Here is a 64,467-nt window from a genome sequence, read left to right as displayed (position 1 = left end):
AACCCGCCAAAAGCCAAAATAAACGGCGGAGCAAGGATTTGAACTCTGGGCCTCCCAATGTCCGGCCATATAACTCACCTGCACGATCCGCATAAGTGTAACTTTCACGGCTTTTTAAACTAACAAAAAAAAAAAAAAAAAAAAAAAAAAAAGCTGGGTGTTTTACTTAAGATATATAGAGGGTGTTTCACTTAAGAGAGACCAAAATTCCTAAGATGTTTGTATTCGAGGTAAAAGGATAGTTTTCTCGGGACCGGATTGCTCATCCTAGTGGACGTCAGAAAATGCGGTATACCTACTAATTAGTTCGCTTATTAATTAAATTGACTAATTAACTTTTTAATTAGTGAAATTAGACATATGGTTTCAATGGGAAACTTGCTCAGTGTCCTCGAAAACCACTAGATCAGTCATTTTCAGAAAGACTTCCGGCGCGTGAGGAGCGCAGTAGTGCGCTAAAGTTACCACTAGTGGCAGGTACAAGGCTGGGGCTCTCATAAGAGAAGAGACGGAAAAATCGCGCGGGCGTCTTACCGCAACCGCCAGCTTTGAACCTGGTCCACGAGTGGTTTAGTGCACTACTACGCTTCTCCTGCGCTCAAAGCCTTTCTGAAAACGATGACGTTCATCAAGTTTCTAATTGAAACATATGCATAGGTATATTTTCACTATTAAAAAAGTTAATTGGTCCTTTTCACTTGATTTGCTAGCTAAGGAGTAAGTACGGAGCATTTTCCGACGCCCGCCACCACGAGTAATGCGGTCCAAATGATTTTTTTTTTGCCCGGAATGCACTAATTGTAGGAATTTTGGCGCTCTTACGTGAAACGACGACACAACTGAGCTTGAAGCCATACAATTTTCAGAATGTTACGAAAGTTTGAAGACAAGCCCTTTCAATCTACCTTTTATAGCAACACTGAGCAGCAAACACAACGCTTTCTATCCTAACCAACAATGTTTACACTCAGCTTCATTATAGAGGCGAAGAATCATGCAGAAAGGAGTGATCGAACTTGTTCACTCTAATCTATAAGCACCTTTGTACTTATATTGAATCTGGCCTCAAATAGCTCTTACCCAAGTTAACATTTTCTTATACAGGATAAACTGGCACAACCTGACTGTTAAAGTTTCTTCTTGGCAAGATGCCGGTCAATTCAATATGTAAATAAGCATCTCCCTTGCTAAATGGTGATTTTTTTTTTCTAGAACAAAGTAGTACTTTATGTTCTACCCAACATGGCAGCTACTTAATGGGACACTTCCTGACGGTTTGCGCGCGTAATCGTCATAGTTCCGCCACGCTCCCCTGTGTATACTTTGTTTTTGTCCAGCCCACGGACATAAAATTTATGTTCATCACATAAAAAAGGCAATAACAGACTTCTATATGTCTGAGAAGTTAGAGTGCCCGATTTACCTGGAAATTTGCTAAACACACCAGCAAAAAATCTCTGAAATAGCATCCCAAATATTAGACCAAAATTTTTTCGCGAAGTTATTGAATTTACAATTTCCAAATCTTAAGAATAAAAACGCTGAAAAAAGATTCGCAAATCATCTTTCAGATAATTTGTGGGTGCATTCACTTATAATGTATTCCTTTAAGTAAATCGGCTCTTTTTATGTTGTCAAATCTTCAGTCAGTACTTAAATATATTTTTATTATCATCAATAAATTTGACTCTATAAATTTTACATAATCGCTTGAGACCGACACGGGAGGAGGATACTCGGAAATACGCCAGATGTTGAGTTTCCGGAAACGTGTCTTTTTTTTTTTTTTTTTTTGTTCGCTGTTTGACAGTGTGAAACACCGACTTAAAGGGCATACCAAAAGGGACTCTGTGCTGACATGATAGATCGGAAGGCAAATACACGAAATGTGCAGAAAGAAAGAATTAATCATAACTAATAATTTTTTTTTCGTGTGCCTAAAAAAAGCGTCTTCACCTGTGTGCACAAAGAATGAGCAAACGCCAAATTAACAGAAAAAAAAAAAAAACGCGCATCAGAGATAGGTAGCGATCCCTTGCAATTGCTTGCGGTGAACAGAAAAGTCATTGAATATTTCAATACCTGGATCGTCAAAGCGATTGAACAGTGATTGCATGCGTGACAGGGGTTAAGATCTGCAGATGGTATTGACATAAAAAATAGAGTAATTCCAAGTTAAACAGGAGGGGACATGGATAGCAACGTAGGATAAAACCGAATCATCATCTGTAATTCCATTTACTATCTTGTGCAAAAAAATCGAGTCGCGTTCTGTTCTTCTGTCAGATAGTAGCCTCAGCAAGAACTTATCTAGAAGGAAGTTGTAACCAAAATAAAAGCGGCGCTGAAGATAGCGGTCGTAAACGATGCGTATTAAGCGTTTTTGCACATTTTCAATTTTTGTTGATTGCGTTTCTGACAAAGAATTCTAAGCTGCAGAACCGAATTCAAGCCTAAACCTAACTAGAGAGCAGAATAAACAAATAATACATGCAGGGTTTTTAAATTGCTTCGTGATGCGAGATGTCAGTACCAACATCTTTGTCGCACTGCCAACAATAGAGGACACATGCGAAGTAAACTTCAGTTCATTATCTATGCTCACGCCAAGGTCTCTTACAACAGAGATGCACAGAAATGAATGAATAGTATTTTTCTAAGTAATCCCAAACAAAGGCTGATATGCATGCCACGATATTTCTAATTATACATAAATAGCGCGAAGGAGAGACGAAGACTTTTAGAATCCTAATATAGGTCACATTTGGGCATCAGCTTGCATGAGCTCGAAGCTTCGCGAAATACTGCCTCGGGCGGCTAATTTTATATTCGGCTTTATGTGCACCTTGTTTTGAGCCCTCACTTAACAGCTCTCTGCTTTATCAGTCATACATTCTAACATTACATTAGGCCGCCGTATATTATGGCGAGACTGCTACATATACTGCACAACTTTATAATTGGTACATCCCTTGCTAGTGTTGCGACAATCGGATTCCACCAAAAAGCTGAACCGTTTAACATATGGCTTGCACGTGATGTCATCGCAATATATCACTCTAAAAAAAGTCTGTGCGTCTACTTCCCCGCACAACGCTCGGAGAACCAATCACCGCAGCTTACGGAGGCAACTCAGCGAATGACGATGCCGAAACACATGTTTAGACCAAAAAACGCAGTCTGAGTTATGACATTAAGCAATGCAAAACGTCACGTTTGCATTGCTTAATGTCACAATTAACTCAGACTGCGTTTTTCGGTCTACACATATGTTTCGGCATTGTCGTTCGCTGAGCTGCCTCCGTAAGTTGCGCTGACTGGCTCTCCGAGTGTTATGCGGGAAAGCAAATGCACGGGCATTTTTAGAGTGTATAGGCTGGTGGTTATTGCAATTAGTTCTTGCTGAGAAAATCAAATCCGGTAGTGCAAAATGCACACTGCAGAAGGTTCGCGCTCAGTGCAAGCCATGCATTTCAGAGACAAAGTAGTTTCCGGGGCCACCCTTTCTGGTCTATGCCGAGGATGTAGTGTAGAGGAACCTTTACAACACGGTATGTTCTCAAAAGTCCCCCCCCCCCCCCCCCCCCCGACCCCTTTATTTTTCTTTTTTCGTTGTTCCTTTCAAGAACACACCAGCATATGTTGGTGTGTAGAACAGACCAACATATGCCGAGTGACTCCCTCCTCTGTTTAGGGTGTTGATTCGACAATTATACTTGTGTCACTTGTTAACAGTAATCTTTCATTGCTTTTATTTGGAACCCAAGAACTGCGAAGTTTAAAAAAAATACGGAGATGGTCGAGGCTTGGTGAAGAACTTGAGAACGACACTCCTGTGTTGTTCCCACATAGAACGTATTGTCAACGAATTTTCGCGCGTTTCAGCGGGCGTAATCACGGCATTTCGCGGGCGCTTTTTTCACAGAATGGAAAAGGAGAAGGTCGCCAAACCACACACGGTGCTTTTCGTCGGCGTCTCCTCGGCGTTTGATGCAGAAAAGCGCGAGTAGGGCAGACTCGCGCTTTTCATGAAACGAGGCAAAATGTACCACTAAAACACCTCACCCGTTTATCCCAACCCCTTAGAACATCTACTTGGGTGGAGTGGACGCCCCCGGCACAGAGTACGCCGTGTGTACTGCACTGACCGCCTCGGGGAAGAGGACTGAGTGACGATGCCTTGGACGAAAGGCTTTGAAGAATAAAAATTAGTCTCTCTCTCTCTCTCTCTCCTTGCTTGATGACTCATTTATTTAAATACAAAATAAATGTACATAGAAAGCATCAAACCATAGACAAGCGGTAAATAAAAAATAGTTTTGATATGATTTTTGCGTAAAGGTTTGACTTAAATCATCGCAGTAAAACCGGTCTGATCTAAATCACGATTTGAATCCTTTTGATTTTTTTCTCCACCCTGCTTGGCATGCATTCGGCCTATGGACCAAGGCTCAACACCCGCTCCGATAAGAAGGCCTAAGTGCTGAATTTTCCTGCGTCACTAAAGAGGGCCACCGTAGGCCAGAGATTGGACACGGAGTCAGCGTTCGGCTGGAACTCGTTTACAATGAGTGAGGAGAACACGACCCTTAACCGAACGCTGACGCCCTAGTCGTATTTAATCTCTGACCTGTGGTGGCCTTCTTTAATGACGCAGCAAAGCACTTAGGCCTTCTTATCAGTGAGGTGTTGTATGCACTCTAAAACAAAGCCCATGCGTCTACACGTCTACACTTTCCCGCAAAACACTCGGAGAGCCAATCACCGCAACTTACGGAGGCAGCTCAGCGAATGACGATGCCGAAACATATGTTTAAACTAAAAAAAACGCAGTTTGAGTTGTGACATTAAGCAATGCAAGCGTGACGTTTTGCATTGCTTAATGTCACAACTCAGACTGCGTTTTTTGGTCTAAACATATGTTTCGACATCGTCATTTGTTGCGCTGCCTCCTTAAGTTGCGCTGATCGACTCTCCGAGTGTTGTGCGGGAAAGTAGACGATCGGGCTTTTTTTAGAATGTGGCCTGTGTCTAACGGTTTCGGTGAGGAGACTAGCTAAAACGAATAACAATGTCCTGCTCATTCCAACCAAAGCGCGTGGCTTTTAGCCTTTTATGAATAATGCCGAGGCATTACATAACGGTTCTGGTTGCGAGTTAAGGAAATAATCAGGGGGGTAAGGGCGGAGGGGGGGTTACGCTGCTGCACTTGCAAGCGCTTAGAGAAGATTATTGATGCACGTCCTGTAGGTTAAGGCCATCAAAAATTATTTCTGAGAAATATTTAGTGAAAGTAAGAAAATCGGTTTATGGAGTCCTAAAAGGAAGCGCCAAACATGTGCGTGCTTGTGTGTGCGCGCGTGTGTGTGTGTCTGTGTGTGGGTTGGCGTTCGTGCTTGTGCGCGTCAGTGTATGTGTGGGTTCGCGTGCATGCGTGCGTGCGTCCGTGCGTGTGCGTGTTTTGTGTGTGTAAAGTTTAACTAACATTGTGTTTGGTTGCCGATGAATGCTCGGCGTTTTTCGCGACGAAAACACGAAAGACCCCGCGTACTTCGGACGCATTTCATAACCATGAAAGCGGTATGACAGCTAGCGCAACGGCGGTATCATAAATGATCACTGCCGTGGCGATGACCCGAGTGGCGACACAGACGACGCTCTCCCTGCACCTGCGCGTATCGATAAAAGATGTCTAGTCGACGTCACGTAGGCACGTCGGGAATGCGAGCTGGCGAAGAATCGAGAGAGATTTCGAAAAGAACATTCCTGCGTCAGACACAATAGACGCGATTGACATCTGTGGAGTTTGACGCACTACCACTGCCTGAGGAAACCTGCTTACGGCTCCCCTTAAGAATGCAGACGTCACTGTTCGGAATGCCACCCGCCGTTTCTTTCCTTTCACAACGACGAGTACGACGCGCGCAGTAACGGCAAGTTCCGAAGCGACGATGGCCGACGCTCCTCGTCGTGGCAGGGAGCACAACTCTTTGTCTCGCTCAAGCCTGCAGTGGGTAGGCTCGACCCCAGTGCTTTTCCCGCGGCCGGTGGATGCGACGCAATTGTTCGACAATCCATCTTGGCGCCGCATCGCAGGGACGACCCGGGACCTTGAAGCGTCATCCGCGTACGGGGACGACCATCGTACGTATGCCCGCGATGACTCGGTGATCTTGGCCCATATATGGTGCGCTGAGCGTGCGTCACAGACTGCCGCACGCGAGTTTGCAGCGGGACTCCCCGCGTTGCGACACTAGCGCGCGCGAGATGTTTTTCTCGCACCCACGCCTCAATTTGTGGTTGATGAACACACCCGTGGCGCAACCCGCGTGTCACGGTTGGGGGCTGCACTGGCTACTGGTCTCGGCTCGCGGGGAGGGGCGAGTCTGACTTCAAGGTCGTCCGTCACCTGTGCGGTTAACTGTAGCGGACCAACTGCGCCTTCGCCGATCTTTGTGGCGGGCTTAGTCTCGATTGCCTCATGCGGTGGGACGTTTAATTGGAGGCGAGTAGGATGACGGCTCGTGACTTCGCGAAGCTTCTAGAACTGGAGCACGCTCTGAAATCTGAGACGGGAATCGATAGACGTTCGACCTCGGTCGTAGGATCGTGTCGACCGAATTAGAGAGTGCAACTTTGGAACCTACTACGCTTTAGCCTTCGTATGTTTCTTTTTTTTTTTTTTTACATTTTATAGTAAATTTTTATTTTTTTAAACACACCGTTCCTCAGAGTCCGAAGGAGCCCGGGAGTTGGGACGCCGGTCCGTGGCCGGGGCGCCAGTCCGACTGAACCCGAGTCCGACGACCTCCGGTGGCGGTGAGGGCGGTTCGAGCACGCGGCGCCCAGAAGCAGCGGCGGGCTCCGTCCCTCGGGGCATGTTTTTGGGTCAGGGCTCGCCCACGGGCTGTGACACGGTCAAGGAGCGCGCGCGCGTGGCGCTCCCACGCAGCGCCGGGGGCGTCGGCGCCCTTGAAAAGCGGCCGTCGTGCGCGACGAGGCTCAGAGCGTCGCCAGCAGTCATGTCGGTGTCGGCGATCCACGCGAGCCTGCAGCCCTCGTACCGGCTGCCCATGGTCCAGGGCTTTCAGGAGCAGTCCCTGGAGAGCGTGTTCCAGCGCAACAAGAACCCCAACGTCAGCGACCTGATCATCTTGGCCGCCGAGGTGGGCCTGCCCGTCGAAGCGGTCAAGGTGAGTTTTGTTTGGGGTCGGCGCCGCCGCTACGATTCGCCTTTTTTTTTTTTTTTACGGCTTAAAAGAGGCATTGAGTCTTAAACATGGCACGATGACTCGTCGCTGGATGCTGACGTTATACAGCCAGCGTCATCGGAGTGTGAGATGTTGCAGAAAAACGTGTCTGTCGTACCATTAACGTTGCGCGTCGTAGAAACCCGCCCACGTGCAAGCTCCGTATAATGTTTACAAACGGGCGTCGTGAGTATTAAAGAGCACGCCCTTCGCAAGTTGCCTTTCTAAACTTCGCTCAGTGCGCTTTTGCATAGACTCGAGCCGTTTGCTTCGTAAACAGTGTGGGTGTAACTTTTTTGTTTTTAATTATATTTCCGTTTACAATTATCAGCATGGGGGGAGGGGTCTTTCCATTAACCGGAGGTGGACAAATTAATTCCAATGCACTACTTCATTTCCCGAAAACCACTGCAAATTAATTGGTTTCCATTACAAATTACCCAAAAGGTACGTAATTAATAACTATAACTACACGTGACTAACAAGTGTTTACCATAGCTCAGAAGAAAATATCTAGAATTCCGTTTCCAGAAAATAAAATGTGGCTACAGGCCGGAGTATAGCTGTTTCATCTGAAATAATTGGGGAAGACACTGACGCGAACGAAGGGGGGGGGGGGGGGGGGGGGAGGGGGGGGGGGGGATTAGGTTAGGTCTGCCGTTGCAATAAAAGACCAACTTCGGTGATCGCCTTCCTAGAAAACCAAGTTCAGCACTAAGTTAACCTTTTTCTCTTATCATGGACACTGCACATCTTTTTCTTGATTTTCTGAGTAGCTCAACCTGTCGAGCATGCGAGGCATAGGTGCTGATGATGCTTGCGGTGCTACGACACGGCAGATTCGCTCGCCTATTGGCGAGTGTAGCAGGTGAACACATGAAAGGCTCGCAAGCAGGGTAGAAAACAAATCTAATAAATCAGATATATTTTATTTAAATCGGATGAGTTTGATGTAAATCACAGAAGCTAGAAAATAGTGATTCTTTGCCATATGTATTTTTCGACATAGCAGAATGATTGATCAATTCGTCCGATCACTGATAACAACGCGGAGGAAAGAATTACTGCGGATGTAAAGGACAGTTTAATTAACTTTTGATTACTATAATCCTTGCCATACTAGAACGAAAACAGCTTGATAGGTTTAATCGGTTAAAAGGTTTTTTTTTTTTTTTTTCATGTTCCGACTTGATTGCAACAGGGCCTTACTTTTCTAGTTTCCGTTTCTTTCTTTTACATTCTGATTTTGTTGCAAAATGACGTTATGTAGCAGACGAATGAAGTGGAAGGTAGAAAAACAAAAAAGCTTTATATAAGGTTGAACACGAGCAAAATGAAATGCTCACCTCAGCCCTTCGTTTTGGCTGTGTTCAACCTTTTCTGAATCTATTTTTTTTTTTGTTTTGTGATTCTTTGATATAAATATTACACAAATGCGCGTAGTATCAAATGATAGACAAGGCGGAATAAAAGATATTTTCGGGATTATTTTCCAGAATAGGTTTGATTTAAATCAATCAATCAATTTAAACCTGCACTGTCGGGCAATCGGCGCTTCAAATAACGTCGCTGCTTGTGGGAAGACCGAAGGGCTCCTCATATCTCGGAACCTTAGGTTGGATTGCAGTGTGATTATAAGCGAATTGATATAAATTACTAAAACAAAAGGGAAGCAAACAACGCAACTAAAACAGATGACTCATTTTTTTTTTGTCGATTTATTTTTAGTGACACGTACAGGAAAGTGATTCGAAAATTTAAAGTTCGTGCGAGCAATTCTATGTCACGAGGCTCTGCAACGTGCCTCGACAATTTTCTGTTAATATCTTAATATTTTAATCGCGCTTCCAGTCCGGAATTAATCAAGATCCCACGCATGAAGGAGGACCCAGAGTACTTGTTCTCGATGGTTTGTTTTGAGTGTGCGCGTGAGTGAGCGCAACGTGCAAGCCAAAGAGGTCCAAAATCGAGTGCTTGCTTAGTAGCTGACGCCACAACGCCGAACATGAGTTTCTTTATCTAGGTGGCTTTCCCTAGCGATGTGAAGGTACGACGAGGGGCGAGCGGCAATCTCAAGTGCGTAATTCTCCCGAACATTCCAGTCCTTTTACTTGGCGCAGCAAAATACAAAACGGGCGCCCTCGCTCGTATGTGTACATCCGCGCGAAGCTGGCGCGTAGCCAATCGCTCTCTCGCGGCTAAGCCAACTACGAGGGCGACATATAATTGACGCACCTCCCAGCACGCCCAAAAGGAATCCCATTCCTGCGAAGCATTCGGTAACGCCATGGCGGGAAAGCATCCGCTGCCAGACGCTCATTTGTGGGGTCCGAATCCCCGCGCGTGCTTCCGAAGAAAGACGCTTGACGTGGCCGTGCATTGGCGTCTGGTCGTTCGAATGTCCAACTGACTGCCGGCAGCTTCAGAAACGAAACGCAAAACGTGGCAAGGCTAGAGCATATTGTTATCGCTCTTCTTCAGCTAACGAGATTGCGGCTGGCCACCGAAAAACCAATCAGAAAGCGAGAAGCGCAAACATATTAGGCCGCGCCCTGGGCTTCTTAAGTTGTCTGCGACGGCTTTCCGGGGCTTATCACCAACACCACCTAAATAACAAAGCCGTCGTGCTAAATGAGATGGCGTCATCAGAGAAGGCCAACAACGCTGGACACAGATTGGAAACGTGCTGCGTCAGCACTCGGCTTCGAGTCAAGTCTGGGCCGAACGTTGACGCAGTCGCCGTGTCCAATCTGTGACCAGCCTTGGCCTTCGCTGGTGACGTCATCTCTATCAGCCCTACGCTATGTTATCTAGGAGGCGTTGTTATCACCCAGGCGAAAAATGCTGCGTCACTAAGCTGTGAACGCGTGAGCGGCATCTATTATTTTTACGAAGAAAGATATACTGGCGCACTCTCGAAAAACAATCCACAGGACCACGGACCACAAAGATGGCAGCGCGCAGGAGGCGACCATTGGAATTGGCTATACTTTGCTTCACTTAGACGAAGCCGACGCTGCGAGTTCATAGAATCGAACAAACAGCCTAAAAAGCGCAAGTCACTCGACGTTTCTCTTTATGATTGGTTCAGCGGTGATGGGACACGACGGACGAACACCATGTTGTTGCGCATTTGATTGGTCCCATCAGCTATGGCGTCGGCTGCGTCCGGACATATGGTGAAACGCAGTATCGGCGACGTGCGCGACCAAAAGCGTCATTGGCGTTCCACGATGGGTCAAACGGTCACTATGACGTCTTTAGTACAGGATGAGTTCTGCTCTCACGGACGGAAAGAAGAGCAAAGTCAGACTCTCAACATTGACGGTGTTGATTCAGGAACGTGATCACCAGGCTTCAACCGCACTTTTTACATACCAACAAACTTGTCGCTCGCTACTATAAATCTCGGTCGTGATTACGTCAGTGACAGGAACCATGAGAGGGCGCCACCGAAACATTTGGTCGCCAATAGCCGGACGCGTGTCGAAGATGCTCCCATTGTTTTTCTGACTTCCCTGCTCCTCATGCAGGTGTGGTTTGAGCACCGTCTGGCCCGCTGGAGACAGTCCCAGGGCCTGCCGGCCAACTGGAGGATGGTCAACCAGTAGCAGCCGCCCCTGCGACGCTTCCAGCGTCGGACCGTACGACCAACCAAAGATTCGGACTTTGCACGACGCACTCTGCCAACTCGCAGGCGGTGCTCGTTCGGGCGACGGCTAGCCCGCTGTATTCGCACTTTCCAGTGATGTAGGCGCCGCAAAATGTGGCATTCTGCGATACCACCGCGACGGTGACTATGGCACGTTGTGGGCGTCACACCTGCGCTATTTCCATCTTCTTTCGGCGAAAATCAAGGTCTGTCAATGCCTCGGGGCACCACAATGACCGGAGGACCGCAATCCTCCAGAGTCGCCTAGTTTCTCAACACCACATCGTCACGAGCACCATGTACTTTTCGTTATTTTGCTTTTGGGCTGATATAAGTCCTTGGAATGCTCCCAAAAAACCGGAGTAGCAAACCTTGTTCATAGACAAGTTAATGAGTCTGTTACCCAGTATTGGAGGCTTCGTAATAACGTCCTCACAATCTTCAATCACCCCGCTTCATTGTATCTTGCATCACGGTTATCGGAAGCGCTATTCGTAGACTCTGGAGAGTGCGAAATGACAAAATGATTCGAATAAATAAAAGCTTCCTTCAACAAGTGCAAATGTACGTGTTTTCTTTTTTTTTTTTTTCTTTTTTTTGCAGAAGGAAGGGGGGAGTCTTCCTAAAGCCAGAAGCATATCTGTAGCCCGATTGGTAGATTGGGCGTTTGTGTATTTGAGCGTAGAAAATAAGGGGGAATCACCAAATATGCTGCATGAACTTCGAGGAAGGTCAAGTATTGAACGACAAGAAATTATACGCAGTGACTGCATGGCCGCGTACAGCTCGGAAAGGTCACAGGTGTTGGTGTTGTTCGTTGACTGCTTCTTTGCTTCATTATGAAAAGCAATTGACCGCGGGAGTTCGTTTCTAATAAAGTATCGTCACCGAATACGCGTACGTGTGATATTTTAAAGTTTCGTCTGAGCTTAGAGCAGAAACGATTCCTGCTTCTCTCTGAAAGCCAAGCAAAGTCGATCCGCAGTCTCGGGTTTTTCAAGATGTTTCAATTTCTCCCTGGTTTATATTCTGACGGATGCGGGCGCTCACATGCAGATTAAAGACGACGTGCAGACCGCATTTTGGGCTCCTGGAGCACGTGAATGAGTATTAGCGAGGTACGCGACCAAAAGCGTCGCTGTGGTCGAAGTTCGCGATTGGACAAACCATTCCTGTATACCGATAACGCCGGCCTTATCGCCGGTTCACGGCGAGGCAAATCCTGCCAATCACGGCGAGGTAAATCCTGGTCGTGACGTCACTGAAACATCTCGGCGCTAATAGTCGGTGACAGGTTAAGAAGACAGTAGATACTCGAGCCCGAGCTTTCTGCCTTTGGTAACACTTCATCGCACGCGAAGCCCAACCCGGTGGAGGCAACAAGCTAGTGCTATACTCTAAAAAAACGTTTGTGCGTCGACTTTCACGCACAACACTCAGAGAGCCAATCGCCGCAACTTACGGAGGCAGCACAGCGAATGACGCTGTCGAAACATATGTTTAGACCAAAAAACGCATTCTGAGTTGTGACATTAAGCAATGCAAAACGTCACGCTTGCATTGCTTAATGTCACAACTCAGACTGCGTTTTTTGGTCTAAACATATGTTTCGGCATTGTCGTTCGCTGAGCTGCCTCCGTAAGTTGCGGTGATTGGCTCTCCGGGTGTTGTGCGGGAAAGCAGACTCGCGGGTTTTTTTTTAGAATGTGACTGCAAGCTATCGATACAAAAAAACTTCCTGTTGCCTAGTAAATTGTTTTACTGACGCAGGTGGGAAGAAACGCGCGCGCAAACACATACGTACACAAACACACGCACACATACAAACGAAAAAAATGACGGTCATATCAGGTTGTCATCCATCTATGCAATGCGGGATTAATAATTTTCTTCCAGAAGCCCAATAAAAAATTGAATTTTGATGCAACCAGTAGAACACGTCGAGAAAACGGATGCCGGGGGATGTCTTTCAATTTTTAGGGTGGTTTCACTTTCGTGAGTCGGCGACCGCGCAACGAGTGCACGAGAAATAGACACTTACGCAACATATCGCCCGCCGCGGCATCTGAGGCGGGAGCAGTGGCCAAGTAAAAGGGCCGGAGGGAGAAAAATGAGGGGGCGGTTTGAGCGAAATACAATCCCACGACTGACTGACATCAAATAAAGCAATATCCTAGATGAATTGCCCGGCGTCGCGCGTGGGGCATCCATAATATGATGCGCAACATATCTGCAGTCAATGTCCCTAAAGGCCCTGTCACACTGAGGCAACACGACGGCAACAGCAACACAACATGGTTGTCCAACAGTCGGGCAACTTTTAGCTCGCGCCTCGTGTTGTCCGACAAACCTGTAACATCGCGGTAACATCACAGCAATTTCTGTTGGACAGCGTACTGTTCCTGATCGCTTCCTGAGCGAATTTCGGGCCGGCAACACGACAACAGATAGCTTCGATGGCAGAGCTAGTTTCCTATCAATGACGTCTTACTTAAAAAAAGACTTCAAAAGCGTTATTTAACAATAATTAAGGCTGGCGTGCAGCTAAAATAATTTGACAGATGTTTGTGCTGCGTAATTACGGAAAGCGATTGTCGAAATGCATGGTCACAGCTACGGTCGTGAACGTTCAGACTAGTGTTGAAATTAGAACTGCCGAGAGGCCAGCTCACATTACCGCTAGTGAAATAAAATAGCATGCCTATTCACCCACTCATAACGTATATTAAAAATAATCCAGAATAGCAAAGATTAAAACATAGAAGCATTAAAACGACCACTCTGATCATGATTGTTGATGCTTATGCCGGTGTCCCACTAGAGCGACAGACAGAGACAAACGACAGCGACAAGCCTCAAACCAGAGTATTTCGCGATTTGAGAGGTTTGTAAAATAAAGGAGGCTAATCTCAAATACGAGCATCATGCACGCGAGCGTATCTTTGACAGGCTTGCAATCGCTCTTGCTTACTTCACGAGCACCGAACGACTAAACGCCTGCCAAAGGTACCATCGCGAGCATGCTGCATGGGTTTAAGGCTTGTCTCTGTCTTTTGTTTCTGTCTGTCGCTCTGGTGGGACACGGGCATTAGAACTTGGAAACAGCCGCTACAAGGCACCTGATTTGTTTCTAAAATACCCAGGACGCTTTGGGGAATGAAGCGATCGCATAGCAGGCGGTATGCAAATAGACAGTGTTGAAAAACATTTATTCCACCGATTGTAATGAAGGCCGATCGTGTCGGTGTCGCAGTTTTAAAACACTGTCAGTTCAGCTCAACACCCCGCTACCAAAAGACGCTTTAGGCTACTGCCGGTGCTAACTCAAATTCACAGTAGAAATAGGATTCCACCTTTTTAGGAAATCACCGGTTCGAGATTTTTGGGCAGATAACGCGCGTGCACACCACGAGCGCTCTCGCGAGATCTCGCTTGAAAGCATGCCATGGTCGCTCGTGAATTCATAGAACGCGAACATGTGTTTTCATGTCAGAAACTCTGGAACCATGATTACTAAAGAGGTAGAAAGAAAGAATCTGAGAAAAAAAACTTCATACGATGGTGTTAATCCCGAACATATATCAGCGATCTCACTTTCCTGCATTAGGGCCGGCTATCTGCTTTGTCAGCGAGTGAAGAACATTTTGATAAAATAAAGGGCGAAAAATACTCCCCGTATCAAGTTTTTTAATCACAGTCACTAGATGCTGTCGTCCCGTGGTAATTTCCGGCCTTTCGGACTCACCAGCACTTTGTAGAGTCACATTTCCAGCGACGCCGCGCCGCACACGAACGAAGGTAAACAATCAAGATGGCGGAGTGTTCTCCGTGTTGCACCCGCCATCAGCACGGTGTGACCGGGTGGTCGGACGAAAAATCGGCCAACGCGGTTGCTGAGCGGCAGCAAGATGTTGCCCGACTGTTGTTGTTACCGCGATGTGACAGGGTCACCGGCATCACGATTTCCTCGTGTTGCCGGATAGAGTACCCCTATGCGTCAAGAAACTGGGGGAGAGGAGAAGACGAGAGCACACAGGGGCGTCAGAACGCCGAGCTCTGATTCGAATGATTAGTGGGTAGACCGAAAGCTAGCTGCCTTTGTCAATGACCCGTGCGCCGCGATATGCCGGCGGAGTGGTTGACAAAGCGGCGAATGAAACAGACTTTTTAAACAAACAGAGGCTGGTGATGCGGCGTCGACTGGAAGGAGGCGGGAGTCTTGATTCAGATTTTAAGGATGATATGCTGGTAATGTATGAAAATGAAGAATGAAGGAACCGAGTAGGCTTCAAGTTCATTGATTTGGTGTGGGCTCCAGATTGCAGACGCCTATTCTAGCTTTGATCGGATAAGTGATGCAGACTTCGTAGTTCAACTATATACTCTACTCAAGTTACTGTAGTTTAACCGCTTTTCTGAGTAGTTTAGTAACTTTCAATTGCATTTCATTTTGGTAATTAGTATTTTACTGTAATTACTTTTTTTCGAGTAACTTCTACTCAAATGACAAATTACTTTGAATTTTAGTGGTAGGTTTGCTTATCAACAAACATTCCTGCACAAAAAGAAAAAAGATGTTGGAAGATCAGCTGATATTTGCAAAGAGGGGGAAGCATGCTTCGTAGGCAGGGGGGAGGGGGTGGTTTTGGAGGGTCCGGAGCCCCTTAAAATCTTGAAAAGCAGTCCACTGCAACAACCCTGCTACGAGGCACGGGGAGCGAACAGACACGTCGCAAGGGTGGCCGAGGAACTGCGGGCTTAGCGCCGAAGACTGACGGTTCTTTGTGTCCCGAAGCTCAAGGATACTTGCGGCATTTGAAGAAAGGGCTTTTCCCCGCTTCTCTTCAGCGTAAGAACTCTCGCCCACGACAGTAGGTGTACACACTGCATCCTCATTCAAAGGAGACAACAAAATGCAGCACCCGCTTTGAAGCTCATCTGCTGCTCCTGCAGTGTGTGCTGTACTCGAAGAATTGCGTGCTAAAGGGCAATGCAAAGGTGACCTTTTTGCGTTGTCTTTCAGCCCGAAACTCACAATAGGCAGATCTTCCAAGATTCCAAGATCATTCGAGAAACTTTAATAATTCTCAAAACGTTTTTACATAAAAAAAGAGTAAACAAGCAGTGTTGGAACGTACCTTTTTGTATATTGGGCTATGGTATTACTTCAATTAGGTTGAGAAACTTGTACTTTACTTGAAGCATATTTTCTGCACATGTACTTGTACTTTACTATAAAGTTTTTTTTTTGTGTGTGTTTTCCGAGGAAAGCACAACTCCCGACTTCAAAGTACATTCAAAGTACAAAGCCCAAATTTGAAAACAGAAATTGACGTATCCTCATGTGAAAACGCGCTATCGTCTTACGAGACGTCATCGGGCCATTTCTCTGAGTGAAGAAATGGCGACATTAAGACCGATACAGATAAGTGCTTCATAAGTGTATTGTGTTAAATAGCTCGTCAGCGAGAGTTCAACAACTACCCTGTGGCGACTTGAATTTATCCAATTTTTACCGCCATTTCCGAAAAAAGCTGATGCGTCACCGATTACCCTGGAGCAATGCATACCAGATAAAAACAAGCAAAGAAAAACACTCGGGGATTGAATGGCTTCATGAAAGATTATGTTAAAAAGTACTTGTATATTACCTTGAAAGTACGTACATTTTATTTATAGTACTCTGCCTCTTTAAGTAAATTGCACCAGGTGTATTTCCGACTTTACTTGAAGTACATAACTTCTAATTTACTTTCTCCTTTACTTCAAGTGCTTTTTATATGTGCTTACCGCAAGCTGTAAACAAGCCAACACTGCCTGAAAACTCAAGCTCAAGCAGTGCTAAACCTCTATGTAGAAATCAGGGTTAGGCAGTATCGCGATGCAAATGTATTGCGATAGTATTACAGATATACATTTCGTGTCTGTATTTCTGTATCGCGATACATTTTTTTCACCAGCATCTGTATTCCTAGCTGTATCGAAATACATTTTGAGTGTTCCTTTGTATCGCAATACAATCAGGGTGAAATGTATTTCTTTACATTTCTTGAGAAATTCTTCCCTCTCCCCCCCCCCCCCCCAAAAAAAAAAACAACAACAACAACAACAAATCCGAACAATATATATATATATATATATATATATATTTAACTTCTGAGAGGGTTCCCATGCTGACCAAGGTTCCTTCCGATTCTCCAAACTATTTTTTTCTATGCGTCCTCTTATCTCTTCCGAGAAGTGTTGCGTAGTTGGGGACTCGAACCAGGTGGCATGCCAGGAGTGGAGTCAGAGCATCTTGCGTCGCAGGTCCTTAGGTAAGGGTTTCTTGAGTCATTGTTTGCTGGCATCCAACGCCCGCTGCTAACCGTCTCTCTTGCCTTAGCGTACACAGTGCTCCCAGCCAGCAAAGCTGAGTCAGAGTTCGTTGCAGCCCGAGCCTGGTGGTAGTTGACTTGAAAAAGTAGGATGACTCACGCAGTGAAGTTCAACACATATTCGAATGCGCCTGCGGCTGCGCCCGTAATATTGCACAGCTCAAGGGTAAGTCATCAGCCTATGTGAAAGGGACCCGCTGCTCTGGTGATCCGAAACCAAGAACTGAGGAGGTCAGACGTGGCCTCGCTGTGACGACCCAGACTTCGTACACCTGCAGCTCGTCTCGAGCGCGCTGTTTCTCGGAGAGCTCACACTTGTGACGGCAATATCAGGTCAGAATCCATGAGGTCCCTATTTGGAGTAGGCAAGACGAAACTTGAGGACTGCAATCCATGCGTCGGTGGCGGAGGGTCGGCAAGAAGGACCTTCACAACAGGGATGCCACCGTATCGTTTTTCCAACCGTAACAGAAGATAAGACATGTGTTCCAGGTTGCTTCAGGTGGTCCACTATTTTCGAAAATTCCAAATGACACTGCCTGCATGTTCTTCAACGAGGTAACCTACAACGAAAGTACGTATTGTCCTTTCATACAGCAGCCTGGTAAAGTTTCATGTTGAAGGCCACACCTACAGATAAAGAATACCGGTTCATTCCACCGTGACGTCATGTGATCAATGTAGACAAGGGCGTCTTTATTGGACAGGGGCGTGGTGACGTTTTGATGGGATTTACGATGACATAGAATTTATTTAGAGGTCGAAGCCTTTTCGAATCAGGATGTCAGGGAAGGGACCGCGGTCAGTCCTTGATAAAACTTTTTTTTTTCTTTTTTTTTCTTTTTTTTTTTTTCCGCCCATTGAAGATTTTTCGTCGTCCGAAATCGCTACCTTCAAGGCAAAGTGCCAAGCCTAAGGGAAAGTAATTTCAGGATCAAAAACTTCCACTTCCAACTTCAAACTTCATCTCATTTGGCGTCTCAAACAAATTTGAAAAATGTATTGCAGTATCAGTATATCTGTATTCGTATTTCTGCCCTCCCTAAAATGTATTCCTGTATTTGTATTTCCAAATACTTTGTGCCTCTATTTAAAATGTATTTCCGATACGTATCGCCGATACACTTTTACAGATATATTTCAGTATCAGTATTTTAATTTCTATATTCATGTATCCCAGTATTTGTATTTCCAAATACATTTTTCAGTATTTCTGCCCAACCCTGGTAGAAATGATGCATTCGCCGTACATCATTGACAAAAAAAAATAAAAAAATAAACAATTAGGCACGCAGATTCAGAAGCAGCTATTAAAGCATTTCTTCGAAAACGCAAGCCACTTTATATTTGGCTAGCCGAATTTCGCTTACGTATCAAAAACTATGTACTTTCGTGCTGCCTAAAAACATATAAAAGTAAGTTCAAATGTAATTCGCTATATTTTTGCGGTAGTTAGTAATTTACTCAATTATTTTACCATTTGAGTAATTTCTACTCTACTCAAATCACTGTTAAGGCCAAAACTCTGTAACTTAACTCAAGTACGTTTTTTGAGTAACTTTTACATGTCTGGCGCCAATTTGTAGGCGAGTAATTTTTCGTGCTGCAGGGCAGGTGGAGATGACGCTTCAGGAATCCCAGCGATTTGTTAGCTGATGAGATGGTGTTAGTAATATGCTTGCTCCTGGATAAACCACTGCACAGTGTGAGAGTCCGTGAGGCCAAGGTATGTGTATGATTCTGCTAATTCCACGGGAGTATGAGCGATGTCACAGGGGAATTAGAAAGGGGTTACGGCAGCTGTGAAAAGGCATAAGTTTGCATTTACTGATGTTAAATGTCACGAGTGACTGGTTGCATCATTCCTGAACATTGCTGAGGTCATCTTATAGGGCTTGTTGGTCTGAAACATTGGTGACAGGGTGGGAAATTCCGCAGTTGTCGGCAAACACCCGGAAATGAGAGGAGACATGAAGTGGCAAGTCATCGATGTATATGAGGAACAGAAAGGGACCAAGGACCGTTCCTTGGGTGACGTCCGATGATACTGCAAGGGGATCTGATAAGTGGTGATTATACTCCGTTTCGCCTTACGTCCGGACGCAACGAGCTATCTAGCCAATGCTGTTCTGTGGACGTAGGCCGCGATACGCTTTCCTCGCGTCGCTGTGCCCGCTCTCCAAGGTCACGTGACGCTCACGCGCTCTTGGATTGGCTCCGGTAGCTCGTAGTATCCGCTGCGCTTGGACGTGAGGTAAAGTGGAGTATAACAAGGACTGTGTGTGAGCGATTATTCAAGAATTTTGTGATTCAGTTTGAGATATCAGGATTTAGATTGAAATGTGAAAACTTTAGAAGCAAATGCTGATGGGGTACTTTGTCGAAGGCTTTCGCAAAATCCAGGAAAACGACGTCAGTTTGTAGGTTACGGTCGAGGTTAATCTGCAGGTCATGGAAGAAGATGGCCAGCTAAGTTTCGCAAAAGAAGCACTTGCAAAATTCATGTTGTGAAAGATGAAACAAATGGTACTATTCTAGAAAATTCATTATTTGAGAGTAGATGACGTGTTCCATAATTTTGCAGGGCACACTTGTTAAAAATATAGGACGGTAATTTAGCAGAGAATCTTTGTTACCTGATTTGACCCTTCCCATTTTCCATTCTTCTGGCATGCTGCTTGTAGACAGTGACTGAGAGAAAATTAAACACAGATATTCGGGCGGCAATTTGTTTGATCTTTTTTTTTTTAAGTTTTGAGTTAATCTGACCTACGCCGGCTGATGATGAAAGTTTGACGTTTTCAATAACACACGAATCACCATCTGCAACGAACGTGGTGGGAGGCCTTTGTGTCGGTATGTTAGTCAAGTATATAGGAAGTGACGCGCGAGTTTTATTAGTAAAAGCGGATGAAAATGCAGCATTAAACACGTCGGCACATTTAGCCTCATTGGCAACTTCGGCCAATTCATAAGTGAGTGCAATGGTGTTCGTCTCCATCGGGTTTAACACCTGCCAGAATTCCCTGGGTTGTTTAGTATAGCATGCTTGGCAAGTCATTATATAAAAAAAAAAGAGTGTTCGGCGTTTTGAATAGCGGTAAGGTAGGTATTTTCAGCCGTGAAGTATTTATCCCACGCACAAGGGTTTCCATTTAGCTTGACAGCACTAAAAATATGCTTTTTCAAGACCAACGTTCCGGGGCACGGCCGGTTTAGTTCCAGATTTTAGCGACACGTGGCGTATCGACCTTCAAGACTTTTCGAATCGTAGCTTCCCGCGTCGCTCACAATCTCGCTTTCTTTCCCGTACCCTCCATTCACCGTCCTGGTACGACCCGCCGGTGCACGGTGCGCCCTCCTCGCGCCGTTCGTCTGCTTCCGCGGCCGCGTGCGGCGCCATGTGCGAGAAGCCTTGGAGCGATAAAAAAGGGGGGGAAAAAAGTTCGCTAATCGCCGATGATAGGCGCTACAATTGAAAACGAGCGTGTTGGTTAATAGATACAAAACTTGAAAGTATAAAACAGAGAGGACGAGGACGGGACCAGGACATCTTGATGTCCTGGTCCCGTCCTCGTCCTCTCTGTTTTATACTTTCAAGTTTTGTATGGATAGGCGCTAACAACATGGAACAAAAAAGCAAGGAGAAAGAAGACGCAAAAAAGATCTTCTCAGAGAAATCAGATTCATTCTAGAGGCCTATTTCACAGTTGTGTCTAACATCGTTAGAAAGACATTACAAAAAAAAAAAAAAGTTTAAGATCGATTGTTGGTGGTATTCAGTCGTAGGATCAGGCTTTTTGTGCGCGTCTTTTCGTGGCCCTGGGGACTGTCCACTTCTCACCGTTCATCCTCCTTCAGTGTCTCTCCCCAAACTGACTTCGCTGCGTTTCTTCCGTGTGCTTTAGAGCAGAAAAAGAAATTAATATTGAGAGGCAAAATGGATGGAGCACACCCGATAAGGCTGACGTGTAAGCATTAAAAATTAAATGATGGAACTTTGATCCAACGTTGCTTTATATTCGATAGTTCATATAGTTTTATTGCCTGATTTTATTCTTCTGTAGTCATTCTTCAAGGTTCTTGTTCGTCTGATCAATGTTCTATTACGTACGATTTGGTTATTTCCCGAGACCCTTTAAATAATTTCTTGAACCCTTTACGGGGTTTAGGAATAGTACAATGAAGCCTTCATCCCGTGTGTCGGCTCGACAGTCGAGCTGTTGGTTGTTACGGCTGAATTTTGAGCTTGTTCAGCAAATTATTTAGCAGTTGGATATCAGCGGAAAGAACAGAGTGGGACAGTCTTCTTGTAACCAGAGACAGGGAACTTGAAGTTTTTACCAGGCTGTCGATCCGAACTCGAACCCGAGCCAAAAACCGGATTAGAACCGTTGTTTTGACCAAACCGAAACAAAACTGAATCCCAGATCCAAATTTGGTAATGAACCCGAACCAAAAACAAACCGCAATCTTATGTGGCGGTTTTCGATTGACTGGGAAACAGCTTGGCGAAACAAAAAGCAAGTCAGTTATTCGAATCTTGACTTCTGATCATCAATTGCTAATAGCACAGGGCCACAGTGTATATGTTACGTGCTTTGTTGCTTTGCATGCAAGTGTTGGTCCTTATTTGTTTATTACTGTATAAAAAGGATGTCGCTCCCTGTAAAATTAAAGCTTTAACGCGCCACAACTTATTTTATTATTAAAAACAAACCACCCGTAATATAAAATTAAAATTTTAATTCAAATTCGTCTAGTCAAGACGGGAACGCTAAAACCATTTTCTAGTGAACCGGTAACCCCGCCACTTGAGATTGTGGTTTGGTTCCGGTTCGGTGAAGAACAACGGTTTTGACCCGGTTTTCCCTTTGGATTTGGGATCGGCTTGACACACCCTGGCTTTTGCAGTTCTTCGTTGTTAATAGAACAGCAGAAGACAAATTAAAGCAACCAATAAAGTAAATAAAGACCTCAACAAAACCAGACAATAATGGGATTGTATTGCAAGACAATGATAACTGAAAGCCTCAGCTCTTAGCCTCTTGCTGTTACTGTATAAAACAAAACTGCCCTTATCACAAAAAGAAATTCTGCTTTACAAGACCTGGGTGATTACTTGCCTAAGTGTTTACAAAGGAACGTCATTGTTAACAAAAAAAAAAACACTGCCCGGGTAGTGACCTAGAATGTTATTTAAAAATGTATTATCTGTCGGAAAATTTGCCTGCCCTATAACACGGATTTGAACGGTAAACTTCTCCATGACTCATCATCCAAGAGCAATATGCTGCGAGCAATTAAGGCACGCATCCAGAATTGTGGTTCGGTTTAACTTTAATTCTTCCGTTTTTTTTTTTTTTTTTTTTTTTACGTTTGTCTCATAACACATTAAAATATTTAAACAATTGTCTTGATCATACTGGTAAACTCGGACTTTATCCGAGTTCATCCGCAACATTCTGTTGCGGGTGAGGTGGGCGCAAGCATTGTGTGCTTGTGCAAGCTAACATTGGCTAGAATACGATCAGATCTTTTATTATTTTCTGGAATTTGTTAAGCCTACTTTGATTTTGTCATGCGGCACTGGCGCAAGCACACAGTGTCCATTGTATTCATAACACATTCTCTGCCTTTCCGAGTTTGTCTGTATGCTCAAGACAAGCTTAACACGTTTTAGTTGCGTCCCAGGTAGACCCTGATGTTCGGGATTGGCCTTTTCTCGGCCGCCTCGTCCTCCAGCTTTTTACGCTAAGGGCATGCCCACATATACTTAGTATTAGTATTTCTCGTGAAAGTCACGTCGATGCACTGAGCCATAGCCTACATTGCCCCCTTTTCTTACGTTAAGTTACGTTATGAAATACTAGTTGCGTTGAAATCACCGGGACATCTGTGCTTCATATTAAGCGAGGCTACAAGTTCAAGGAGAAAGCATGACCCACGACATTCGAGACACGAATGTTTCAGTGACTTATATATAACGTAACTTAACGTAAGAAAATGGGGCAGCGTGAATGAGCCTATAGTCACAAAGCCTGGCCGTTCGATGACGGAGCCATAGAGTGCCCGGTCGCAGGTTTGGAGCGCGAGGATCTGGTATAGCACAGAGCATTTCACGGGGAGCCTGTAGGCAGCGCACAGCTTTTTCAGCGGCGAGGTTGTTTTTCAGACTCGACGAGAAAAGAAGCGGTAGCCCGAGGAACGCGAGAAGCACGAGCTGACATTCCATCGCTCGGGACAAGTGTGTGTCGGCGTCTCGCCGCAGCGGGGCGCCCGATACACGACTCTCGTCTGCCGCTCAACCTTTTCACTTTCGGCGGCCACGTCTCGTGGCGATCTTCCAGGCTTTGTCAGGAACTGGTCTAAAGCAAAAGCCTAAACGAAAGTTTGCCTTGCCCGCGCCTTCGCCAAAGCCCTATATGATTATTGACATCGAATCTTTTATACGGGGAAGGCCAGCGCGGGCAGAGCGTAGAATTACACTTTCATCATTCTCCTCGATGCTTGGGTAATTTAGTAACAGGTCTATTTCCACTGGAGCCAAATTACACGGCTTTCAATTTATGATGGTGTTATATAGAGTTCTTACTTGCTGGCCAACAATGCTGCCGGTGTACCGCCCGCCTTTCGCTGCTCACGTCTTCCTCATCGTTTCTAGGACTGAACTTCGTCGTACTCTTTCGAACCTTGAAGGAAATTTCAACGAGACTTGTCTTCAATTCAGACAGTCAGACATTTCGAAATTTTTCAAACAAGGGTTAATTTAGTTTTACCCTACCCAATATTTATACCACGAGCAACAAAAATAATTTCTTAAGCCCAAATGCATGACGCGCTGCATCGCGACAACCCGGTAGCGGATAGGGTGCCTACATATCTGTCTGTCTCAGGGTGACGACATCCATTGTTGCCCTGAATGTGCCAGTGCGTGACGCTCTCGCGCGCTCGGTGCGTGACGTGGGCGGTATAATGGCGTCTATGCATTAGCCAAAGTTACGCGCTCGAGCTGAGTGACACGGGATTGCGTGCACTTCAAAATGCATTAAAAAAAAAACAATTGGGCGGAAAAATGGCTGAGATGTCACCACTCAAGCAACAAAAGCGCGCGTGTGTATGAACTATGAAGGCACCTAGTAACGGGCGTTCTTGGGTCCCCCCTTTTTGGGAAGTTTTCAACGAAAGCCACTTATATTCTCTACAATAGGCGACACCAGCTACCACCCCATAATAAAAGACGGAGCCTATGGCGTTTCCAGCCCTCGTCAAACTTGGCTAGGTCCTTGTAGGTATCTGGTAGGGAAGGGCGGTTAACTTTTTGCCGCGGGACCAGTAATGTACAACAAACGTAAGTGAAAGCGTCTCGCCCGTTATTAGTCCTTTCCCGACAATTTACGTTTTACAGGCTCTAAAACTGAAATTTGAGCTAAATCAAAGTGTCCCGAGGTCAAAAAAGTCGAAGCTTTTCTTATGGAAATTGTCACCCTCCGTATGCTCTACATTTTTTTGCCACTAGTTCAACATCTTCCAGTCGACAGCAGCTAAAACGCTTGCTGTTCCTCCTGTTTTCCTCTGTTCTCAATGGCTCCAGCTGTAGGGATTTTGGAGGCTGAGGAAGCTTTTGGAAGCCTGCACCAGTGTCTCACTTGGAAATGACAATCCCAACTAAACGGTGTATATGCCGAATACACGAGGCTGGAATAAAAAAAAATGTTAGGAAAAAGCATAAACATTATAAATCACGGCACTACATTGCTGGGCATATTTTGAGCAGCTCAATACAACATTGCATACAGGAAACTGGGAGCAATTCGGCCGTTTTTGTCACCATACAGACATGTTTCCAGTAATTGTGCGTGTTCTAAAAAAAGGAAATAAAAAAATCGTTCCTGCCCATATGTGTACCAACTATATCATTATTTCACGTCACGAAGAAGCTACCTAAATCAACCCTGTTCAACGAGCATTTCATAGACCTTCAGACCCAGGGTCTTTAATTGCGAACCAGCGTATGCAGAGTGGCACGCGCAGTGTCGGGGTCGCGAGTTAATTTGTTGACCGCCTAAAGGCCTTCGATATAAATGCCATTTGAAAGGTTCGCTAAGCGCGGTGCAATATTCCACTAACTCATGAACATGCAAGGAACAGAATTTCAGCGGCTGAAGCACTTACGCCACCGCTTCATGCACCGACCCCTCGCACGATCGCCTTGTGTAGTTTGGAAGGACTAGGAAGTTCATCAAAGGAAATTTTCTCCTCCGATAGCTTCCGGTTTTTGTAGCCTAATTATAAAGGTCGAAGTGACAAACACAATTAGAAAAGGTACGAAAGCACGTTGGTATCGGTCTTACCCGGCGTCTTGTACACCGGATAAACGAAGTTCCGCTCCTCGAAATGTTTGAGGCATACAACGGCCGATATTGACGGTGCCTTTCCCATCCTTAGTTTAATTGTTCATGATTTTTTTTTTTTTTTTTTTTTCAATTTGGGCGTTTTTTGGCGGTGAAAACTAATACCTGCTTCTTTTCGGGATTTGCATCAGCAATGCATAATTACAAACCCGGTGGTGAGCAAATGGGCGCAGGGAAGCGAGCCGGATGCCAGATCGCGAAACGGAGTCCTTCCCCTGACGTCACACTACACCTCACCCAATCAAGGCGAGGCGACCACAGCGACACTTGTGTTGGCTCTCGGGGATAATAACGCATGAAATGCTGTGAAACACCCTGGGAGCGACATCAAGAACCCAGGTCGGGGGACAGGAAGGCTGGGAAGGAGGAAGCAGGAGGAATGCAGGAGAGAGGGGGTATGGTTCCTCCTCTCTTCTCCAGCATTCCATCTGCTTCCTCCCCCCCCCCCCCCCCCCCCCCCCACCCCCGCCCTGACCTGTCGCCGACTATGGTGTTGCTTGGAGGGGAAGGGATGGGGAGAGAAAAGGAGAGGGGTGTCACAAGACGTAAATTTTTCCGCTAAATTTAGCGGGCAACTGAGTTGGCGTTAGGTCGCATGACGTCAGTATCCTGCGAAATTTAACGGGGGAACTGAATTTATTTTTTGGTCAAAAGATGTGAAATGTCTCGCTAAATTTAGCAGGAAAACTGAGTTGACGTATAGGTCACGTGCCGCCAGTTTCCCCAAGGTGTTTAGGTCACATGACGTCACATGACGCCTCTTCCCCTATTAAATTTAGCGGAAAATGCACAGACGGACAGACAAAAGTTTGGGATTGGGGGTAGCGTTAACGCTTTAGTAGAGCCTTGTTAGCGCTAAAGTAGCCCCTTGTTAGCCAGTAGCGCCTTGTTTGCGCTTCAGTAGCGCCGTGTTAGCGCTCCAGTAGCACTTCTTGCACCGCGGAGCTGAAGCGCTAACCGAGCGCTAGATAGCGCCACATGAGCGCTCCTTTGAGCGCTCACGTAGCGCTAGCTTAGCGTTCCGCTGTATGTCTGAACCGGCCTTAAAGGGAACATGAGTATAACCCCCGTTTAGTACAGCAAGACAAGTAATTTGAGTCAATGTGATCATGCTTGCGCATGTCTACTCCCATAACTTTTAAATTGCCACACAAGGATTGTCCTCGAGTATGGACATCATATATATTGCTCTCGTTCCAGGGCAATTATCCAAAATATGCACCTGGAAAGAAAAAACAAACAAACAAGCTCGTACGGTTTGTCGAAATAGCTAAAGGCACGCAGTTTCTCCCTTTTTTCTGTGTGTATTTGGGTGGGAGGGACGGGGGGGGGGGGGGGGGGGGGTATAAAAATATATTTTTAAAAAACGTTCAGTTAATTGTTTGCAGACGATATCAACACCGGCATCCCTGTTCTTTGTAATCGACAGGAAAGCTTTTTTACCGGCTCCTATAAAAGGAAAGGAACTCATTCAGAACAGATTTGGGAAGTAATCCGTTACTTTTTCAAGTAATTTTGTAATTGCCACGCTAATTTTTTCGGAAGAAATTTGTAATGTAATATCGTTACAAAATATTGGTAACGGATTATTTTACTTACTCGTTACTTTAAAAAAAAATATATGATCATAATACAGTAACTGGAGCAATACGAGCAGAACATTAAGCAGCATAAAGAAAGCAAGTTCAGCAAATTAGAAAACATCAGGAAGGGGAGAACATCCGAAAAGAAAACACGATTTTTTGTATGACCGGTCACTAGGACGACAAGAAAAACGGGCAAGGCGTGTACAATTATACGAAAGAGAAAGATCAAGTAAGACAACGCCGAGTCAGCACCACGCCAAGTAGGCTCTCCGTCGCCTTGCCATCGTATTTTTTCTTCGTCTCCTGGGCAGGAGAAAGCGCTTCGTGTTTATTTGTTTTTGTCTTTTACACCGTTTCACCCTTTCCAACTTCTTCGGCGTCTCCTGCCACTTGCACAGACGTCAAACGCGAGTCCATACCCCCTCGATTCGCGGGTTCACAACTCGCGTAACAGACGATGTAGCCTCGCGCGAGGGGGTCGAATTCTCTCTGATGCTCTATTGTTTTGTGAGACCGATGGCCACCGCTTCTCTCGCTCTCTATGCTCTCCCCTCCCCTGGCCTCCACGAATATTGGTATGAAAGTGAGAACCGATGAACGATCGATAACCTGTAACCGCCACTTTTATTTTTCTGACTGGTCGAGTTTTCGGTCATGGAGTGTCCGTCGTCTCCATGGCCATCTCTTCGTGAGATGTTCAAAATTCAAGGCATTAAGGAGAGCGGAAATCTAGGGTTACCGTGTATACATTGCTTGCCAAAAAAAAAAAAAAAAAAAAAAAGACGCATTGTTATCAGCAAGAGCGACAAACTCTAATCTACGGAAACACATCAAACACCTGCATTCTGCATTGGCTATATATTGTAAAGTTAGAACCAAGTTTTTCATTTCTTGCGATTAACAGGCAAAACACCCGAGTCAGAAGGGAGCTTTCGTAGATCGCTTCTTTAGCTCCGAATCTCCAACCGAAGGTAGACGCTGCTACTGAGCATGCGCACCGCTAGCTTTGTCTGCACAGCTCCAGGGACCAATTCCGGAGGCCGTAAGCTAGCGGGATGGCGGCTGTGGTTGCAACTTTCGTTGACTTGTCAGCTTACAGGTGAACGGAGTGCACCTACATTCTTTCTCTTAAATACAATGTTTTATTTTTACAAGGCCTGCCATAATACGGGCGTATAAAAATGAAAAGTAGTGTTGTAGAACATTTTTGGAAAGTATCAGAACTGTTTATATTATTTTCTGGATAAGTGTACGGAAAAAGTAACGTGAAAGTAATTTGTAACGTAACGAGTAAAGTAATCCGTTACTTTTCAGCGAAAGTAATTTGTAACGGTAATTCATGACATTTGAGGATCGGAAATTTGTAATTGTAATCCATTACATTTTTCAGGTAACGAGCACATTTCTGCTTCAGACTAATGTTTATTCGCGCACATCTTCGCTATCCTTCGCACATAATCATCTAAACTTCCGCAGTGGCAAGCGCAATGGATTCAACATCGGCGAGACACGATGCCCCGTTAGACGGCGGAACGGTTCCGTCGAACCGTGCACTTCCGTGGTCAATCGTCACTGGCGCTTGAACTTGCCCATGCACTTAAAGAAGTCCTTGGTGCAACCCATGATGTGGCAATGGAATTCCAGTCTCTCTTCTTCCCCGAGGCGGCGCATGTAGTTGGCAATCATATTGCCGAACTGGTCGCACTCGTCGTAGAACTGCGAGGACGTGTTGAGAGACTGGACGCAGTCGACGCGCGGGACCGGGCTCGGCGTAGGCTCTGGGAAGGGCTCGACGTCGCATCGCGGCCTCTTCACCTGCACGAAGGACAGGTCGTCGGGAGCGTCCTCGGGAGTTGGCTCCTTCTTGAAGGCCGTCAGGTCCTCGGCTTCCAAGTCGACGCAGAGGTTCGTCTCGTCCAGGTAGGCTCCTTCCAGGTCCACCTCCAAGAAAAAGACAAAAGAAAAATGTCGATATAAATGAGGGGAAGAACATAAAACACATGGATATGGTTTACGTTCTTCCCCTATAAATATTATCCTTACCAGCACGCTTTGCATTTCAAGTAAAAATGTTGACCCACAACGAATTAGAAAAATAAATAAAAAAATATAACAGCGGCTTTTGTCGCCATGCGGGACCGGGCTGCGAAAGCAGTACGTATTTAATAAGCGATCGTTTAAATTTGTTCTTGAGAGAGAATAAACATTCGTTTTGAAGAGTAAAAAAGAATAGCTTGTCCCCTACTTGGGCCAATACCAGCTACAAGACAGCGCCTCGCCTCGCCTCGCTTCGCCCCCCCCCCCCCTCCCCCCCCCCCCCCCGCACCCCACCCAAAGAAAAAAGAAAAAAGAAACCCGCCTAGAAGACAAGGCCTTAGTGCTGACATTTTTGCGTCACCAGCCAAGGCCAACGCTGGACACAGATTGGAAACGAGTGCTGCGTCAGCGCTCCGCTTCGAGTCAAGTTTGAGCCGAACGTTGACGCACTCCTCTTGTCAAATCTGTGACCAGCGTTTGACTTCGCTGATGAAGACGTCTCTACCAGCACTACGGCTTTGTGCTACGGCCCCCCAACCAACCGCTATCGCACAAAAGCGCAATAACATACAATATACAGTGGTCGCTCAAAACAATTGTACGGGATTATACAAAGAATAAAGCATAGGGTAAACACTAGCAATCAAGAAGACCAAGTAAAGACACGTTAAACAATTTATTCCATAGGGCATGATGGAAGATACTTTGTTTTTAAACCTGTGCCTTGACTCCCACAGTCCTGCCTAATTTCTAAACCGGCAGGATGTTTGTTTAGGAAATCACGCATTAAGTATGCCAATTGGTGTACTGCAGAGTTTGTCCTTGACCGAGATGTTACACAGGCTGTTCAATCTTAATTCTAAGAGATTTATTACAAAAAAAATAAATAAAAAAATTCGTAAAAGGTTGACTAATGCAGTCTGCTCAGGTGAGTAGATTGTCATCCGCGTTTCCTCACCTTTTCACCTGCTGCACGAGTGGCAACTTTGGTGCACCCCCCCCCCTTTCCCACGTGCTTCGTCTTTCTAAAATCTGATTTAGTAATTTCCAATGACACTCAGCAAGTTTTTAATTGAAACCATATGTGCAGTGTCACAAATTAAGTAGTAGTCAATTAAGAATTTTTAGTTCATTATGCGACTTACTGTGAAGATTAGCCGCCTACATAATGTTCCCCTGGCCGCATAACTCACCAGCACAAATTGCATTATTATAATTATACCTATTACGAATTTTTTGTCATAAATATGCTCACATTAAAAGAAAACACCCTGTATGCGAGCCACGACGAAGATTGCATTCCGTACTAGTAGGAAGGAAGGGGTCGAAGAATGTGCACAGGTCGCGTTTTATCTCATTGGAGATTTTAATTGAAAGTTTCGGTGGGGAAGACCTGTGTGTAATGCCAAGAAAAGTGTGTTTAAATATAAAACGGCATTATGGGACCATTGCGCTGAAACTTTTCCATACAACATCCTGCCTTTTTTTTTTTTTTTATAAAACATTTTTATGTTAGTCGTTAGTCGTAATCGCATCTTCATTACTGCTTACTTAAGCAGTAATGAAGATGCGAATACACTATAAAAAAGTATAACGACGCTTTAACCAGCTTTGAACCAGCAACCTTATTTTGTATAAAATGCCAATAGATCTGGATATGCTCGCGTAAATTGTATTTATTCTTCGGGATCCTTCGAAAGGGATTCCTAAAAATTACTACGCGGTTTCAAAATTAAGTATTTTGTTTTCGCGACATTTAACTGAATCTAATATGAATCGAGCCAGAGGGATAACTCAATTAGACTCCCATTAGCAGTAATTCAATAATATTGTAAATATGTGGAAAAAAATTGCCTCGCAAGCGTACAAAACTGTGTCAGTGGTTTGAGATATATGTACAATGTCATTAATATATAAAATTTAATAAAAAAAACGGTCTAATCCACAGGGGTTGTATAGACCCCTGTGAGACTCTATATGGAATTGATCGAGCTGACAAGTACCTGCGAACCAAATCTAATTGCACTACCTCTAATTTCGTAATACGGTAATTTATAATACAAAATATCGTACTTAATGAAATCAAAGACATTCCTAAAATCGAGAAACATTCCAGTTGTGATTTTGTTTTATTTTCAATGTTATTTATCAATTATTATTTCTTTTAATATTCAGCAGTGTTATTTTAGTTGACTTTCCTACCCAAAAATCGCACCGTTCCTTCAGAAAAACGGCTGTCTCGTTAAGAAAGTCACCAAGGCGTTTTTCTCTTTTTTTTTATATATAGGACGTGCAAGCACTTTTTAGAATGTTGTGAATATAGCCTTCCTTGTGTAAAACAACAACTTCTGCAAATTGTCATGCCGTCAGGAAACATGCGTGTTGCCAATGCATTATTGCGGATAGGCTGCAGAGGGAAACACGAAAGGTCACCCAAGTAGCACAACTCGCCGGTTTGGGACTGGGGCGGTACCGGTCTGCCGGTAAGATCCTACTGGGGCGACGCTGGAAACGCACCGCGGGGCGACAACGGGCCAGTGAGATTGCCAGTCACTGGCCAGTGACTGGGACGCCCGGCACTGGGCGTCCCAGCGAGTTCCCGGGATGCTGCCAGCACAAATCCCCAGCGTAGTACCAGTAACGTGGTAAGATACCAGCAAGACCCCAGGCTAGCGGCCTCAAGCCATACAGTCCCCGGGCTTGTTTTGTCCCACTGAGTTCCCGGGCTGCTGCCAGCACAAATCCCCAGCGTAGTACCAGAAACGCGGCAAGATACCAGCAAGACCCCAGGCTAGCGGCCTCAAGCCATACAGTTCCCGGGCTTGTTTTGTCCCAGCGAGTTCCCGGGCTGCTGCCAGCACAAATCCCCGGTGCACTACCAGCAGTACCGCAAGATACCAGCAAGACCCCAGGCTAGCGGGCTAAAATCGTACAGTTCCCGGTCTTGTCATACAGCCTAACATGTGGTTTTGTGTGCAATTTACACCTGAATAGAAATGATGTAGTTCATAAGAAGAATAATTTTAACAACAAATGGGTGTAAACAATTATGTTGCATTGTACATGAAAGTAAATTTCTGGCATAGGTATACACCTTATTGGTAAAGCGGCTGCCACAGCCATCTGTCGCTCATACACATGATAGCAAATGAAACATACAAAATTGTTACCGTAATTGTTTATTGTCAGCTCCAGTGAAGCTACAGCTTGGCTGGTCATCATGGGCTTGTCGCTAGAGGAGTGCGCTGGATGAAAGAGGCTGCATGTCACGGGCCTAGGAAATGTTCTTCACACTTTTCATGCAGCTTGTGATGCAAGTCGACCATGCACCCAGGAAGGGGAGTCCTTCATTAGAGCACCTGCAAAGAGAATCAACAGCACAGTAAAATGACAGGGTAAATCAATACCAGCTGCACATGATAATCCAGAAATTCCAAACTGGGCAAGCGCTTAAAAGGTTAAAACAGCGCAAAGGACGACGGACAGGGTAAAGGACACGGACAGAGCGCTGACTCGAAACCAAATTTTCATTGAACTCAACGGCGCAATATATACGCACTATTGAGAACAAAAAAAAGAAAATCAGCCTGAAAAACACCCAAAACAAAAGCACAAAAACTAAGTATCACCTCTAAAAAGATAAACCAAGCTAATCAAGTGGCCAGAAAACCAGAGGCATTAGACAAGAAGCCCATGTAAAAGAAAAGCTTTTTGTAACCAATGCGTTAATTGTCTTCATTTCATTTTCAATCTGGAAACTATATCAAAACAAAAATACTTTGATTGCCCTAAGGGACACCTGTTACAACACACTGGATAACCAAGCGGCAAAAATGGCCCAGTTATCTCATAATCAAGGTTAGCTATTTGCATGAAGGCCCACTTCAAAGAAAGGCTCGTGGAAATCATCTACTTTAATTCAAAAGGGCATGTCGAGAGACGGGCAAACTCGCCGGAGTAGTTGGCATGTAGTTTAACATTGCCGTTCGTCCCGATAGGTGCGAGAGATCCAGCATTTTTAGGTAAATATAGCGATTCATTAGTCTTACTGAGACAATGACAAATCATATCCTTGACATATTCGAGACCCTAGCAAAACGGACAGCACCAAGCGGGAAAACCGGAAACCAGCCAGAACAGGTCGCTCTGCGCCTCTCCACGTCTCTGGCGGCTTTCGCGGACACGTGTTGTCGACGCGGTGGCAAACAATGTAATTTGATGAAGGTCTGAATATTTCTCAAGTTTGCCTGAGTGTTCATCAGTGTGATGAAGCCTCAGTAAATTGTTTTTTTCTATCACGTATTTGAAAGCCTGTTTACTCCACAACACACAATCGCGTGCTTTCAATTTCTTGGATGGGGAGGAATCAAGGAAAAACGTTTTGATATCTTCTCTGTCCCGAATGACATTCAAAGTGACGACTACTCGGTAACTGATAAGTGGTATGTAAAACAGACGAGGTGTCTCACTGGAGGGAACCCCAATGCTGCAGTCAAGTGAATGGGAAGGTTCAATAGCTGCTTTTCTTGAATTTGGCTGTGTTTGATTAGCGTCAAGATTGAGCCACCCACGCTGGTCGGTGCATTGGCTATTCATCTTGGCAGCTTTTCACCGAAAAAGCCTCTGGACCACACCGAAAAAGTTGGGCTGATTTCGCATCTACTTGATCCTCGAAAACCTCCTCGCTGCATACGATTAATGAGGGATATTGTCTGCTTTCAAAAAATGGGGGACGCGTCTCGCAAAGTTAGAAGCTGTCACAACATTATGATCTATTGCGCCTCCAATATTTATAATATACCCTCGTTGAAGCCAGCAGCAATATCCGTCTACATTGCTCAGGTTGTCCGGCCACAAAAGATACTCTCTTTCTCCATTCAGGATTTGAAGTCAAGTTTAATGCAGAGGGGTTCTGCGTGAATCTCCGATGAAGACTATCTTCAAATTTGTCCGCAATCATCTCCGTGCTGCCGGCTAGAACCATATGGCTGAGTTTAGGTAGTATCTCTCCGTCTGTCAAATATACTTTGATTCAGCAGTTCACCTAATAGCTTGTCAAGTAAGCTCATATTTCAGCCCAAATAATATACTAATATCCCTTTAGTGGGACATGGTACGTAATATAATGCATAACCCGCACATTCGTCAAAATGACTTCGATTGTCACTAAAACCTGAGTTGAAATAAGAGTATCAGCTGCTTAGTGGGGCTCAAGAAGCTCAAGCTTGGCTCAAGAAGCGCTTGCTTAATTTTCGTAATTTTCCTGCAGCCTGTGTTGCTGATCGAGCAGACGACTGGAGCTGTTTCTTAATACGCACAAAAGCTCGATTTCGCCGACAGATAAGTCGTATGGTCGAGTGATGCGAGTTAGTTGAAAATTACTGTCGGTGGAACAATTCTGTAGTCATCGCTGCTTTCCTTACCTGATCAAAACTGATTAGAGTCTATTACCGTCTCCCCGGAGCCCATAGTTTCGGTAATGAACGAAACCTCCGAAACAAAAGTTTGACATGAAAAGAACAAAAAGCACCGGGAAAACAAAACTATGCTCTGCAAGTTTATCTGCACCGGCTACACTTAACCGTCGCAGTTGAAATACCTATAAAATAGGGCATTAAACAAAAGAAAATCTGTTAAATTGAATGCGCTACCCGTTCAGGCGGCCCGGCTGAGCCGACGCGACCTGTTCCCAGCCGCCATGTTTGTTTGGTGGTGGCGCCCCCTATAGATCGTTGGAGTCGCGAATACAGCTCATTGTTGTACACATACTAATGAGATTGGGTAGACACATGTAAACATATAATATATTGCAGAGTATGGCCCCTGTGTTCCCACATAATGGCAACCTGACTAAAACTCATCTGCAGATTTCACCAAATAAAAAATAGCGACTTACCCAGAAACTAGTATATATTATTAGCGTCTACCATAAACTCACATTGAGTGTTTACCATCGGCATGCCCCATAGCCCTTGAAAACGCCCGCAAGCCTCACTTACTTTAAGCATATGACATCATATGACAACAAACATTCCCTCGTGATCATCATTAATATCTACAGGTGCGAACAGTTCAGGCAAATCAATAGAAAGATAACAAATCAGTAGTGAGGTGGTGTACAGTGGCTGGTAGGTGCAGGTTAATATGTATGGGACATCTATTTTCTGAGTAATACTGCTTATCTGGTCAATTTTCTTCACAGACCCATCACATACTGAGGCAAGGTTCTCAATACAGTGAAAAACAGGAAGGAGGAGTGAGTTCCAGATTTAGCTTTGCACAAGCTATGTGGCAACTGACTTCATCCTCTTAGAATTTATTGGAGTGGATCTGGGTATGATTATGTCTAGCCCAACAATACTGCTAGGAGCACCTTCAAAACCTTCAGAAAGGGGTAGAGGAAGTTTGAATCATAATTTCCGTATTGCGATGAGAGCTGCTCATACTGAGAATTGATGTGAGTCAATGTCGGCCATCCTTCTGCCTGAAATATCTATGTGTCAGCCACCCCCTATCAGAAAAAGTTTTAGCTGAGCGCTTTTTACTGGCCGCTCCGCTCAACCACTGAGCAGGAAAGTAACCAGGCACGCACGTAACGCTCAGTCGGCTTCTGCGCTCCGACTGGTCGTTGCTGACTGAGCGTTGTGAGTATGCAGGTGCTTTCGTTTTGAGTGGAGCGGGTCGTAACAATGCTCAGATAAAACTATCTAATGTCTATGTCGCAGCCTCAACAGCCAAACGAGCAGTCTTCTTCCTCGCTTGCACAATAGACCAAAATTGCACTGCATACTGCTTTAGAGGCTTGTTGGCATGTTTCACACTTACTCTCTGCAGACAGCTAGGACTGTCGGTAAGCGAGGAAAAAAAAAAAGTGTGAACACATATCATGCACGCCAAAAGAAAACATCAATGGAACTACACGAGACTGCATTAAAGTTGCCAATTGGGCGCGTTTTATACCGCACAGCCACTGTGCGTGCACAAGTAAACTAGCTCTACATATACCGCTCAGCACACCACAGCTAGGCTGAATCACATAAGTGTCACACTTGCCGAGCTTGAAGTACAGTCGTAATCTCTACGAGTGTGAACAAGCGATCGTCGACTGCTCAGTACTGGGAGCATCATGCACCAGCGAACTTGCTCTCCTTTTAAAATGCCTTGCGAACCAAGCATGGTAAGTCATCTGATAAGGAGAGAACGTCACCAGGGACAGCACTGAGCAGTTGATAATCGCCTGCTTACCTTCATATGTATCAAGTCTCTACCTGGCCGAAGTAGGCAGTATGTGTGCAGCAGAAACGGCTGTACTGAAATCTCAAAAGGATGAAAGATCAGAACAGGCTTGGTAAGCTTTCACGTTGCAAGTATGCCCATGCGAATTTCACTTTCTAAAACATAAACACACATTTCAAATTGTCATCCAGGACGAGCTGCTATTACACAGCTGTATATATAAGGCAGCTTACCATCAACAACCTTTGCAGACTGCCATGGACCTGATCCTCAGGTCGGCTGGTGATGCAGGAACGAATTGGCCTAGTCGATGCTAGCTTCCGTTCGGCAAGGGCTGCACTGAGTATAAAGGTGAAAAAAGTGTTGTAGATAATGTGAAACAAACAAAAGCAATCCTAGCATCCACAATTCGCTAGAGGCACTGAAAACAAAAATCAGAGGTTGGGTCAATTATGTTAATGCAATATACTTCGGACACATACCATGACTGCAGATATTTGCTGCCTTCAATCTAGATCTGCTTGAAAATTTACAAGCCAAATAACAAATATTTTATAAGCTGAAATATATTTCGATGGAACTACAAAATCTGAAGACTATCTCTGCAAATATGGTGCTATCTAGTACACCAGGGATGAGTAGAATTGGATTACAGCATCCCCCTTACAAAGATTGAAGCAAAACTAGTATAGAGTCTGCCGTGCCACTACAGTAAAACCTCGTTAATTTGGATCTCATGGGACCGGCAAAAATGTCTGAATTATCCGAAGGTCGAAATATCGAAAGAACAAAGAAAGCTGCGTGAAAACGTTTCCTTTATTTTGAGAAGAAATCTGTTATTACCGCCTGCTTTCTGGACGACACTTGGGCGGAGACGGCAACTTTCCTTAGCGCGGTCGAGTGCTCCACCGCACTCGCACTGTCGGAGCTACGCATCCCGTGCGCTGACAATGTAGTAAAGCAAGGCCTCTTCTAGTTTCGGGTGCACCACCTTCCAAGGCCGCTTTCTTTTCGTGTTGAACTTCTCGCTCTCGAAAGCCTGTAGGATATCGGCCACAATTTTTACGTATGTAGCCAAAGTGCTTCTCTTGACGTCGCAACCTTCTATCACTTGTCGAGAGACGCCGCCCTCCAAGGCCCTCAGTATTTCCACTTTCGTCGCTAAATTCTTAGCCTAGTACAGCTGCAACGGAAAACGAGTAGCAAAACTGACCAGTAATCGGAGCGGCGAAATCGCGACAGCCGGCGCTATTTTCCCCGAGCGCCGATAGCGAGAGTGCCAGTCACGTTGCATTTTTCAATGCAGGGGTGGCCGGCGAAAAATTGAGGGATAGGATAGTTGTTAAAATGGCGGGCTTTAGGATCCCCGCGTTGAGGCATAAAACGTGACTGTCACTCTTGCTATTGGCACGCTCGGGAACAATAGCCCCGCGTGTCGCGATTTTGCCGTTCCGGTCGTCGGTCACTTGTGCTACCCTTTTTCCGTTGCAGCAATGCTTCTGCTGCTTCCATGCCAGGAGAGTAACGAGCTGAAGCACGGCGATCCAGAGCAAAACTGGTGCGAAACACGGAGAACCGAAAGAGCGAAGAACCATTGGAAAACCGGAAAAACCACGTGCGCACTTCGGATGGATAGCGGTCATACCTTTGGAACAGACGGTAGCTAGCACCACCTGCCGAATTTGTCCGAATAAACCATAGTGCGCCGCGTTCCCTCCGAATTAATGAGCGTTTGCTGCCATTGACTAATACATATGTTTGACGGGACCGGATCGACAGTTCAAATTATCCGAATTAGCGGGGGTTGAATTAACGAGGTTTTACTGTACAACAGAAACGACTCTACTGTGATCTCGTGGATATCAGAGTTCGGAACAGGCATGAAGGATTTGGCACGAGAAATATGCCAATGTCATTATTCATTTTTGCAACATTAAAATTACTCTGAAAGTGCGACCAGCTGCAGGGTGTATTCACGCAAATCTTGCGAGTGCTGAATTGTAGGCACAGTGCCCTAGTTGTGTTCATGTGCGATATATGACCAAATACCATAGAGACCAATACTGCAAACCTCTCCGAAAACCAATGGGTGCGGTGGCGAACGGCGTGAGTGGCGCTGTTCACCTCTCTTGCTGTCCATTTGTGTTTGCGTGTTGCCACTTCCAATGGGAAGGCTGCAGCCATTATTGGGAATATTAAACAAACAAATAAAAATACAAACACAACACACACAGCAATACTGGCAGCAAGTTGAGACGCACTTCTGTTGTAAACTCAGCATTCCGCTTACGAATGGGATGCGCAATTCCCCTAGAGTGTTTCATTCCACGTGAGTGGCATCGGAATTGCTAAAGGCCAGTCCATAAACACAGTCTGCGTTAAAAACAATCCTATCAGCAATAAGTTGCTATTATATTGCTCAATATATAGAGCACCTTACCATGAACAGCCTTGGCAGTCTTCCATCAAGCCTGGCCTTCAGCAGAGGAAGCTGTCATTCTGTGTCGCCTCAGGACACTCACATCAGGATGGTGAAAGTGAATGCCAACTTCTACTTGGTAAGGACTGCAGCAAGTATAAAGATCAAAACACAGATTAGAATATACGATAAAAAATACCATGGACCAACTTGAAAAAAGTGCACAAAAAGACAAGGACAAAAGGATAGGAACACAGAGGACGCAGACTGGTGCACACTCACAACTTGATCTATTGAGCATAAAAGAAAAAAGAAAAAGAATCAGAGAAATCAGAAAGGCTGTGTTTGGAGAACGTGAGCTTCAGAAACCGGGGCGTGAGCAAAAGATGTCAGGTAGATTGTTTTACAGACACTTTGGAATTAACAACAGCCTTTCCATGTAATAAGGTGGTGAGTTCATTCTGATTGAACATCCTGAAAAATAACAGACAAAAAACAAGGAATAAAGGAGAGGAATACATACACTACATACGAGTGTAGACTCCCAACTCACAAATTGGAGAAGAAAAAAAATAAAGAATGCGGAAGGAGCTTTAGCAAAAGTTCGAACAGGTCCAAGTGGAACGTGCTGACTCCCACCCATATGCATAAGACTGTAAACACGATTTTCTTGGCAGCTCAGGTAACAGACGGATGTGCGAACACATTGGTGGCCCATACTATGAATAACAAAGGCCTAAAATAATTCCCTTGTATGTTTTTCACAGTATCTGCTAATTATTCAAGTTTTCTCTAAAAGCCTCGTCCCACTAGAGTGACAAACACCGATTTTTGTCCGACGACACCACAAAGTTCCGTGTCGCTGATGCTGTCCCACTGCAACGGCCAACACCCGCGACAATCGCCGACAAACCATCGACGACGGACGAGTTCTTGTCTGTTGTTAGACTTGACGCGCAGCAAGCAGTCCCACCGAGGAACATCTGTCGGATACAAACTTATCCTCCTCGCCCGCTTGTGCCCTCTGTTGCCTCTCTTTCCACCGTTCCTCCCGTGGCTTGCTCCACCGCTCGACCTTCAGAGAAGCCCTTGGCGGCCTCTCCCCGTTCCCGCAGTTCCAGTCCCTCGATTGCTCATAGTGGTTGCGGGCGCGGCTTGCTTCCTGGCGCTGGGCAGTCATGTTGCAAAAGGCTTGTCTGTGGCTGGTTTTGCTCGCAAAAACTTGGTGCGCGATTTGGTGCTTCAAGACGCCGAGGTCTACGCCCCTAAATCAGTATGGATATACCCATGTTCGAGGACTGACCAAAGACCGCTCACCACGAAGTAGGACACGACGTTCCGCGGCAAGCCATTCCGGCAGACGAGACTTGTCATCACGTTCTGTGATGATCGGGATGCCGTATTGTCCCCCATAAAACGCCTGCCCTCGATCATTCGGATATGAAGTTTTAAACATCCTCAAAATCAGGGTGAAATTCCTTGGTGCTAACTTAGAATTCCTCGAACGACCCCCCCCCAAAAAAAGGAACGATTCGGGTATTCTAGTTCAGAAAAAGTTTGGTGTCAATTGTCCCGACTGTTTGTGGAAAGTCGCCAACGGCAAATGAAGAGAAGCGGAAGCTTTAATCAAGAAACAAAGTAATTGTCTCCACTTTCACCGTGTTTGTCGGCGCATTTAATGCCCAAAGAGCAAAATATGAAAACCGCATCGCCAGACTGTTTATCTGTGTATTTTGAAGTGTTTTGTTGACAACTCCAATCCCACTAGGAAAGAAGTTTCCTCGTCCCCGTGTCCTGCGTCGTGTCCGCCAGGTGGGACAGCGTGCGTCGTGTGTCGCTCGTCGTTTGTTGCTGTCTGTCGCTCTAGTGGGACGAGGCTATAAGGATGACACACGAGCAGTGTAAATAGTGCATAAGTAGGTGACAATTCATCGTAGACTTTAGAGAGAGATTAAGCTGTCTTTATGTATTGGCCATCAATCTGTTGCCTTAACAGACAAGGAAATTATGGTTTTAAAATCTGCTCTTGCTAATGGGTGAATCGGCGCATTCCACTTGGGCCTGTGCTTGAGCTCCTTCCGCATTCTTTATTTTTTCCTTCTCTGTTCATGCGAGTCGAGAGTCTGCGCTTGCGTATGGTTTACACGTAACTCTGCTTGTCTCCTTGCCTTTTGTGGTGAACTGTTTTTCAAGGTGTTCAATTAGTAAAGCTCACCACCTTACTACAATCATGCAACAACTAAAAACAATTACAACCTACACCATTCGCTCAAGGCAGTACCAAACGAAAAAATACAGGGATTGGGTGAGGCATGTCTAACACTATATACTTACACTGAACTAAATATACCTCTCATAAACTGGCGAGACACTACCTTAATCCAGGACATGCTTGTAAATTTCCCCAGAAGCGGCATCAAAAAATTATTTCGTGGGCACAAAGTTTTGCGATCAGGAGCGGTATGCTATGCAAATCACCATGGGATGAATTATCGCGGCACCAATTTTTGACAATTCTTTTCTGATAACGAGTCACGAAAATAAAGCCGTTTGCAGACGACTGCGCGGCGGAAGCTACGGACTTGCTCAATCCTCCTCTGCCTTTTGCCTGGCTCAGCTCTCCGGTCGCAAATACGCACACGAAATCCACCCGTAGTGTCTAACCTAGAGCTTAGACGATGGAGGGGCACCGCGCTGAGTTAAGTGCTTTATTTTTTTTATTCTTTTTTTGGGGGGGGGGGGGGGGGGGGGGGGGGGCACCGCGCTCTTCCAGACATCCTAGTTTACCAGTGAACAATACGGTGGAGGGAGGCAATCAAACTTCCCCCCCTCCCCCTCCCCTTTCCGCCTCCACCCGCCGGCTGGCCGGCTGGCCGGCCGGCCGCCCGCACGCCCGCCGCCGCCGCCGGCGCCGCCGTCCCCCCCCCCCCCCATCTCCCAAAAAGTTCCGCCGCTATTGATGGACCTGGACCGAGTACACAGCCTATTTGTGAACGAAGCAAAACAGCCTCGCATAGCACCATTCGCGCACAATTAGTAATACTGGTAAAAGCAAGCGATCTAGACAATAACAAGCATTTTGAACGGAAAAAAGAATAATCTAGCCCTAACGGGCAAAGAAAGGAACTTACTTTGAAACGACCGTGCCATGATCTTGGCTGTTGAGCAGATTCGACGTAGTTCCACGGCTCACAGTCGCTTCCTTCTTTTTCGGACACATTTGAAACTAAGTTAAACTCCACGCATCACGACTAATCGGTAAATTGACCTCAAGACAGAGACGTGAAACTCATACGGCCATCACGTCCAGCAAAACAAGGCTGCGGATTGGATTGGATCGCGTTCGTTGGCTATTATGTTTGTCTAACGACTTTACGGAATCTATGTGCGCGTATCTTCAACACGCTTGCAATAAAACGATCAGCAAAGCGCATTAAAAAACTATTAAAAGACACAGTAATAATAAATCATTGAGTATGCAAAAATTGCCACAATATTAGAAATACGTCCTGAACACGTAACAAAAAATTACATACGAAACTAACCGTACAATGTATTCAAACGAACTCAGCAGACATATAAACTACTAAAAAGAACGCGTTTTCGATTTGGCGATTTGGTCTTGGTGGTTAACGCGCGATGCGGGTGATCGTATAGTCGGTGGTTCGAATCCCGGAAGCGCGAAGTTTTTTATTGTTTTTTTTACTACGTTTTTTATTTCTTTTTAATATTTTTTTTTAATGTTTTTTGCAGTTGCCGGCCCCTTACTTTAGGGTAAAAATCACGCAAAATGTGGAAATAAGAAGTGCGAGCCCAAATTTAAATTGATGCAATGCACAAGCCGTGGTCCTCTTGTTTTGCCGGGATAATTCGCTCCCTCCGTGCTAATTTCTGGGTCAGTGTAGTAGGCAAACAGCGCAAGTCCTTTCAACGAAGTAAAGAAGGTAATAATAATGGGAATATGAGAGCAAAATGAGAAAATGAGTAAGTGGTCAAACTGCCACAGTGATGCAGCCGAAGTTTGTCTGAAGGTGGTCAACTTTACCCACTGTTAAAACAGAAATACCGCTATTTTAAGACAGTTATTTAGCTGAGCTCACAGCGCGGTACGTATTAAGCACATCTCTTATTTTTCTGACTTACGGAAAGTAGTACTTAATTTTCTTCTGGTACATCAGTGATATTTCCCTCGCCTGCCGCCTGATTGTACTTATCGAGGTTGCGCTCCGCAGTTTTACTTTTTTATTAGGCCTAGACATGTTTTTATTCCTGAGATCCAAGAACAGTGCGGATAATTAAACTAGCTTTCAGAGACGGCATCGTTCGGTATTAGAACATCTATGTTTCGCAGCGTCAAGGGGTCACATTCACGACCCGGCAGTGTAAACATCCACAACGCCTTTATCGTGTTAAAAAAAAAAAAAAATGTTTTTATATTTGTTTTTTTTTTGTTTTTGGTGCGGTATGTCGTATATAACATAAGCTACCGGGGGACAGATCGTCTGGCTATGTCAAAATTTGAAATATTTCTGTTAGATGATCGTAACTACCACAGAAAACAGCCGATTCTTGACTGAAATAGCATATTTTCACACTCAATTAAAATCACCAATAACACGATCTCAGGAGAGTTGTGTACCTCTCGTAGCGTCATAAGCAATACACACATCTCTTTCTTGTCCAGATTCTGCAATGCAATGCAAATTATAGTTTTTGTAACTCAAAGCGCGTGCTCAATCATGCCACGTGTTTGTTAATTGTGGTTGTTGCTCTTCATTCGGATTCTCCGCCATACCGTTTTTATTTTAATTTTCTTATCAGAGCCAAATACGTGCGTATACCACCGACCTTAAGTATAGTGCATCAAATTAAACTAGCTTCCTGAAAAGGTATCGTTCGGCGTTGTGTAATTTATTCTTCATGGCGTCGGTGGTCAGATTCTCGAATCCTGAACTGCAAATGTTCCTCGCCGCATTGTTTTTTTCTCGCGTTTTCGCAATAAAACACGTCAGCCTTGCCATGCTGGGATCAAATACACCAGCGTCGGCAGTTATTTGCGAAGGATTGATCTATGCGAATATTTCCACTCGCTATTCATGAATTGCCACAGTTCGTCAGAATCTGAATGACTTGACTGCATAGTAAAAACGGCAAAAAAAAAAAAAAAAAGATAAAACGATGTCGGTTAGTAAACGGAACTTCCATGGCGGGGCTCGCCAGCCTAAACAGCAAAGCGCCGATGCCGGCCAGTCGCTGAACTTCCGTGTAAATACTGGCCATCAGAGACAGCAAAGTGCCGATGCCGGCCAGTTACTGAACTTCCATGTAAATACTGGCCATCAAAGACAGCAAAATACCAATGCCGGCCAGTTACTGGAACCTCCATGGAAAGACTGGCCAGCAAAGACAGCAAAAACCCGATGCCGGCCAGTCACTGTAACTTCTTCGGCTGAACTGGCCAGTGAGCAAGACGAAACCCCGACGCCGGCCGGGGCCGGTAGCTCACCGGCGCCAATGGCCGGGCGCCGCCATCCTGTTACCAGGACCGGCCGGCGTAGTCCCGATACCGGCCGACGCGGTGTGCTACCTGGGCAGCAACGGCTATGATTGGTTCTGGCCTCAATGTCATCTTCACCGGTCGCACTATTTGCAGCAAAATATTTAGGATTGAATATATTTCTTGCTCATTGCTTGGGGTACTGAAAGGGGAATTCACGACTGAAGAAGGAATATACTAGTATAAGTCTTCCTTCGGACCATACTGTTGGATCATGACACTCCAGATTTTTCTTGGTTTATTAGATATTGCTACAAATTTGTTCTTGTGATATTCTACACGTCCGTTCTTAAGATCAACATTTACTTTATTTATTTTTTGTTTGTATTCAATTAATACAGTTTGGTCTCTAACTAGGATGAATTTATCATATAGTTTGTTACATTCCGTAATTCTTTAATACAGCTCACGAGTGACCCATGGTATTTCGACTTTCTGTGCAGTGCAGAGAGAAAATGCATTATCATAGCTATGCTTTATTTTACGCAGAAATATGTCATAGCACAAATTTCGATCGTCTTCATCATAAACTTCATCCCAGCTTGTACCTTCTACCATGCCACGAAAATTAGCGAGGGCATCTATTCCAAAATTACGACGTAATACAGGAGAACCACGGCTACGATCGTTTCTAATCTTTACTCGTGGTACAGAACAGTATGTTGACAAGTGATCACTTATATCAAATAAAAAATACCTGAAAGATTTGCATCATAGCTAGTGACGAAAAAATCAATTAGAGTTTCATTCTGTGAAGTGATTCTTGTTAGCAAACGAATAACGCCTTAGCAGCCAAAAGATTCAGTGACGTCTTGGAAACATCGACAGAAATGACTTGATGACAACAAATCAATATTAAAATCCCCAATTAATACAAATGAATAGTTTAAGGAGGACACGTAGTCAAGGACTTCATTTACGTACTAATATCCCCCCCCCCCAAAAAAAAATAAACAAAGGGGGGGGGGTCGATAAATTGACGCAATATGTGACCAAGACGCATTACAGCAATCGAATCAAATGGTCACTAACTTGCGAGAATTTGGATAGGAATTCGCACTAAAGATTACCTTCGAAATGAAGTGAAGTTCCTCCATCTTCCGCCATGTTTCCTCTGTAAACTCCTTCAGATTTATATCCTGGAAAATTTACTACGTCATCTTCGCTTAAAAATCAAGTTTCCGTGAAAGCCAACACATCAAATCTGTGGTTCAACGACACCCCAAAGCAGTTTCTGTTTCTCTAAATTTATTATCACACTTCTTATTTTTACATGAAAGATCGAAATTCTGTCAGTTTCACACAGCAAAAGGCTGCGTACAACATAGTTAAAAGGTAGAGACTCGTGGTAAACAGTGTCATGTGGTACTGCCATCTCAAAGAAAACGAATAATCAAAGTAGTTTTTTACTGACTCAGCATATCCCTGTCTAGGTCAGCTTCACACACGATGCCGATTGCTTGCTCGCCATGTGCCTTTCGCACAAACAACCTGCTGTTCTGTTGTTAATTTGCCAAGCGAACTGATTTGTTCGTATCATATCCAAAGTAACTTCTTGGTTTGCGGTGTCAGGCGGTCGAGCACGTACGCACTAGGCTCGGCATCCCTTTGGGACTCCCTTTCTCCATCCACTGGTCACGTGTAATGCGTGAAACAAAGCAAACGAGCACGGCTGGAGTTTTGGCAGGCTCTGGAAAAAGCCTGTGAAGGCATTTTACTTCGTTTTCAGACAGTTCATCAAGCGGTAGTTTCTCTGGGAGAATATTTATTTTGCTGGGTAGGTTTTCGTTTTGACTTTGTGCCAGTCCATGAATTTCTAGGTTTTGTCGCCTAGTGTATTGCTCCATAGTGTTGACTTGTCTCAGATTTTTTTTTTTTTTAATTTTCAGTTTTGATTTTTTTTTGTGTGTGTGTGTGTGTTTTTTTTTTTTTTTTTTTTAGAATGGCAATTTCAGAAGATTGTAGTTTCATTTTTTTTTAGTAAGTACCTTGATGATAGCACTGTGACATATGCTGAACAGATTTTTCCATCTTGTGCATCGTTTCCCTTACCAACAGCTTTGCTCTTAATTGCAGGTATTTATCCAAGTTTTTTCAGTTGATTTTCGTGAATATAGCGTCAAAGACAGCCTTTTGGTCGGGCTTTTGCTTTCCGGCATCCACGGCTTCGCGAGCGCTCGAGGTCTTGCATCTTTGACATGTCCAATATTTAGAAACGTCAACCGCGGTATTGCTTGGGCCCCCGCGGGGCCTGCCAGTATTGTTAAAGAAATAAATAAACACGTAAATCAACAAATATATTTACCTTACCTACTCCATTTAACGGAGAAATTGATGTACGCAACCTTAGATCACATGACGTGGTCACGTGACCTCACGTCACATGACGCCAGGTCACTCGATATCAATTTCCTCGCTAAATTTAGCGTGGAAATTGACGTCACAGTTTCAAGCCGTGGTATCATGTGACACCTCAAGTCATGCCGCGTGATCACGTGATATGACATCACGGTGTCATGTCATGTGCTGCCATGGAGGTAGGAATAGGGGGGGGGGGGGGGGGGGAGGGGCGACATAACGGGTCAAGCCAGTCAAACAAAATTATTCCAAGCGAATCCGGACGTAGAGTTCGCGATCGGTGAGAACAGCCCTAACCGCTCATTCACACTGGAAGCGGATCCGCGTTCGCAAAGCGGTTGAGAACGCGGTTGTATATAGATTCAGTGTAATTGCACGCGCACCTGATGTCATCGAGTGCGCGTGCAAATGCACTGGATCTTTATAGACCGACACGCGGAGCGGCTCTGTTTACCAACACGGCCGGAAGGCCGCGCATGCGCGGTAGCTATGTGGGCAAGAGCAGCCCGGCTCTCCGTGTTTTCGCCATTGCGTTCTATGGCGTGCGCTCGTTGTTTACGTTGTAGAGACATTTTTATCTTTATTTGTGCGTCGTATTCTCTCACAACGTATGTCATATGCCATGCCCGACTATTTGAGCTCGTTGCCCGAGCCTGAACGGCAGCGGTATCAAAACAAACTGCGCGTGGACGGCGTTGCCTATGAGGATCCGTACACCGTAAACAAGGCCTGCTGGACTTTCGACGTAAAGTTGCTGCCACGGAAGTCGACGGCTCACGTCGTCGTTTATTTAGTTTTTTTCGCCAAGCCAGTTCACGGCCGACACGGTGCAGGCGTACAAGTCTCCCGAGGTCTACGATTACTTCGAGTGGGTTTTCGCACTGCCGGCTGGATCAGCAGACTGTGGGTCTGCGGAAGTGTGTGTATTCATTATTTGATTAAATACACACAGCGTCTTCAAGTCAAGGTATGATATTTTTCCTGCCCTCATGACTACAAGGCATGACAAACAGTAACGCTTTGTTCGTTCTGCAGTCTTGGCGGCAACAGGTTACAAGTAACGGCGTTGTTGGTAACGCGTTACTTTTTTCAGTAACGTAGTAACCCACCCGTTACGTTTTCGACACAGTGACGGGTAACGTACTTACGTTACTATTTCAAGTAACGTAGTTACGTTACTCGTTACTACTTCCCAAGTCTTAAAGAAATTACACTTAAATTTTTTGCGTGTTTTAGGCGTCAAGCCATGTTTTACTTTGCGTTTTTTCTCGTAAGTATTTAGGAGAAACCGTAAAAAGAAATAAAGTAATTATGTTCAGTTTCTGTATGAACATAATGTTCCTTGATATATGACCTGTATCGTCAAAACCGTAAAATGTGTTAAATCATAATTTAAAAAAGTAACGCAGGAGCAACGTGCGTTACTTTTTTATCGGTAGCGGTAACGCGTTCCTTTTATTTTGAGGTAACGTAGCTCAGTAACGCGTACCTTTGATTTGCAAGTAACGAGTAACGTATTTCGTTATATTTTTTTTTTTTGGTAACGCCTACAACACTGCCGTTCTGTCGTCGATCCCCTTCTGCTGGGTAGCACGTGCGTAGCGAGCCTCCGACGAGCGTTTGGCGGTGCTTTGTGCGCGAACTCCATGGGAACAAAATTTGTGTGGTCTCGATCAGGCAACGGTGTCCCTGCACATAAGCAAGCCTCGGGACGGAGATTGAAATGGAAGCCGCACTTGCCTTCAAGAAAGTGTTTGCCGCACAAACGGTCGTTCGCGCGAGGCGACCATTGTTTTGGATCCACGGATATTATCCGCCTTCTATGCCTTCCAGAGTCTGCCGGGAACTTGTGGAAACTCACTCCGCTGCTTTGCTTGTACATTTCGGTGCAATTAACGGCAACACAGCTTCGCGGCATGCAGAAATGCTATGACGCCCATGCGAAACGTGCGCGCTTTTGCCCACACCCCCCGGCTCCGGCGCGATCGCAGCGCCGCCGCAGCTCCGTGACGTCAAGCCCGCGTGTCGGTGTATACAACCGCGTTCTCAACCGCTTTGCGAACGCGGATCCGCTTCCAGTGTGAATGAGCGGTAAGGGTGCCCAAGAGTGTCCTTTCCGTCCAATAGCGCCTTCTGGTTTCGTTCGTTCTTGGTCATCGCTAGGGGCGTGTCCCTCCAAACCGGAAGTGTCCCCCGATTTCACCTCTGGTGGCGTCATGTCGCCTCCAGAATTCTTCCTACCTCCTTCAGATGTGTTACTATGGCGTCACGTGACATCAATTTCCCCGCCAGATTTATTGGGGAAATCCACGTACGAACGGACGGACGGACGGACGGATGGAAAAAGAATTTTGCGATTAGGGGTTTGCGTGTTAAATGCTTTCAAATACTCGAAAGAGAGGACATGGGCAAATTGCTAAACGCAGGGAGCAGAGCTGGACGTTCTAAGTGCAATCTTGCGTGGTTTGCACTGAAGTCCAGAGCTGTAAAGTCACAGATTACAAGTTAGTAAGTTCTAATGCTGTATTTAGCTACACTTCCTCTAACGATACTTTTTTCAGGTCAGAATAAAACGCTAGTAACTGTAATTGACTTACTGACAGTTACATCCGAGAAAAATATTGTTGAAGATGTTATCAGGTAAAAAGAAGCAACGGAAACGAGGCATGGAAGCACGCTCTACGAAATCTGGAAAATCTGCTTTCCCGCAAAGCCCGTGGGAGAGTAAATCGCTGCAATCTAGGGAGGGGAGCTCGGCGAAGGACGAAGTTAAAAATATCTGTAAAATTTAGAAGAACAAAAAACTGTCTGCCCTGCGGCCATGTGCATTGCCAATCCCGGTAAAACCAAAGCGCTATCAATGTGTAGCAGACTGGAGGCGTTTTTCAATGACTATACGGTCTTGGTGGTACTCGTATTGTACGCGTGTCTGTAGTTCGTGACCTTAGTATTTATTTCAATAGTGATCTTTTTTTTTTTTTTTTTTCTTGTTATGCCTCTCAAATTGTTGGTTGAACTGCAGGATTGCTGGCCTTGGATTTGCCGTTCGACCCAATGATTTTCGAATCCATTGATCATTATTCGCTTATTTTGCAGTCCGATTCGTTCCCGCCTTGAGTTTGCGAGCGTTGTGTCGAATTCCTTGACAGCAACTGAGGCATTGCAAGGTGAAAAAGTACAAAATAGATTTATTACAATTGTCCACGATTGATATTTCGGGCGAAGGTGTTTTTATGACTATAACTACATATTAAAATCATCAGGTGGGCTAGTTGGCTATACATCTTGGTAAAATTAGCGTAAAGACAAGGGAGGAAGATGTATAGCTGGCTATACATCTTTACCAAGATGTATAGCCTGTCATGCAAACTGTCATTCAGCATTAATTTTAAAACAGGGACTTTATCATTCAAAGAGTTTCACCACGTATAACAAGGTGTAATACTCGCTTTGAAGTCCCACGTACATAGTCGCGATGGGGAAAGCCTTAGGGCTTTATGTTTCGAAAATATTTAACGCGTTACCTGACTCTATATTCCTTTCAAAATCAAATTATCACCTTAAAAAGGATGTCAAGAGACGGTTTAATGATAGAAATAAGCATTCTAAATGTTGAGTACCAGTCGCTAACTTGTGTTGTATTTTTGTTGTGAAGAATGTGCTTCCACTGCCAGGTCGCGCCACACAAGACCTAACCGGCTTCGGCAGACCTAACGTTTTGTACTGTTGATTTTGATCAATAAAGACTATTATTATTATTATTATTATTATTATTATTATTATTATTATTATTATTATAGTTGGCTATACATATTGGTAAAATTAGAGGTCTATCCTGTCTCTATAGGTTCTTCCTCCTTTGTCTTTGCGCTAATCTTACCAAGATATACTTACTTGATACTCTCAGCTTTCATGCGTTACAAGTCACAGAGTTGCGTGGATATTTTAAAGGGGTACGGAAAGAAAAATTGAAATATTCAAATTTCGTTCGGAAATGAGTCAAGCATGACGGATAATAACCATAAATGATAATCGCACGTTTGTGTCTCGAGCAAGCGCTCGAAGAGAAGCGAACGGAGAGCGCGATGCGTCATGGGATATCCGGCGCAAACAAAAACAGAAAGAAAAGGTTCCCCGCATTCGTGATGTAGCAACAAAGCTCGCGTGGTTATGAGCTTTGCCGTTAGTAGCGTTGTCAGCGTTGCAGTGGTGTCAATAGCGTCAACGTGTTACAATCGAGCCGTTCGAAGTACCCGTGGGGTGACGAGCGTGTGGCTGGCCCAAGGAGCACGTAGCTTTCACAACACTGTCAGCTTAGGGCTGAACGGGGTGGGAAAAGCAACTTTTGCCCGAGTTTTCAGCGACGGGCTAATCTTCTAGGGGAAGAATGGCTGTGTCCGAGTGCACAAGCGAGGGTCCAAGAAAGAGAGGAGTCCCTCCTTTCCGTCGTTTTGGACTGTTTGGTGCAATGCGCGATTTGTGAGTTGAAAAGGAAAGCTAAGAAGGAAAATGTTGAAATTCCAAAGGGCGGCGCTGCTCCGATGGAACTTGCTACGTCATGACTACGTAGCAAGTTCCCCAATGTTGCTAGATTACCTCCCAAATAGCCTCCACATGCATCCACCAGGTGCACATTGAAGGATTGTTTCATTAGCTTTAAAATTAGCTTTTTTGTGCCTTTCAACGAAAGACTGGTATTTTTGAGGTTATGCTGCAACATGCAACACATTAAAGCTAAAAAATGAGCGCTGGAATTTCGTTTCCGTACCCTTTTAATGTTGCATAGAATAATTCATGGCCAAATAGATAACAGCTCACTGGCTTAGAATATTACCCCTGTCACGTATTTTTAACTTTCAGCACTCACGCCTGTTTGTTTGATCCTGGTTTTCAGGAGAAAGTGTCCGATCACCTGCATGCAAGTGGTTATTTCTTTAAATACGTCTTTAGATGCTTTTACGAACTATGTGTATTTTAAAGGGGCAATGCAAAAATTTTTGTACATTGCCCAAATACCGCTTAGAACGGATCCCTGACGCTAATGACCAATGAAACACGCGTTCGTTTTTCACCCCACGCAATAGAAGTCGCGGAAAAAAATTATAGAAAAACGAGCAGCGTTCACCCCCTCAACTCGCAGCCAGAACAAGCGGCCACGTGATCTGGAGACGATTATATGCTGCCAGTGTTGATCATAGCCACGCGCTGGGGTTGGCAAAGCACAGGACACCCGCTGAGTTCAAGACATCGTTATGGCTCGGGTATTGTCGTCGTTGCAGCGATTGGACACGGGCGACTACCCGAATGCTTCTCAAGCTAGTAATTATCACGAGCCCAAATCGAGTGTCCACGCAATGCTCGGGTCCAGTCTATGAACCGCATACAAATATCGTCACTTGGGTCTACTGCGATCCCCACGTTACGTCATCAAATTTTGCCAAGGAGAGATTGAATGAAAATTATTACTTTTGTCCTTGAAATTACACCGCAACCAAGGCGTTTCTTGGGCAGTGGCGTTGCATGCGAGTATCCTTGAGTCACACTAGTGCCAGTAAGCTCGTGTAAAGTGAAAAACATTCCAATTGAATATCGTTGCACAGCTCCTTTAAACGGGAGCTTGAAACTGTGGTGTACTCATCATAACATTATCGTTTTCCTAAGTGTCTGTTTTGCAAGTTGTATCATGACGAACGCGCTTCATATCAAGATTTCGGTAGTTTTGAAGCAGGAAATAATAAATAATAATTATTTTACGATTATATAATGCAACGTCGTGCTCAATGTCGCAGCGCACTGTTTCTTTTTTCTCAATTTTTGGTAGGTTTAAACATATTTGTAGTTTTGCTATTTCAATGTCAAACCAATGAGAGTTTTGTGATGTCTTACAGAGAATCTGTATATAACTCGTAAATCGGGTTTTTTCGTGTCCGGCGACAGGAAAACCCACGCGCGCGTCTTATCACCGTTCGCGAACGCCTTATAATTTATCATGTGGTTTTGACCGCATGATAATCAATCGGCAATGCCTGCAACCTCAGGACCCTAATTGACCGAGGGCACTGCCGATATGTGGTGTTTTTACAGAAACTCATACAAGGTCGTTTCGACGTACCTGATCTTTTGAGCCGTACAAGCTTACGTGTGCCAGCTAAACACACGCGACTCGGCGATATGTTTTATCCTGACAAGCAGATTGAAGGGTCACCAATGCAGAGAATTCAACTTTTTTGTAATAGCCTTGTGCAGCACGATTTCTTTTCCATGCCTTATTTTACTTTGATTACCGAGTTGTGTCTGTAATTTGTCTTATTATGACTGATGTTTCACTCCTGTATTTCACGTCTTTGCATGTTGAACTCATTTGTGACTTTTATGTAGACCAATATCAAAGCCTTCATGGTGTTTTGGGCACGCAATAAATACCAACACCAAAGTTGGTTTACAAGAATACTCGGAAAAGTTTAACAGATCTCGCACTCCTTCGTTCTTTTGGCGTTCACCTGGAGAATTGGTGGTTAAAGGTTTCATCTACCTTTCGAGCAGCGGTGTTAACGTGGCCTTTGTTCATTCTTTTTATAAACCGGAAGTTCTCTTTCACGTCAAAGACTAAGCACAATCGTTGCAGGTGATACCACAGCTTCGATGTCCAACCACCTTCAAAGAGTTGGATTGGAGCCTTACATTTTTTTATTACATGTGTTTATTAGTTTAATAATTTACGTTCAGAAATAAATACATTCCAAATTGCTGTATTATAACTTGTGGCCTATGCCACTGCCTTGAAACCTGTTGCGAGTAGGGAGTCAAATAGCATTATGGGTCTGAAGAGATACATTTTTGGGAACCGAACGGCGTGTCGGTAATCACAGTACCTACAGCCATTTTTCATGTGATATATATAACAAGGAAACTGCAATGTAACTGTAGGAGGGATCGGTGGCCGAGTGGGCTAGCGCACACCAGCTCAGAGCACGTGCAGTGAAAGCTCGCGCGGCAGAACCCAGGGATCCTGGGTTCAATCTCTACCCCTGCCCGTTTCGATCTGGATGAGCATCGCACCGTTGTGCGGCCGTGTGTCACTACTGCGTGGTGCAAGACCCCAGGCTAGCGGCTGTACCGCGCTGGTTAAATTTCTCATCTACAGCTGGGAGACAAGTCGCCCGTTCAGGCACACCAAGTTCTAGGCTGTATAAACATACACAGCACAATTGATGTAACTGAGGAATCGAGCAAATCGAGCTCAATAAGGCTTAACGAGGACGCTGTGTCTATTGTACTGTACGGGGTGAGAGGAGCAGCAAATAAGAGCGTAACACGAGCTTTCCGCGAACTGTGTTTATTTCCGAAGCCAGCTTCCCCCCGCAGGCAAAGGGACTTCCGTTTCAAAAGCAGTTACTCAGTCGTCTCGTCGTCAGCACTGCGATGTTAAACGGAGACAACCGATACCCAGTTACTTCGCGCACTTTACGTCTTACCTTTGCTATAGACCCTTTCCGGAATTCAGTCTTGCAACTTTGATCCCTATCATCATCTGAAAAATGGCAAATGTGCTATAAATGGTAAAAAAAGAGTGAGTGCGCAGGCGAGCTGGTGGATATTGATCATGATGTAAAAAACCCGAGACTGTGGTAAAAGCAGAGAAACTTGGTCGAAGAACTGAGCTGAGTTTGAGACGTTCTTTTCCCCTGTCTTTCTTCTTCAACAAAGCTTCTCTGTTTTTACCACAGTCTCGTGTTTTCTACATCATGATACTAATGGTGGCCTTCTGTTTAGTGGTGAAGGAAGAAGTTGAAGATGATTCGATGCCTATAAATTTTAGACGTTAGCGCGGCGTGGAGCAGGAATTGGATGCAATAGCTGCGTAAACGTTCATTTCTAACTCGGGCCCAGTCCATCTGTTAGTAGCACACACTCGGCTTCAAGCCCCCTTGATGTATAGAATTTTATCGAGGCGTCTATGTGGGCTGGCGCTTCGTTCTGACTGGTTACATATTTTTCGCCATCGACACTGAAAGAGATTAAAAAAGAACTGTACAATGAAGCGCGTTCTCGTTTACCGTTGACTTGCGAAAGTGACGGTGCCCCATAAAATACTGCAGACCACAGGTTCATTGCCGCCATTAGAACGGTAAAAGTTAAACTGCCATGTGAGTCACCAGATGGCACTGAATTCCGGAAAGGGTTAGGGTGCCTACATGTCTGTCTGTCTGAGGGTGAAGACATCCATTGTTGCCCTGAATGTGGCAGCGCGTGACTCTCTCGCGCACTCGGTGCGTGACTTGGGTGGTAAAATGGCGTCTATGCATTAGCCAAAGCTACGCGCTCGAGTTGAGTGTCACCAGATTGCGCGCGCTTTAAAATGCATAAAAAAAATGACTGAGCGGAAAAATGGCTGAGATGTCACCACTCAAGCAAAAGCGCGCGTGTGTCTTTTGCCGTCTTGAATTAATCTCTGCAGAGCGGATATTCACTCAGCTGGAAGTGATGCTTCAAGGGCAGAGAAATCGCTTTTCGATCAACTTGAACGGAGTTAAAGCCGCGACTTGCGGCAGGTGTTAAAGGGATGCTGAACCGAAATTCGGATTTCACAAAATAAGCTTGCAAAACTGTTCAACAGGGTTTTTTTTTTTTTTTTCCCCGGGTGTATATAAATATATTAATTTCCGCATCTTCCTCTTTAGTCTCAAACGTTAGGAAGGAGATAGCACTATTGAAGGAGACACCAGTAAATGTGTGTTGCTATAGTCGGTTGCAAGCTAAGAAAAAACCGGAAATACCTCTCAGAGGAAAATGTAATCCTACGCCGAGAAACGTCAGCCAATCGTTTTCATGACGTCACGATTCCGTGGACCAATCGCGATCCTTTTGAAAAAAAAGAAAAAAGAAAAGCCCAACATGGCTGCTGGCCTTAGCAACGCTACGCTAGTTTCTCGTGACAATTATTCTGCCTTTTTGCACCGTGTTTTACGTGCCCGAGGTTACGCCACGAAATCTTAATGGTATCGGCTTGCGTTTGCAGCAGTTTCTGCGCGACAACGTGAGAATCCAGCGACGCTATCGCCAAGAAAATTTCGAAGCGGGCGCGAGGCTTAGCACTGCTGAGAGGTATGTTAGACGGTATGTTAGACAGTATCTTGGACAGAAAATGAATTGGGGAGACGGTACATTGGACATGACTTTTTTTCTTTACTAAACAGCTATTTCGTTGACAAAAACGTATTCTAACTTATTTAAATGTCCTGAATGATTTAAATAATTATTGTAGTAGTTTAAGACACGTTTCCTGGAGGAAGAAAAAGCAACGTTGCTAGCGAACTACTTTCTCGACGGCGGAGGCACTTCAGATGGGCGCAATGCGCTTGTGGGTGGAGCTAAAAGATTGTTCTTAGGTTGCATCCGACTATAGACGCTTTGCAGCAGCTGTGCATGGGCGCTGCCATAACTGACCTTCAGTTTTTGTTCCCCCTTGTTACGCTTACTTCACTTCATTATTACCATAGCAGGCCAGGTTATTGACATCTTAATTTTTATTCTGTCTTGCTCCCCAGCATTGGCTTTTGTGGAGGCTCGTCCACACCAATTTCAGTGGCTCGGTATCTCGGTAAAACAAGGGAAGGTCACCAATGGCGGCTGTATTCTGGCGCGTGTGTAAAGCGTCTATAGTTAAAAGAACTGTGCTGTCTGTCCTTGTCCCTAAGTGTTTTTATTCTTTCTTTGACTCCTGTTTTTTCACCAACACGCTCTTTCATCTTTGTCTTTGTAGGGTGCCATAAACCACGAAACATCACTCATATAGCATTATCTCAAGCGAATGGCCGTATTTTTGGAAAATAAAAGAGCGAATGAGGGGAAAACGTTGACGTCATCTTGCCGCAGAAGAGTTGAGAATGAGGAGAAATGGCCTCGCTTCCTTTCCTCTCCGCGCCCTCGCGGAGTCAAAGCGAAAAGAGGAGGAAATGAGAATCGCGAGGTCACGCGTCTTTTCGGCCTTGTGCGAGCGCGCTCTTCTTTTACAAAAATATGACGATTCGCTGGAGATACCGCTTTAGGAGCGACGTTTTGGGACTTGCAGCGTCCCGCCCATCGAGTCTTCGTCGTTTTCTGAGATTCGATTTTCGGTACTGCAAGTGTACGCCGTGGCGAACTCGAAAACTTCTCGCGCTCATCCCAGCGCGCCACTTGGAGGGCAGTTACTCCAGGAACCGTAATATATCTAAACAGCCAAAAAAAAAAAATGTATTATTTACAATCATTTTTTTTTTTATGCTGAAATTCTAAACTGTAAATATACGTACTTTCCGTCATATTTTTGTACTGTTCAGTCCTTTTCCCAGAGCGTAATCGCTCTCGGGGAGGAGACAACCGACAGTCACATTGGCCACTGTACGATATGAGCTACGGTTCAGACCAGCCTTCCAACATGACTAGCCGCACGTCGATCGATTGCACCTAATCTCTCAAATGGTCTTAAACACTTTAATGTAAAGCGGAATGTCAACCTACGACACCCCGCTCCCTCCGATAACGGCACGACCAGCGGCATCAATGCCCGACAGCTCATCTTGTTGTTACACCACTGATGTATACGCGAGCACGCGGTCACATCGGCGATAATTCCAGTATTCTGTTCACAACGCAAAACACTGCCATCGCTATGTTGCTGACACGCAGAAATACAGAAACATGTTGACTGCCGGTTGGCACTCGGAATCGGCAAACAGAACCGAACTGAGCAGAGAAGGCACCTAGGCATTCTGCAGCAAAACCTGCCTGTCTTGGACGCAGTTTCCGCAATTTCCATGACGTCGTCAACGTCGACACATCCACTGTGGACAAACCGTTCCGCGTGGTCCGCAGAGTTCCGCGTAGGTTCTGCAATCCGGAGATGGACTTCATAGTTCAGTGTGCGTAGCGCTGCTGGCACTGCTCCGGAACTTCGCTGTTTCAAGCGGCTTCGTTTGCTCGTTTGACAAAGTTAGTGGTAAAAACGTCAATGCAACCGAGATGTTCTGTACGTTTGGACTGGGAGACGGAATTACAGGCGGCCTTCGCTGCCGCTGAAGCTCAATCAACTCAACAACTTTTATTAAGCAACGTGTGCGACGTGCTCGAAAAACGAAGCCGAAAGATGAGTCGGGAGGGCGGAAACTTTCTCCCGTTTGTCTGGAGAAGGAGAAAAACGCCTCGTTCCTCTCTTCTTCTCCTGTCCGCTTGGGGGTGCGTCAGCAGAAGGGAGGAAGATGCACCGTTGCTACCTTTTTCCTCCATTTTTACAGCGGAGCTGTTAAAGGCTAGTTTCCAGTGGCGTACCAACTCGTTTTTTTTTAGGAGGGGGGGGAAGGGGGGGGGGGGGGGGGGGGGCAAACCAGACCTCCCCCCAGGAAAGGGGACGATGCCCTTGGTATCCTTTGGGCGCCGCCGGCCAGTGTTTGTCCTGCCCAGTGGCGGCTGTTTCAGGAAGGGGGGGGGGGGGGGGGGACAAGACACATGCCTCGCCCCCCCCCCCCACTCTGAGAACTGGGGGGGGGGGGGGGGGGCAAGCGCCCCCATTGCCCCCCCCCCCAACCCCCGTTTGGTACGCACATGCTAGTTTCCCCAGTTTCGTATCCGGTACCAAACAAATGTCGACACAAAACTACACAAAACTATTGACAGCTACCGCCATCTATGAGCAACGGCGGCAACCAGACAACCAGTCTGGTTGCCGCCGTCGCTCATAGATGTCGGTAACCTTTCCGGCTATCATATATAGAAGAATGGATAGTTGGACGAGTTGATGGAAATTCATCGTAGGAAACAGCGCGCAAAACAGACTGGACGAAGAAGAAACACACATGGGACGAGCATATAGCTTCGCTGGTCTTCCTTCTTCACCAGAGTGGGAAGGCTGAAAGTTTTTCTTAAAAGTGTGGGCGTACACGCTCGGCGGCCTGGCGATGTCAGGCGTTTTCAAACCCCCACAATTTAGCAGAAAGGCAATGAAGCAGAAGTACTATCTATTTTCGTCTCTTGGTGATTTAGTTACCTAATTTGCGAGGTGAGAAGAATTATGAAAAAAAAATGTTGGAATTGTAATTTAATTTTTGTGCATCATAAAAATGGAAAAGCGCAAAGGACAAGGACAAGACAGCACAAGCGCTTGCTTTCAACTGACGTTTTAATGGATTAGTAGTAAAAGACGAAGAGGAAGTGAGGTCTGTGTTAATTGAAAAAAAACATAAAGATGTAATAATCATTTAAAACATACATCCACGTAATATCTCACAACTAGAAAATGGTAGCAAACAAGTTTAACATCCAAGAAGTACTCTCTGTACCAGGCAATCTTAAAAGGCTTTGCCCTAAACTTTGCTCACAGAAGAAATCAACTGACCAATGCACAGTACAACATGCAAACAAATATGTCAATTGCAGCGTAGGTATCATATGAGATACCATTTACCTGTGGGAGAGTCTACATGTGCCAAACTAACAGGTGTGTTAACATCAGGTTAGTCGACACCGGCTGCACGCCTAGCTACACACGTGAGAGACTGCGAAAGCTCCTCAGTGTTTAGCCAAACTATAGTTCTCAAGTGATATTACAACCAGAACAGCAGAGAGATTTGTGAGGCCCACACCATCAAAGCTAAAAGGGATACGTGAATTATTGCATCGTCCATAGGGCTCTCTGACAAATAAATTAACTACCTCAACTTCTTTTCATGAAAAACGTTTCTTGAAGATATTTTAAGAGTGTCATGCAGCATTCATGCACTGTTTAATAAATGTGTTTAATAAATGTGATTTCCCAAAACTTCATCTTTCGCACTTTCTTTTAAATGATTATTACCAGTCTTTTAATTAGCGCAACCCTCACTCCCTCTTTGTCTCTCACTACTAATGCATGAAAATGTCAGTTGACAGCTACGTTTTTAGATTAAGGTCAGTTGCGAAAGAGCGCGGTCGCGCTATGGTACCGGAGCACGGCTTGCCGTAGCCGGCGAAGCGGTGGCGCTGCGGTTCCGATAGGATTAGAGTGCCTTCATACATACGCGCGCTTTTGCTTGAGTGGTGACAACTCAGCCATTTTTCCGCCCAATCGTTTTTTTTTTTTTTTTTTTTTTTTTTTTAATGCATTTTGAAGTGCGCGCACTCCGGTGTCACGCAGCTCGAGCGCGTAGCTTTGGCTAATACATAGACGCCATTTTACCGCCCAAGTCACACACCGAGTGCACGAGAGCGTCACGCGCTGGCACACTCAGGGCAACAATGGATGTCTTCACCCTGAGACAGACAGATATGTAATCACCCTAGATAGGATGGGTCCCTTGCGCGTCGTCTGCTAGCCTCCTGTCCTGAAAGGTGTTGGCACGCGGCCAACCAAGCCACCGCACTTGTAAACCAAATAATTACCGCTGAACAAGGTGTATTTAAAGAGAACATGCGCACCAAAGCAAAAAAGTAAAATGCTAAAATAAGGTGCAATGTTTTGTCGACACGAAGTGTTTTGGCTTTTTCTCTGGGGCACGCCTGGAAGCACCGGTCATGTAACGGAATTTTCTCCTCGCGCGTCCGGTTAGTAAACTAGGTCGCTGTTAAGGAACAATAGGGACTTTTAGCAAACCGTTACCGTGTTCCGCGTACCGGAATATCGGAGACTTCGAAGCATGCTTTTAAGCGCGCGCCCGGATGATACCGTGCCCGCGGGGCGCGTGCTTAAAACGCAACGGGACGCCAGCGCCGCCTCTTCGAAGCGCTACAAAATGGAGACGCCGCCTCCCAGACCTTTCCCACCTGACCCTAATCTATAAAATGTCTAAAAACGTGGGTTGATAGCATGCGCTTGTCCTGTCTTGCTCTACGTCTTGTCCTTGTCCTTTGCACTTTTCGATCTTTATGATGTCCAACTAGCCCAATGGTTAATTTTATTATAATTTTGGCAATTACTGAGGCTAGAAAGTAGTTAAATTAGAACTGCGATTCCTTTGAGTCTGAAGTAGTAAATTACAACACCAAATTACTCAAAAAAGTAATGAGATTGCTGCAATTGGGAATTACTACCGAAGTATGCAGTACGTTGTGACATGCATAGCCTGGACGCTCCGATTGGATCGTTGGGTGCATAGCTTTCACCGTTTGCCAAGTTTGGGTGAAACGGAGTATTTCTGTGGAGCATTCAGCGCACAACGCTGGTGCTGCTGAGACCTCTCGCGCTCATCGGCAGCAACTATCTATCCGTTCCACGGCGGCGAGAGTCAGCACATTTCGTTTCTGTTGGACATCATTGCGTTTCGATGATATCGAGTCACCGTTTTTGCCGATCACGGTCGCCTGACCCAAGTAGGCTTATTTTGAATTCTGGATCGCGTAGTCTGAAAAATATCGAGAAGGGCTCTCCAATTGAACTAAACCAATCAATACCAAGCAAAACTCTTAGCTGTTATCAGATGTGACTTGCTTTGTTACTCATAGAGGCAGTGTTGAGCACCGTGCGAGATGTTAAATTAGAGCGCGATATATCTGTTACGAGAGGAGAGAATGAAAAACAGAATTCAAAGATGGTGCATTATCGGCGGAATTCAAGATGTAGATATACGGAAGAAAAGGACACATATAAAAGAAAGAAGCCACGAAGAACGATGACAGTAACTTATTAAACTCAGCATCAACATACTTCGCACACGATTTATTAATTCACAATTGAAATCTGACCTGCCCCGTACCCTCGAAAGCCACAAACCACAAACTTCAACCTATTCATAAAAAAAAAAAATTAAAAAAAAACCTGTAATCGCGATTTAGTCGCGCACGCGCAAGTGGGGTGCTCACAAATCACAAATAGAAAAAATAAAAAAATAAAAACCTTAGTTTCCGGCCAAGCGTTTTACTTGGCGCACGCGATGTTAAAGCTGCACTCACCATCTGTTCCTCCTCGAAGTTCAGTGTTGGGGTGGGTATGGACTGACGGAACGACTCCGAATGAACCCGAAGGAAACCGAGGGCGTCAAAGAACTTCCAGCGGCCGGTGTACTCGAGCTCTCCGGACCTGCTTCGGACAGTCTTCTCCTTGAGCTCGTCATAGTACTGGCGCCTCTTGATACTGTACACATACTTGAGGTTATCTGCAAAGAACAGCCCGAATGGAGCGGTCCCTCTGAACGGCCCTCCGAGATTCCACGCTTTCAGCATACAATGGACGAGGATCTCTCGTCAATGTATCATGGTGAGAAAACCGGACACGCGTGATTCTTCACCGTGCGTTAAAGGGGCAATGCACAATTTTTGTACTTTCAGTAAATACCACTTAGATTTATTCCTTGACATTGCATAAAAAACACGCGTTAGTATTTTTTTTTTCTCCAAGCACTGGCAGTCGCAGAAGAAAAATATCGAGCAAGACAAGCAGCCTTCACGCCCTCAACTCGCAGCCAGAACAAGCGACCACGTGATCTGGAGCGATTATATGCCGCCAATGTTGATCATAGACATAAAGGTTGGCAAGGCACATGACACACGCTGAGATCCAGAGATTGTTAAAGTTCAGATATTTGCGCCATCGCAGAGATAGTGCACGAACCACTGACGCCCCAAAAGTCTTTTTTTTTTTTTTTTGTCTAAAACGACGCAAGCTGTAATCATAGACAAACAAAAAATATCACAACGCCAAAAAAAAAAAAAAAAAAATTCCCCACGCGCGCGCTTGCCTTTTCATTCTGGCGGTTTTCTCTCTCGCTTCTTGCCTCCTCGCTTCTTATTTGTGACGTCTGACATTATAAAATTTAGAAGCTTTGTAAGCGACATTTCTATAATATTTATTAACGGCATTCGTGAAACATGCTTTTTTAACGTAATTGCGAACGCACCACGGTCCCTCTTCTTGAGATACCGAAAATATGAGTCCGTATCGAGTCATGTCGCCTCCTGGCTTTTTATCCTCCCTCGGGAAACATGGCGGCGCTCGACACATGTAGCACTGAGGATGATCGGTGAGTCGGGGAGTCGGACGAAGTTGTTTTCTTTAGCTGCCCGACGACACCTCTCAGACTTCGAAAAGGAAATCGTCAAACGGTCAAAACAACTGGGTTTGGTGTCTGTGTACCGTAGTGTCGGTTGTGAGTCCGCCGGGGCAGCCTTTCACGCAGAACCGGCGCGACGTGGCCCCTCACATCGCTCACAAAAGTTCACTGCGCGTTCTTTTCCATCTCACAGCGTTTCAAAGAATTTGAGATCGCTGAAAGAGCCCTAAAATAACTTCAAATTCGAAAGTGAAGCGTCGTCTGGTCACAGCGATAGGCGGCACGCAAGCGATCGATCGCGGGACGTGGGCGAACACAACACTTCGGCTCGGTTCGGAGGCGTGAGAGAAACTCGAGTTGCACGACCAGTTGATATTTGACGTCGAACAATGCGATACCCAAAATTCGTCATCAAGTTTTGCGAAGGTAAGACTAAAAGAAAACGATCCTTTGAAATAATGCGGCTACAAAAAAGTTTCCTGGTCAGTGGCGTTACGTCAATTTGGTTACGTGCGAGAATACTTGGGTTCCACTAGTGCCAGTAAGCTTGTGTGATTTAGAAACCTTCCTGCTCAATATCGTTGCACGGCCACTTTAAAATTGCCACATTTGCGATGAGAAATAGAAAGAGTCCTGCCATTGTCCATGAGCTCAAATGGTCCCCTGGCTTTTGGACTTGGAGCGGTCGCTTTTGGTGACCACTGACAACTTCGACGCCCACTGCTGCAGTTCTGTTCTATTCCGAGGCAAGGACTCACCCGGTGTGAAAGGACCGAGCATCGGGAAGCGTTCCTGGAGGTAGGCGGCAAAGCGGGCCCAGAGACGACGCTTCAACAGCAGGTTCTTGAAGTGCTTGGAGTCGTTCTTCCAGAGACTCGGATTGCTCTCGATGAGGGCGAACAGCTCGGTCAGAGACTCGTCGCTGTGGACGGGCTTGGCCAAGACTCCCATAGCTTCGAGGGACCCCTCCACTTCGATTCCTGCATCGGTGGACTCCAGCGTGGGACACGGACGGCGTTTCTTGCGCATCGAAATGGGACCGACGGATCTCCGTGCCTTGGGCCTTTCGACGTGCGAATGAGGCCGCAGCTTGTCAGTTCGGACGGCCCGGTATTCACCCAGCGGGCTAATATCACGCTGCTTATCACCGCGGCCCGTCCGAATGACTTGGCGTTTTCTTCTCACTCATCCGGCTTCCCTCCTTTCTCGCCCGAACGTTTCGATTGTGGGTGACAAAGAATCTTACTTGTCGGGGAGGGGGTTCTGCTCGGAAAAAATTCAAAGCATCGACTCCATGTGGCCACGCAAAAAGAAAACAGAAGCAAGAAAGAAAAAAAAGATAACAGTGTGGTATTAAACACACGCCGAACCGATCAGAGAGGAAAAATGATACGTGTACGCTTGCTCCCTTCTCTCCATCTGGAGGTTAAAGGCTCCGTTTGCGCCAATACAGCCAATCCCGGGTAGAATGAAAAGATGGGTCAGTGGGGCCCATTACAGGAATACCAAAAGTGCCAGGGGGAAGATGACAAGAAGGAAGATTGTTTTTGTTTTCTTTCTTGTCCTGCTCCCTGACGCTTTAG

General features: G+C 45.3%; 2 protein-coding genes across 2 annotated transcripts; one reads left to right on the top strand and one right to left on the bottom strand.

Annotated features, from left to right (window-relative positions):
• Nucleotides 1-5,854: 5,854 nt before the first annotated feature.
• Nucleotides 5,855-11,463, top strand: LOC115315265. The gene is made up of 3 exons (XM_029974501.4): nucleotides 5,855-6,144; nucleotides 6,733-7,193; nucleotides 10,784-11,463. Exons 1-3 carry the CDS (start codon nucleotides 5,952-5,954, stop codon nucleotides 10,859-10,861), a joined length of 732 nt encoding a protein of 243 aa, XP_029830361.3. The 5' UTR covers nucleotides 5,855-5,951; the 3' UTR covers nucleotides 10,862-11,463.
• Nucleotides 11,464-28,739: 17,276 nt separating this feature from the next.
• On the bottom strand, nucleotides 28,740-63,835 carry LOC8039899. Its single transcript, XM_029974496.4, has 3 exons — nucleotides 63,643-63,835; nucleotides 61,788-61,990; nucleotides 28,740-29,220 (listed from the first exon to the last, which is right to left on the bottom strand). Exons 1-3 carry the CDS (start codon nucleotides 63,833-63,835, stop codon nucleotides 28,849-28,851), a joined length of 768 nt encoding a protein of 255 aa, XP_029830356.4. The 3' UTR covers nucleotides 28,740-28,848.
• Between the last annotated feature and the right edge of the window lie 632 nt (nucleotides 63,836-64,467).

Source organism: Ixodes scapularis, unplaced genomic scaffold, assembly GCF_016920785.2.
Source record: "Ixodes scapularis isolate PalLabHiFi unplaced genomic scaffold, ASM1692078v2 PGA_scaffold9__187_contigs__length_104089568, whole genome shotgun sequence".
NCBI classification, from domain to species: domain Eukaryota; kingdom Metazoa; phylum Arthropoda; class Arachnida; order Ixodida; family Ixodidae; genus Ixodes; species Ixodes scapularis.
This window is presented reverse-complemented; position numbering and strand designations above follow the sequence as displayed.

Coding starts and splice junctions, on each gene's coding strand:
- LOC115315265 (XM_029974501.4), top strand. CDS start 5,952: ATGGCCGACGCTCCTCGTCGTGGCAGGGAGCACAACTCTTTGTCTCGC. Junction 6,145..6,732: donor CGCGTACGGGGACGACCATC/GTACGTATGCCC, acceptor ACCGTTCCTCAG/AGTCCGAAGGAGCCCGGGAG. Junction 7,194..10,783: donor TGCCCGTCGAAGCGGTCAAG/GTGAGTTTTGTT, acceptor CTCCTCATGCAG/GTGTGGTTTGAGCACCGTCT.
- LOC8039899 (XM_029974496.4), bottom strand. CDS start 63,835: ATGGGAGTCTTGGCCAAGCCCGTCCACAGCGACGAGTCTCTGACCGAG. Junction 61,991..63,642: donor GCTCGGTCCTTTCACACCGG/GTGAGTCCTTGC, acceptor TGTTCTTTGCAG/ATAACCTCAAGTATGTGTAC. Junction 29,221..61,787: donor ACTTCGAGGAGGAACAGATG/GTGAGTGCAGCT, acceptor TTTTTCTTGGAG/GTGGACCTGGAAGGAGCCTA.